The 69,466-nt window shown below is 52.1% G+C and overlaps 2 protein-coding genes and 1 long non-coding RNA gene across 7 annotated transcripts in view; 2 read left to right on the top strand and 1 right to left on the bottom strand.

Moving 5' to 3' along the window:
* The window catches only part of ELK4 (ETS transcription factor ELK4), a 15,009-nt gene extending 11,619 nt beyond the window's left edge, over positions 1-3,390 (top strand). For both annotated transcript variants that reach the window (XM_047704595.1, XM_047704594.1), the window contains exon 5: positions 1-3,390. This exon is cut by the window's left edge and continues 1,629 nt beyond it. The gene's annotated coding sequence lies outside the window, so the exon portion shown is untranslated.
* A 7,999-nt stretch (positions 3,391-11,389) lies between these two features.
* On the bottom strand, positions 11,390-41,058 carry MFSD4A (major facilitator superfamily domain containing 4A). 2 transcript variants are annotated; one of them, XM_047705516.1, is made up of 10 exons: positions 40,750-41,057; positions 30,074-30,272; positions 29,125-29,385; positions 25,868-26,036; positions 25,314-25,429; positions 23,857-24,030; positions 19,128-19,275; positions 16,080-16,150; positions 14,740-14,860; positions 11,390-13,611 (listed from the first exon to the last, which is right to left on the bottom strand). In XM_047705516.1, exons 1-10 carry the CDS (start codon positions 40,977-40,979, stop codon positions 13,556-13,558), a joined length of 1,545 nt encoding a protein of 514 aa, XP_047561472.1. In that variant the 5' UTR covers positions 40,980-41,057; the 3' UTR covers positions 11,390-13,555. The 2 variants fall into 2 exon arrangements, with proteins under 2 accessions (XP_047561472.1, XP_047561473.1); XM_047705517.1 differs by having other exon boundaries at positions 13,534-13,611; positions 14,740-14,762; positions 40,750-41,058.
* On the top strand, positions 40,814-44,675 carry LOC125086291 (uncharacterized). 3 transcript variants are annotated; one of them, XR_007123143.1, is made up of 7 exons: positions 40,814-40,920; positions 41,300-41,621; positions 42,029-42,139; positions 42,281-42,392; positions 42,770-42,848; positions 43,727-43,879; positions 44,380-44,675. It is a non-coding gene; the product is annotated as an uncharacterized LOC125086291 (long non-coding RNA). The 3 variants fall into 3 exon arrangements; XR_007123142.1 differs by lacking the exons at positions 42,029-42,139; positions 42,281-42,392 and having other exon boundaries at positions 44,467-44,675; XR_007123144.1 differs by lacking the exons at positions 41,300-41,621; positions 42,029-42,139; positions 42,281-42,392 and having other exon boundaries at positions 40,852-40,920; positions 44,467-44,675.
* The last annotated feature ends 24,791 nt before the right edge of the window (positions 44,676-69,466 follow it).

Raw genomic sequence — 69,466 nt, 5'->3', positions numbered from 1 at the left:
ATTAGATTATATGCCCCGGCTACCACCACAACACTGCCCGTTAACCTCATCTTTTAACTCTAGAAACAGTTCATTGAGTCCCATAAACTAAGTGGAAAGAGGGAGTAAGGATTGGAGAGCTCAGAATGACACTGAGACAAACCAGCATCTTCCCAATGTATAATACTCACTTTAAATACATTTCTGTACCTTGTAGAGACGCTGTAGTGTTAGACAGCCGAGCTAGGTTAGTGGTAGTGGAGGGACGTATTCAGGGAGCTGTCTTTCTGTTTGTAGCATCAGAGACCCGTTAGTGGTTCACGTGTGGTCGCCAGCTGCCATCTGTTCTTGCGGGGTTCCAGAGCTCTGGGGAGCAGACGGTGGGACTTGTCTCCCACACCGAGTCACTTACTTCTCACGCTTGTTTGAAAGCAGACCTCTCAGCAGCACTTTGGAATAGTTTTATTAGACTAATGACTATTTTGTACTTTAAGTGTAAGTATTGATGGCTTGATTTAACTTGATATTTTCAATTTTGAAAGCACAAAAATATTTTATCTTTTTGAAGTAAAGGAGAAAAGCCATTGGTTGTTTTCGTAGACAATAGCTTTGAAGCTTAACTATCTCAGCACAGGGGTGCCTGGGAACCAAGGGCACCATTAAAACTCAGTCACAGCACCTTCCTGGGAACCAGTTTTAGTGAGTCCGCTGTCTGTAAACCTACTCTGGAAGCCTCCAAGAGGTGTGGGCCTCAGGAGACGGATGATCTGCTTTCTGTTTGAGATCAACTGACGTGGAAAGTGTGGGGTGTTTGTGTGTGTGTGTGTGTTTCCTTTTCTAAATGAAAGTTTACAACTTGAGCTCAAGCGTATGAGGCAGACCGTTCTGTTTGTAAACTACCTCCTTCCTGGAAAAGTCTCAGCTTCATGTTTTTTTTTTTTAATGTCCAGGGTCGTTCTTAGCATCAAAAGGTGACCTACTACTTAAGATCAATATTCACTGGGCAGCCTTCTGTTTGGTGTCTGTGGCTGTATCCCAAAAGTAGCCCAAGTTAAGGTAAAGGAGCAGATCGAATGAGTTCCTGAGACATCTGGGATCATCTGAGCTTTTCATCTACTCTGGCCCATATCTACTCATTTGTAGGCTGGGAAATGTTTAACAACCAGGCTCTCTGAAGGGAAAGAAAAAAGTCCATAAATTGTAGCATTTGCTGATTTCCATGATGTAAATGACTCCCCCTTTGGCTGATTTTAAGCCACTGCCTTAGTGTTGAGAAGGGATGAACACAGAGCCGCACACGCAGCCGGCGGCTGCCTCATTTATTCCATCCCAGGGTGGATTTTCACATAAATTCTAAAATCTTTTTTTTTCTTATTCATATGCTGATTTTTTAAAATACAAAATTAAAATAATATGTCTAACTTCAGTAATCTTTTTTTTTTTTTAATGGCTTATCAGTGCTTTTGTGATGTAATATTCCTCATGGCATATTTTATGTGTTCTAACAAAGGTGAAAACTTCCATTGATTTTTAAAAATAAATACACGGGAATAATCCAGAATTCTCAAAAAGTCAACATAAGGGTCTTAGAATTAAAATATAGGTTTAATTTTTCCACATTTTGATGATTAAATTATGAGTATAAATTTCTTCTTCAGATGTTGTTGGGGAAAGTAAGCCCATGAGCCCGTATCTACACGGTGAAAGGGTACTGGATTTTTTTTTAACTGGAAGAACTCCTTGACAATGTACATACAGTTTTAGAGATCCAAAAAGGCCAGGTCTGTTGAATCTACTCACCTGGCCCAATTTCTAGTTTTTTCCATACTGTGTGTCACTTGGGCTTGGAGGGGAACGGAAGCCAGAGGCTGGGGATGCTGTGGCCGGCACAGCAGGCTCTTGGTCCTCTGACTGCAGGCCCGCCCCGTTGGGTGAGGTCTGGCCTGGTAACCTTGTTTCATCCCGATCTCAGAATATTTGTTAGGATTACAAAGTTCTAAAGGCAGTTGTGTAGGTTTTTCAGGAAGGTAAGCACCTGGAAGCACCCCCTGGCATTTCAGAAAAGCAGTCTCCTGCCTTTCCGAACACACACCTTACTCAGTAAAAGTTTTTGAACACGTTTCCTATTGCAAAATCCTGTGTGTATAAATTAAGTTGTAAACTACTGTGTGAAAGTCACATGTACATCGTAAGACATACACAAAAGTCAGAATTAAGGATGGTATAAAAAGGAAATCTTGACTGGAAGCTCTAGTATTTTCTTCTTGCCCCCAGGAGATCGTCTTGTGCGCCTTCTGGCAGCTCGCAGTCCCCACCTTACAGACCACTGCCTCGGGGTATCATTTACAGTCTGATCTTGAAAACAAAAGGTGGATGCTTTTGTTGTGTGATACACAGAGAAGTCCTTTACACGTTTGATTTGATTTTCATGTCAAATCTCTAGAAGTTCAATTTGGAAATCTTCAGGAAATCTTCAATTTGTCTTCAGCTTCCTGAAATTTTACATTAATTCTTTTTTCCTGCATAAGCCATTACCAAGCTTTATGCATAGTATTTTTGACAGCCTGTTTCTTTTCTCTCCCGATTAGGTAGGACTTTTGTTTTATTAGTCTGCTTACAAACTTTTGGCCTTATTAATGTTCTGTTTCACCAACAAATTCTCAATTACTTTAAGTTGCTTTATGCAGAACTATATAACCACCTCCATTTCCTTGCTGCATTCATAAGTTTTGATTTTTGATTTTTTGAAACATTTCAGCATCTGAAGAATTACTTTCCTTAATGGGCCAGCGCTACTGACCATTTCACTAACTCGTATATATTTTAGTTATCCAGACCCGAAATCTAGACTTGTGCGCAGGCGCCGCTCTTGGGCATGTAGACCAGCCTGTAGACTAGAGCAGGTGTCTTTGGCCGGAAACCTGGAGCTCCGAGTGAATTACCAAACCAACGGGAAAGTTAGAAAGATTATGGAGCTGAGAAGTTAATTGTTCACCCCACAGTAGGGAAGTGGAGGTCAACATTAATTATCTTTCTTCAGCCGGTACCCTGACCAGAGAATGGGGCCTGTGGAAAACATTTCATGAATTATCTTCTTGGTTTTGGGTCAACAGATGTTGGTTTCAGTGCGGCAGGCCTTACCTGTAACGAGGAGCCCCGCTACCCCTCTTAGGTCATCAGAATTTTGCTTACTGCAGTTTGAAGTTTTAATCTTAGAATCTAGAAGTCTTGTGGGTGATAGACTATTAAGCAAGAGAAGGAGGCAGTTGGATTGCATTTCTCGTACTTGGCGGAACCTGTTAGCACAAAAGTCCTGTTTTGACGTGTAAACAGAGTAGTCTGAAAGGTGAGTTGTTGATGTGGTTTACGTGTTCCATTTAAAGCTGCCAGTTTCTTCAGGCTTTCCTGGGGGAAAAAAAAAATTGCCATAGACTGACAGCCTGCCAGAGCGTGGCTGTCGCCGGGATGCTGCCATCCGTTGTGAACGCGGGAAGCCCAGAGTGGCTGGTGTGACAGGGGAGGTGTTGGCCCTCAGGCTTTCCGCAGAAACCACGACATTCGGGCTGTTGTTAACATCGTTTTAAATGAACCCCCTAATAAAACTCAGAAGGGATACAATCAAACATAGTAAGGCTCTTGAACTCTAGTTGTTTGTTTTTTTTTTAGTTATAATACACATCAGAAAGTTTTGTGAGGTTTAAAATTTTATTTTTAAAGAGGCAATAGGGAGACGAGAGCACTTCCTTCCAAGTCATTCTGGCTTATTGGCTGAGTACCTGTGTACGTGTGGATATGCTGATGTACTGAGCGTGTGTGTGTGCGTGTGTGTGCGTGCGTGTAAATATACCTTCCAGAGGGAACATAGTTTTCATCCTCTTGGATGGCTCCTAGGCTCTTTTATACTGAAACTTAAAATCGGCCGCACTTTGCAGTTGCCACTTTGAAAAAACAAATCCCTTGCACATTTATTTTTAAATCCCTAGAATCGTAGACCTTAAAGACTAACTGCTTGCCACCCTCTTAGAACTAGAAGGCTGCACGTGACGTGTGCTGAACAAAGCCACGTTGACCCGCTCTCCTGCACGTGCGTCACGGCCCTTTCCTGACATTTCTACACATCTGCTTTTGTGTAGAATCCTCATTAAGGTGGGTTCTAAGTTTCTCACAGAGCGGTTTTATACCAAGAGTAGTATTTCTAAAGGACAGATTTGACCGTGAATTGATGAAATGCTGGGGAGGTCCTGGCACCGTTTATCCAAACTGTACCGAAGCAGCATTAGCAGAAACCTCAGAGTATCTTGGGCTGAATGTTCTTTTCAGCTTTGCCTTGTTTCCCATCTCATAAGGGCCCATTCTGACTCTTGTCCCTCCAAGGATTATGAGCCACTCTAGGACAGGCCTGGGACCTTCTGGACAAGGGTGGGCACGCCCTGCGGCCGAGCCAGAGTTCTAGCCAGTAGAATCATTCAAGTTTGCCTAGAATAGAGTTCAGGGGTGGGAAGGCCACATACTGGTATTAAATCACTTGGCACTTTTCGGGGCACCATTATTAGCACTGTTTTGTTACTAATAACTGGAAGCACTTAATGATTATTTTGTTTAATTTCGACCTAAGGATACTGAGGGTCAGAGAAGTAATGTTTATTTCTCATTTATGTTTTCTGGAATTAAGACTCTTTGGAGAAAAGACAAATGGATTACCTAATGAGTCATTCTTTCAGGCCCTGTAAGGTATGCTCTTTTGGCTAGGATGTTTTAAAATCATTTGCAAGCTTTTAATATTGTGCTTTGTAGAAATGAATGACTTTTTAAATGATTTACAGTTGATGGAACACACTCAGCTTTGTAAACTGTCCACTTTCCTGTTCCTTCTCTGTTTACTCGTTGTTGCTTATTGTCTGTTAGGGGACGCAGTCCCTTCTAAGACATTTCCTATTTCCTGTTTTTGAGGCCAGTACTACCAAGGCCTTTATATGTACATTACATTCAGTGCTTATGTGGGAGGTAGCAATGTCTTATGTACTTCCGTGTTCATGATTAGTGAAATTAACTAATATGCATATATGTAAAGATAGAAATTAATACAATTAAGTGTTTTGATCACTCGCGGCCTGTTTTTTGGTCTGGCCATTTGAGTTTCCTAATCACAGTCATATCGGTTTCTGCACTTTTGCCTTCATGTAGTTTCACTGACCTCTGTGGGTAGGGAAGATTAAATATGAAACACTCAGTCCAGTCATTCTGCTACTGGTAGCTTGGTTTGAGGTGAATACAATTTTTGACTAAAATCAGGTTTTTAGAATTATACCCTTTATTGGCCAGATAATCAAGGTGGCTTTAAAAAAAAAAGTATATAACTTTGCATTTTGAAGAATAAACCAGTAATTTTCTCTGAGCCCTACTGGATCTTCAGGTGTGGCTCTCACGTGAAGGTTGAATGTTACTACATAGTAAACATTTGATTTTCATCCGTCCCGTGTCTGATGCCGAAGACAAGCATATGTCTGCTGGAGACATCGGAGAAGTGTTCTTGTACGTTCGCCTCTTAGTTCGGGATGTGCAGTAGTAAGAACCTGTCAGGGTCTTTCCTCCAGCCGGGATCAGCTTGACTGGGAAGACCGTTCCTTCCTGGTTCATTGTCCCCCTTGTTTGTTGAAATCGATCTCTCACCATGTCTAGTATCCAGCACTTCTGTGTACATGAGAGACCGCTAGGTGATGCAGGCACACACTTACCAGGGGCACGAATGACAGATAACGCGTCACTAAGAACTTGTCTTAATGTCAGCGTAATTTGCTCTAGGGACACCTGCAGAGTATTAAAACTGCTTTTTTTCTTCCTTTTCCTAACACTGCAATTAAAATGATGGTGACCGCTACCATTTATTAAAATCATACTGATGATTGGTGCAGCTGGAGAGCAGCTGCTGTGTCTTCTCGCTCAGCAGTCTGTGCTAGCCTGTTGGGAACCAGAGGGGGGTGTTTTAAGGTTGGCTAGGATTGACTAGCCAGAGTTCCGAATTCCCTTCGCATGTGGCCGAGCACCTTCACACAGAGCGCAGGTGGGTGAGGACAAGGGGTTAGCACTTTGAGGGCTTCCTGATATGCTGCTTTCAAAAGAGAAAAGTGTAGCTCCTTCTCAGCGTGGTCCAGACACAGCAGGGGTTGCGCTGATAGCCTGTCAGGTGACCCTTTTTTCTATCACTTCAAGTTTTATGCAAAAATTTTGTTAAATTCTGTAATGATGATGTGTGTCTTTGTAGAAGGATATGTTAAAAACAACTATTTTTATGCAGGAACTGACAGGAATTTGCTTTGTATAATGGCAAGCTAGCTTTAAGAAAGCACTAGCAAATTTACTGAAGTCCGAAACTATATAGATATGTTAATAGATATGTGTGCAACTAGATATGGACAACAATTGTATTTTTTTAAATAAATATTTTTAACAAAATGACTTTTTGAATTGATTATTCCTCTCACTTCCGTTGAGGTGGTCTGTGTGGACTCTGTGCTAAATGGGTAAGTGTCAGTTATGAGTTCAATTTCCTAGTGGTTATCATTAAAACCTGCCTGTCAGCTACTTGATGCGCATCTACATTAAAATATTAAAAGCCTGAGTTGGAATATAGGTGGTGGAAAGGGGAGACCGTAAAATGATCTTTGATATAAAAAGGAATTAAGAGAACTGCGTGGGCTAGAAAAATTATTCACCACGTGAAATCTTTTCATTTTACCTGTGAATTTCACTTTTTAATTTTAAAAATACAGCTTTTAAATTTTTAAAGTTTCTACAATTTTAAAAATGTAGACTCGTGCTAACCCTCGCAAGAAGCATGTCTTGCGTATTTCTGCCCTAGACCTTATCTCTTCGTGGGGTTTTCAGTATAAGAAACTGGGGACTTGAGTTCATGAAGTAAATGAAATGAGGCCCTTTCAGAATGGAGTTGATACAGTATCCACGTGGGAGAGCGGGGGTTACTAAGTGGCGTGGCACCCATTACATCACAGGGGTCTGTCTCCCGTCCCCGGGTGTGGACCCGACAGTCACAGAGGGTTCTTTGGGGGCAGCAGTGACCGCGTCCCTTCAGGTGGTGGGTAGCCGTGTGCAGGCGGCTGGGCGGGAACCACTTCTGACGAGTGCTGGGTCCTCCTAAGCCACTGTGGTCAAAATATTCCCTAATTGGAAGAGATGATGCTGAGTGAAATAAGTCAAGCAGAGAGAGTCAATTATCATATGGTTTCACTTATTTGTGGAGCATAACAAATAGCATGGAGGACAAGGGGAGATGGAGAGGAGAAGGGAGTTGAGGGAAATTGGAAGGGGAGGTGAACCATGAGAGACTATGGACTCTGAAAAATGATCTGAGAATTTTGAAGGGGTGGGGGGTGGGAGGTTGGGGGCACCAGGTGGTGGGTATTGTGGAGGGCACGGATTGCATGGAGTACTGGGTGTGGTGCAAAAATAATGAATACTGTTATGCTGAAAAAATAAAGAATTAATTAAAAAAAAAAAGATAAATCACGCACACACACACAAAAAAATATTCCCTAAAATGAGAGTCCCGTGAGGTCGAATAAGTTTGGGAAATGGGGACACCAGCTCTTGGAGAGTCAAAATGCATTGTTAGAATATGGAAAGCTCTAAGAAATCCTCCAGTAAAACTTGTTTGGTCCACCATTTTCTAACCTTCCTGTGGACTCATTCTCCTGAGAAGCGTAAGGGCCATTTTGTTGCACTTTCTGTGTTTTTTAGATGCCTCTAATGACAAAATTCTAGCCTAACAGCGGGTGATCTCCCAGAGCTCGAGTTTCCAGGTGGGAGAGAATCAGGAGCCGCTGGAAGCTTTCACACCGGTTGTCCCTGGAAAGCACAGCACTGAGATACGCCCTGTAACGGGAGTCCATGCAGGCGACGCCCTTTGGGATCGGTTACCTTCCGAGGATGGTGTGGCATGAAAACCGGAACGGAGACATCATTTCTACCGGATGGAAAGCCCTGGTGTCGAGGTAGTTGCTGGAGCATCACGCTGATGTCGGGATTCCCACTTACTGAATGTGGCGTCGTCATCGTCATTGCCAAGAAACCCTGCGTCAAGGCCACCGTCCGCGTTGCCCGGGCCAGTGGTTGATGCTGGGTCCTCACTGGAACTCCTGGCGGCTCCGGTTACTTCCTCCTCCTCGAGATAACCTTTCACGATGCCTTCTAGGAAACCACAGTGCCTCCTGAACTTCCTCCTCTGGCTTCTCTCACTTGCTCTGCTGGACCGGGTTCTTTCTTCAAATCTCTAGGTGCTGAGGAACCCTAGGGCTCAAGCTTCCAGTCTCTCTAGAGTCTCTCTCTCGATGGTCTCTTCTCCAGTCCCAGGACTTTACGTGTTATTAATGTATGTGGCCACGAAATTTATATCTTTGGGCTTGACTTTTAAGCTCTTTTTTTTTTTTTTAAGATTTTATTTATTTAACACAGAGATCACAAGTAGGCAGAGAGGCAGGCAGAGAGAAAGGGGGAAGCAGGCTCCCTGCTGAGCAGAGAGCCCGATGCAGGGCTTGATCCCAGAACCCTGAGATCATGACCTGAGCCGAAGGCAGAGGCTTAACCCACTGAGCCACCCAGGTGCCCCAGCTTTTAAGCTCTTAACTTTGAAATTCCCCAGCCTTCCTGATACCCAAGGTAGCATCAAAAAATGAACATGTCTGAAACCGAACTTTTTTTAAAAAATATTTTATTGGGGTGCCTGGGTGGCTCAGTGGGTTAAGCTGCTGCCTTCGGCTCAGGTCATGATCTCAGGGTCCTGGGATCGAGTCCCGCATCGGGCTCTTTGCTCAGCAGGGAGCCTGCTTCCCTCTCTCTTTCTCTCTCTCTGCCTGCCTCTCCATCTACTTGTGATCTCTCTCTGTCAAATAAATAAATAAAATCTTTAAAAAAAAATATTTTATTGATTTATTTGACAGAGATCACAAATAGGCAGAGAGGCAGAGAGAGAAGGGGAAGCAGGCTCCCTGCTGATCAGAGAGCCCGATGCGGGGCTCGATCCCAGGACCCTGGGATCATGACCCGAGCCGAAAGCAGAGGCTTTAACTCACTGAGCCACCCAGGCGCCCCTCTTTTTTTTTTTTTTTTTTTTTAAAGATTTTATTTATTAGGGACGCCTGGGTGGCTCAGTTGGTTAAGCAGCTGCCTTCGGCTCGGGTCATGATCCCGGCGTCCTGGGATCGAGTCCCGCATTGGGCTCCTTGCTTGGCAGGGAGCCTGCTTCTCCCTCTGCCTCTGCCTGCCACTCTGTCTGCCTGTGCTCACTCTCGCTTCTCTCTCTATGACAAATAAATAAATAAAATCTTAAAAAAAAAAAAGATTTTATTTATTAGAGATCACAAGTAGGCAGAGATGCAGGCAGAGAGAGAGAGGAGGAAGCAGGCTCCCCACTGAGCAGAGAGCCTGATGCAGGGCTCGATGCGGGGCTCAGTCCCAGACTCTGAGATCATGACCTGAGCCGAAGGCAGAGGCTTTAACCCACTGAGCCACCCAGGCGCCCCTGAAACCGAACTCTTGAGTGCTACCCCCTTTCTCTTCAGTGGTCAGTGGCCTCGTCATAGGGCCAGTAACTCAAGTCACATGCCTTGGCATCATCCTGGATTCCCGCCTTCCTCACACCCACACCCCACCCATCAGCAAATCCTGACTTTGAAAATACAGCTTGAACCCAGTCATATTCACTACCTCTGACGCTACCAACACTGTCCTAGCCATCATCCTGTCTTACATAGTCTAGGCAGCTGTGTCCTTGCTGGACACAGACTGGCTGTGTCCATGCCAGTCCCACGGTTTTCCCCACACAACAACCAGAGCATTACTTTTTAAAAGTGTAAATAGGGACGCCTGGGTGGCTCAGTGGGTTAAGCCTCTGCCTTCGGCTTGGGTCATGATCCCAGGGTCCTGGGATCGAGCCCCACGTTGGGCTCTCTGCTCGGCAGCGAGCCTGCTTCCTCCTCTCTCCCTGCCTGTCTCTCTGCCTACTTGTGATCTCTGTCTGTCAAATAAATAAATACAATCTTTAAAAAAAAAAAAAAGTGTAAATGAGGGGGGCGATCTGGAGGCTCAGTCGTTAGGCGTCTGCCTTCGGCTTAGGTCATGATCCCAGGGGGGTTCTGGGATCAAGACCGTGTCGGGCTCCCTGCTTCCCCCTTCGTCTCTTCACCTCTTCCTCTCCCACTGCCCCTGCTTGTGTTCCCCTCTCACTGTGTCTCTGTCAAATAATAAAATCTTTAAAAAAAAAAAAAAAAGGATAAGTGAGGGGCACCTGGGTGGCTCAGTTAGTTAAGCGTCTGCCTTGAGCTCAGGTCAAGATCCCAGGGGTCCTAGGATCAAGTCCTGCTCATCAGGGAGTCTGCTTCTTCCTCTGCCCGTCTACCTCCCCACCCCTCCCCGCCCCCAACAAATAAATAAAGTCTTTAAAAAAAAAATGTGTAAATGAGACTATGTGCCCTGCCTGCTTGCAACTCCCAGTGAGCTCATATAGAAACCACAGAATCCGGACTCCTGCTGCGGCTTGTAGGATCCGGCCGCTAGCTGCCACTCCCACCCATTTCCTGCCTCTGTCCCCACCTTCCCCACTGCACTTAAGCCCCGCTGACCTGCCGGCTGCTCCTCAGGGGACAACACACCCAAGCTGGCCAACACCCCTGCGCTCCTCCTGTCCCCGGCCCTGTGTCCGGGCGACAGGCTCTTTCCCCGGTACTGAGATCACTGCTCAAACAACACTTCCTTAGGAAGGCTTTTCAGAGCATCTGACAGTCCCTCTTCCCACTCCCTTCCCCCTGCTTTATCTTCCTCTGTGGCACTCCATTATCCCGATGCACGTTCTTGCTGTCCACCTTCCTCCCCCTGCAGTGTAGCCTCCCGGAGGCAGGGACCCCTCGATCAAGCTCTGCTTTATCTCTGCGCCTAATCAGGCCTTGAACACAGCAGGTTCTCCATCAATCATTTAAAAACGAATAAAGGAATCCTCTGAAAGACTTCTAGGCCACTCTGTCTTCCTTTAGTGATGCCAGCACTCGGGTGGATTAGAGTCCCGCCTCTGAGTGGCAGAGGGACAGCTGGGAACAGGATGAGAACGGGATGATCTCCCGCGCTCGGAAATGTCACTCTTAAAAGAAGGAGGACCACGTAAAAAGCCCTCCTTGCTCTGAAACTGATTTTGAAGTGTGGTATAAAAACATATCTGCCTTCCCTTATTCTGATTATATATAGAAGGGAACAGTGATTCTCACTCCTAAGAGTTTTGCTTCTTCTAAAATATCAGCCATGTGAACCTATGGTTTGAGGGAGGCCACTCTTCGGGAAATATTTGGTCATTTGTTTCTGGGCTCCATATAAAAGAATCCATTGTCCGTAATGGATACCACACTTATTAAATTTAAAATATTTTATTTCAGGAAAGGTACACTTAGATTTGTTTCAATCTTGTTTTCTATATCCTTAAATTAATCATGACACCTTAGATAAAGCCAGTGATTCTTCTAAACCTGTATCAAAAGGAAGGATTTTGTTGTTGTTTTTGAAAAACCACAAGAAAAATACAACTGCTTTCTTTTGTGTCCAGGTCAGTGATCCCTCCAGTTCGAGTGCAAATTTAAGTCTGGCAGCCATCAAAGTACTTAGAGATCTTCTTAACACAACACCCCTAGACCCTCAGCTTTCAAAATGAATTTGGATCTGACTTACAATAAATATGTGCCAACCCTAGGAACAATTCTGAAGCTGCTAATGAGGAGGTTTTAAGAATAAAAATTGCTAACGTTGACGAAGCAGTTTCTCTGTCAGCCATATCATCGTTGCTTCAAACAAAGCCACTTTCTTACAGAAGTCCTTTGAGGTAGGGTACGTGCTTTTAGAAATGTCACTTAGATTTAAAAAAAAGAAAGGAAAAAAAAAAAAAAAAGCCAGGCCGGAAGAGCGTCCGTGATCTGTGTGCCCAGGGTCATGTACGCAGCTGGAGGGGGAGGCGGACGCCCCCACCAGGCTGGCTCCCCCTGGAGTCCCACCAGCACACAGGGTGCCAGTGGGGCTGGCTCTCAGGACAGATGCTACAGATCTGGGAGACACCTGTCCGTGCGGGGCGCGCTGCTTACACCCGCTGCTGAGAACCTCGATGCACTGTCCCTGTTCATACCCGTACATCTGTACCGACACAGAGAACCTGCAGGTAAACGAATGTACACTTGCTCTGACAGCCATCTCCCTACCTATGGCCGCCTCGGTGCTCTCAGCCCTTTCCCAGTGTCAGGCTGGGGACACCCTCTGCATTACCATGGGACTCGCTCAGGGCAAGAGGCCTCCTCGGGTGTGCCGCACCGTTTGAATGGCTCCGCAGTCCCGGCTTTTTGTTAAAGGAAAACAAGCTGACACGGTACAAAGAGCTTTTTTTCCCCTCTATAAACGATGGAAAGTTAAAATTAGATATTTTGGAGAAATTCTGGTGCTGTTTTTCCACCTTCTAGAAGTGCAGTCCAGAAAAACAGAATCTTCATCCCATTCTCCCAGAAACTTCGGGGCGGTTAGCATTGGTGGTTAGCAGTGGTATGCTGGTGGATGTTTAACAGTGGGCTCATGGGGGGCCAGCGGGGGGGCGCAGAAGAAGAGCCAGGATCATAGCCTTTACCGGTTTCTGTGGGATGAATATTCCCGTGTGGCCGATCTCCAGCCACCAAACATGTGATCCCTGAAAGTGCTGTCGGAAACAGATGCTCAGAAGCACACCTTTCCGATATACAGATGCAAGACAGATAAAAAAAAAAAAAAAAAAAAACCCTCAAGGAAGTGATGAGTTTTGAGTGGTTATGACCTTTGTTTTTAATGTAATTAGTTGTAAGTTTCTGCAATTTCATTTTGAATAATGGCTGTGTGTAACAACCAGCTCTCGAAATGAAATTTTAACAAGGCAAGTCTGAGCTAGCCCAGCATACCCCTGAATTAGTGTCCCAAAGATAGCAAGATCTAACTTTTCCTTATGATGTTTGGATGTTAAATGAACTACTGATAGCAGCAACCACAATCCGAGGGACCTCAGACTCTCAAAAACAAAAAAAGCACATACACCCTTTGAGCATGCCAGGGAAGAGCTTGGGGTTTGTCTTCGACCAATTTAAAATATATTTACATCTAGCCATGATCTTTGAACTTTACAACTTCAACTTATCCTTCCAAACTTCAACTAAAAGTGATCTTCAAACCCAGGTGGGACATGGTCCATGCAAGAGGGGACCGACGGAGTGAAGCGTGTGGCTGTCTTCCTCCTTCCCATCTGGGTGTCCCGGACAGCTCTGACCAAAGGTCCAAACCAGGGAAGAGAAAGGGAACTTGAATATCCATCCCATAAACTTCTAATGATTTGCCGCAGGAGGATCCAGGTACCAGAAGTCAATTTAATCTCTTCTACCCAACCAAGGATTAGTGGAGAAGATCCGAGCCAAGCCATGGGGAGATGCCCCCACGGCCTCCCCCCGCTGTCTGGAACACTTCGGTCTGTGCTGGCGCCCAAGGGCCTGGCGGTCTCGCCCGGCCCCTTCACCCAGCTTTACCTCTGGTAGCACTCTGAGCTTTCCATCCCTAGGGCTTTGTCCTGGGTAGGAGCTACGAGAGAAAAAAACAGGTAGTCGGCAGCAACGATTACTTCTGAACGCTTTCCCGGGCTTTTGTTTCTCTATCCCTTCTACAGCTTGGCAGGGAGCCAAGTCCAAAGACAGACTCCCTAGTTCTGGCAAACCAGAACCAGTAACCATTGGTGGAGGCAGTTTGTTGAGACTAGCGTGGGCTTGGGGAAGAGAGGTTACTTTTTGTCTCCCACGAATAGGGAACTCTATGGGTGTCGCTCCTTGCAAATTTGGCAAACATTTCTCGAACCTGAATGAAGGCTCCTGCTTAGCGCTAGGCTAGGAACCTGCCACCTGGGGAGCAAGGCCACAGCCAAGTGCCAAGTGGGGGCCTCCCATCGGTCTTCTGGGCCTTTAAACTGAGTGGCCGCCTGCGAGAGAGAGGACTACAGATACCTTTTCCACTTTTTTTGTGATTTTTTTTTTCTTCTATGGAGAGGATGAGGGCTCTGCCTGGGCATGCTCTCTTAAGAACTGACTCCAGGCAGAGCTGATACGCTTGCTGGGGCCTTGAGATCTCTGGGCAGAAAGGCCGGGAGGCAGGGAGGCTCGGGGGTATGAAAATAGCTTTGGGACTCCTCTGCCTGGGGTCTCCAGGAACCGAAACTATTCTTAGGAGGCGTCTCTGCCCTGAAGGAGCTTTCCTTTGCCGCTTGGCCCGAAGGACCTCTTTTTGGAAAAGAAATCTGGACAAAAGTCAAAATCCTAAACTGCAAAGAGATGGCCAATTAGGCTTCTGGGCCGCGTTCCAGCCGAGGAGGCAGACTCTGCCTTTCAGGGCCCCGCACGGGCTGGAAAGAGATTCTTGGCCCGTGGTCCCTTGGCTTGGTGGGACGCAGGAAGCCAAGTTCACAATCCATGGCCCTCTCCTCCTGGAGAAGGCATGAGTCAGCCTATCCCGTTCCCTCCTGCCCTAAGCGTCCAGCGCACACAATCGCACGGCAAAGCAGGAAGAGGGGGAAAGGAAGCTGTAGAAAAATAAACATTTCCTTGCATTTGACTTGGAACAGAATAGCATTCGTGGCAAGCTAAGATCTGGGGCATCTCTCACGGCTCCCTCCTCCCCCCGGTTTTCCTCCTCTTGCGTAGACACAGATTCTTTCCTTACCCGATGAGAGCTCAGGATGCATCCTGTGGAGAAACAGGAGCAAGACATAGAAGGTGAAAGCCAGGCAACCAAAGATCACGCCGCAGACCAGGAAACTATGGCTGCCCTGAGCTTGGAATATCTGCCAGAGGGGAGAACAGACACAGACCGTCACACCATCGCATGAAAGGGGCACAGCAGGAAGCAGCTCTCCCTGAACCCCTGTCAGCTGCAGCCCTGTCACCACCCCGATGGGCAGGTCATGGGCGGGAGGGCCACCTCGGCCTCGCTTCAAGGTTCTATTTCTGGAGGAGGCAGAAATCCTGCTCTGAGGCAGGGGCTGGATCCCATGACCCCTGCCGTCCCTGCTGGCTCTTGTCTGGGATCTTCTGGAAATCTCCATCTCCTCCTTAAAAGTCTGAGCATAGGGTTTCTCTATGCACAAGTCCTAATCAGACTTTGCAGAGGATTTTATGGGTGTCCCTTTATCATGGAAAATGTAAAGCAGAGGCCGAAGGAGCTTATGGAGCTCCCAGGGACCCATCACCTGACTTGAACAATTAGCACCAACTTCCTCTGTACTCCCCCTCCCCGCCCCACTTCTTCCCTAGATTACACTGAAGCAAACCCCAGACATCACGTCATTTCGACGCAGCCCTCCCCGCTCCGGGCAGGGTACCAGAAGAGAGAAGGAGGGCTGTGATTAGGGCATGTGGGAGACCGAGAGACCTAGGCTTGAGCGTCCTGTTACTTATTAGAAGTCGGACTGACGGAGGGCAAGTTGCTAATTTACCTGACCTTCAGTAACCCCCTTTGGAAGAAGGACAATGACAATTATATCAATATATATGCCTTATACTCTTTAATAAATAACAGATTTTTGTCCCCCTGGTGAGCAGATGAGACATGGGTCTATCTGAAGAGAAGTGGGAGGGCTGGCCCTTGATCGGGGCGGGACTTGGGCAGGACAGCTGGGCCCGGTGGAGGGTGGCCAAAGGCTAGGAGAGGTGGGGTAGGGACAGTGGAATGAGAAGGGGAGGGGAAACGAACTCCTGACTCCATCAATCCCATCCCAGGCTCTGGGAGCTAACGAACGTTCCCACGGGGCCCCGCTGGCCGCGCTCCCAGACAGGCCTGGTGTTTGCGTTGGACCGGACCATCCATGCCTTCCCATCTCCAAGTCCCACATTCGGAAGCTCGAACTTTCAAAGCTGGCTCAGAGGCACAAACAGGTCACAGAGGGGGCCCTGCCTGCTGGGCGGGACCCTCAGGGAAGGGACAGCTGCTGGCTGCAGCCTCCCGCCCGCTCGGAGGAGGTCCCCCCAAATGCTGGCCCCTTCCCTTCGAGCTTCCCCACATACCGAGCCAACCAGCATCTGGAGAACCATCTCGCCAATTCCGGCCCCTGTCACCAGCACCGTGGTCGCACAGCCTAACCCGAAGAGAAGGGTTTGGGTCAGTAAACGCAAATTAAAGAGACAGAAGTCAGCTGGTATAACCCCAGTTATTGCTGGAAGACTCCGGGAAATGGTGCGACGGCCTGAGAAGACTACTTCGGATTTCTCAGATTTCTCACACTCTGGCCCTTAACTTGGCTGCAGGAGTGCTTGGGTCCTGCTGTCACGACGTTTTCACGGTTCTAGAACCTTGAAGTCCTCAGGTTTACCTTGGGGGCGAATTCCAAGTTGCTCAGCCTGGCATTAGGAAGGGTCCTTCCCAATTTGACTGCCACCTGCCTTTCCAGAAAGCTTTCTTGACCTGCCCTGGGCAGACGGATGGCCTCCCTGCCCCGGCACCGCACTGATGACCCCACCTCTGCTCCCTCCGGCAACATGGCACAGACCTTCCAAGTCTAAGCTTCCCAGTCCGGCTCAGGCCCCAGGCCCCACGGTGTCAGCTACTAGCCTTATGACCTTAGGCCCGTTCTCTCCCTTCTCTAGGCCTCAGTTTCCTTCTGTAAAATGGGCACAAACACCTCCACAGGGTTGCCCTCTGGAAGGTCCTATGCAGTATAGGGATGTGCTTAGCCTTGTGAGGGTGCACAGCGAACCCTCGAGACCCCACCAGCTGTCAGCCTCACCCATTCAACGCTGCCTTCAGGATCAAGTTCCCAGGGTTTGCAGGGCCCTTTATAACCTGTCCCTGCAGAGAGCTCAGCCACCTCTCACCCCTGCTCACGATCTCGCTTAGTGGGTTTTGAATAAAACAGAGATCGTCATTGTCGACTATGGGCATCAAGGTCTTCTTGCAGACTGGCTTGTATTTGTTTCTCTCTCTGGCTTTGCTGTCACCCTGTTCACCGCCCCCCACCCTTCCCTGGAATGCCTTTCCTTTCTCCTTCTGCCTTTCCGGATCCTGGGCCAGCTCCCATCCCATCAACTCCGTGAAGCTGTGTGTGGATTCTACACCGGTCACTCCCTTCTCTGAATTCCAGTAGCATCCACGTCTATTCTACTCATTCACTCGAAAACCTTCTAGTACTTTCTGTGCATCAGGTGCCGAGCTGAACACCAAGAGGACTCAGGGGACTAGAGTTAACATGTAGATTGAGCGGCCGTTAAGCTGCTAAGTCAAGTGTTCTACATTTCCTCAAATGCACAAACAATCCTCCAGGTAAGTATGTGCGCCCCATTTTGTAGATGAGAAAACTGAGGCTCAGAAAGGGGAAGAAAAGGGAATCGTACAAGATCACAAAGCCCGAAAGTGTGCAGGCAAGACTGACGTTCCAGGGCCCGCAGGGAGCATGTCATCGAAGAGAGGACACAGATACAGAAGCTGAGGCAGGTACAACGGGGAGGGGTACAGCTTTCCAGGGGGAGTTCAGAGAAGCTTCCAGAAGGGGTGGGCAGGGACAGGGCAGAGTGGGCACTCCAGGAAGAGAACAGCAGGTCATTCACCATGGCTAGCATGCAGGCCCTGAGAGGCAGCGGGACAGGAAGAGGCGTGAGAAAGGAAAAGAGCCCCCCAGGAAGTCAGGAAGGCCGCGGCCAGCTCTCTTTCGCAGGGAGCCCTCCGAAGCAGTGTGGGGGACGGCCTCCCAAGTGGTCCCAGCCCGGCTGCAATTCAGAGCCCCCAGCGGCTCTGGATCCGTTCCATCGAACGTTGTGGAAGTGCTCCAGGTGATTGTAATGTGGGGGCAGCACTGAGAGCCACTGAGGGAGGCAAATGCGAAGGGGACAGGCCAAGACCTGCCAAGGCAGGGAGGCAGGCCATCAGAAACTGGGAAAAGCTGGGCACCGTGGAGGATTCCAAGCAGGCACCTGCTGGGAAAGGCCTGAACTAAGGCAGGGATGGCGAGAGAGGAGAAAATGGATTTGAGAGATCATTTGCAGGCAGAATCAACCAATACCAACTGGTGTTATTATTACTGTTATTCCATTTGGCTTAGTTCATTCATTAATTTCTTTTTAAGTAGGCTCTGCGCCCAAGCAAGGTGGGGCTTGAACTCACAACTCCGGAGTCAGGAGTTGCATGTTGTACGGACAGAACCAGCCAGGAGCTCCTAGACTCTAACACTAGCTGACCACTTAGAACTCTGGGATCTTCCGTGTGACGTGGGATACCCACGTTCTTTTTCTGCGTCATTTACTCACTTGGGGTTTGGAGATCATCCTTAAATTTCAAGGACCCAGGCCTCCCATCTCTTGTTACTGTGGGTAGCTGAATTGGTCTTGGCTCTATGACTCTGCCCCCACCCCCCAACCCCACCACTCCTCCCCTAAAGAAATCACTCCTCTTTGACATTGGTTTTCCGACACCCTAGGGCACTCTAGTGGCTTCTATGGGTAACATTAAGTGTTCAAAACATAATTATTTTTAATTAACTCATTTTAAGAAAAGATATTTTGCTGTATGCAGCTGGGAGGCTACAGAAAGAGGAGGGAGATTAGTGGAGAGAATTTGAGGTTTCTGACATCAAAGAAGCCCATCGTCACAACCCCAAGTCAAGTGCAGAGCCGCTGTTCCACTCCTCTAGGCTTCCAAAAACACCCAAAAGCACAGTGGAGCCAGGAGGTGCTGTCACTGAGCAGTGATCAACCCCTTTCCAATGCCATCACTGCCCTGGTCTTGGGACTCGGAATTTCCAGCACAGCCATGATCGCCAGGGGCGGGTCAGCAGGCATTACCACGGGAAACAGAAAATAGGAAAGAGAAGCTTACTGCTTCTCAGGGCCCCGAAGTCAGGGGACCCAGGTGTAAGGCTGCATGGGGGAAGCCACGGAGGTCAGCGCAGGCCCAACTGTGAAGCGGCTCCCAGCCCAGTTCGGAGGTTAGTGGGGGACCTGCATTTCGGGGAGGGGGTAGAGCAGCGAAGGAGCCGGAATATACCACGGAAAGGGGGGGGGGCGGGGAGGACGTGGCACCCAGCCAGGGAGGACGCTCGGGGCTCTGCACCCCTGCCCACCCACCTTTGTACTGCAGAATGTCCTCCGTGTAGGCCAGCATGCTGGGGAACGTGCTGCTGAGGAACAGGCCCAGGCTGGCTGTCCCCACGAACAGGAAGGCGACGTTGTAGGAGAACACGAGAAACACCAGGAACGTCATCACCACGCCGACCTTCGACAGCAAGGACGGAGGCTGTTAGCCACTGGGAAGAGCGGGGCCTCGGGTTCCTGACTTGGAAAGGGCCACGCTGACCCCAGGGCGGCGCTGTGTGACCACGACGCCTCCCCGTGGACTCTGTGGGAACTGCACCTTCCCCAGGCTGGGCTCCGCGGAGGAAGCCCTGGGAACTGAACGGAGGGCGGCGGCTGGGGGAGGGGGCGGCGAAGGAGCCGTCCAGACCGGTGGGCAGACGGCTGCCGTCACACTCAAGAAGCGCTTGGCGAGGCAGTACCTCCTGTCCCCAAGGTCTTATCTGTGAGCACGGGGACTTCCAGCCAAGCCATCAGCTCTCTGCCCTCCACTCCTCACGAAGACGTGCTGCTTCTCTTGCCCCAAAAGCCGTGAGCTCGCAGAGGAAGCCCAGGAGTAACAGGAGAAGCTGGCAGGGCTGGGGGCGGTAGTAGGGGTGGATGGTGGGGTCCCCACCCTCTGGGGACCCAGGAGGACCTCCCAGGAAGAGGGTCGGTGGCCGTGGCAGTTTGGCTCCCCTCACCCAAGGCTCAGACTCCTGTGACCAGATTCCTGCTTGGGGTTAGAGGTCCCTGGGATGTGGACTCAGGGACCAGAGATCTTTCTAGTTCAGAAAGGGTCTCTGTCACATGGGCATTGTTTTGTTAAGTCACGCTTTTTCTAAATCCCTTAAAAATGCTTTTATGTCAACATTGAATACTTTCTTTCTTTCTTTTTTTATTTATTTGTCAGAGAGAGAGTACACACAAGCAGACAGAGAGGCAGCAGAGGCAGCGAGAGAGGCAGGCTCCCTGCCAAGCAAGGAGCCCAATGCGGGACTTGATCCCACGACCCTGGGATCATGACCTGAGCTGAAGGCAGCAGCTTAACCCACTGAGCCACCCAGGCGTCCCAATACTGAATACCTTCTATGCAAAATTCCCGTGGGGGGGAAAAAAATTCCGCTGGGAAGAAACAGGCAGCTTGGGTCTGGAGGCAGAAGATCCAGGTGTAAGTACCAAGTCTGGGGCTTTGAGGTCCTTGATCTCTCTGATTCTAGGCCCCTAGTCTGCAGAATTGGTTACCAAAGCTCCCCTGGAGAGTGCTAGAGAAATGACAGCAGCACAGGGGCTCTTAAACTGTGAGTCTTCAGACAACGCTCACTCCTAGTATTTGTGTTTTGAGCGTAGAAGATATGTAAGAAACCACCTCCAGCCCCACCCCGACCCTGGCTGATTGACAGATGAAATGAGCCTGGGCACAGGGAAGGGATGGTCACCCTCCCCAGGCAGATTCCAGGGACGTGCTCCAGCTGGAGGAACGAAGTCAGCAACTGCCACCCACGAGCGCCCTACCCTTCACCCTTCTTTACCAGCCCCCCAGTCTCTGTGCAAGATCTCAGTCTCAGACTGTGGCTCAGAGGCCTTGTCAGCTTGTCCCCGAGGGGGTTCACAGCAAATGGCGGCTGATGGAGACACACTCTCTTCACAACGGAGAAGCGAAGCGAAAGACTTCTCTCATGCAGTAAAAATGCGAAAGCAGTAGACATAGTTAAGGTTCCAAATATAATGTATTTCCTTGGCACATAAAATGGCCCCGCAGCCTCACTGCTCTTTCTTCCTCCTCTGCTCAATCTTTCAACGTTGGCGCGGCCCCAGACTCCCCTGGCTCTTCTTTGTCTGCATTTCCTGCTGGTCCAGCGCCATGGTTTCAAATATCTCTACGCCCAGTCTCTTAAACTCATCCCTCCAGCCACGACCTGTGTCCAGAGCTCCAGCCTGGCACGAAATACCACCCCTTTGATGGGTGACTGGCTGGCTGACATGATTGTCCGAACGGAACTTGGCCTTTCCTCCCCCAAACCGACTCTTCCCCCTGACCCCCAACATCAGTGATGTGGGTGCAGCAGACAGGCCCTGTATCTAAGGTAGTCCTCAATTCCTTATTCCCTCCCCTCCTACATTCAGGCCAGGGCAAATCCTACCAACTCCACCCAAATAAAAGGTAGACTCTTGGACCTCTCCAAACCCATCCTGACCACCCTCATCCGGCCGCAGCCTCTCATGTGTGGACTTCGAGACGGGCTCCTCACCGTCTCCTTCCTTGATCGACTCTCACCCAGGACAGGGGAGTATGTTTTTGAAATACAAAGCAGATCATGTCCACTCCCTGCCTAACACCTACTGAAGGCCTGCCTTACTCCCACTTTGAATAAAACCCCAAACCTGGCTTACAAGGCCTTTTGCAGGATCTAGCCCACGTCTGCTGCCCCAACCTGTCCTCCCTGCTCCCTGTCGCTGACCCTGCCCACCATGCTCCCTCCCAGTTACCCAGTTAACTTCACCCTTGGGCCTTTCAACCAGCAGTGGCCTCTGCCCGGACCATTCCCCCCTCCGTGCCACCGTGGCACTGGCCCCTTCTGGAAAGTCAGTTCCCAACTTGCATGCCTGGGGCAGAACCAGGGCTTTGAAGATGCTATTCCTGGCCCCCCTGCTGCCTGGCCACCCCATTTTCAAATCAGATTTGAAATTGCAGGAAATTTACAGGAAAGCCATGAAGAGTCACCCTGAAAATCCCTAGACTTGGGGGAGTTTGAAAAACACCTCTCTTCTTTTAGCCTGGGTGACAAAATCCTGAGCACGGCCAGGGCCAGCTAGCAGCTCCGCCAGGCAGCCCTCCTCCCACGCAGCCCGCTTGCCACCTGCCGGCCGCCCTCATCCCGACCCTCCCCTGCCCATCTTCTTCCCTAGCCGAACTTCCCCTATGGCTGTTCATTCACCGGGAAGTGGTCGTGGAGACCCAGGAGAACAGGCAGCAGGGTGACCATGAATTTAAACATGAGAGGACCGCTCGGAAGAAGTCGCAGTGACTATAGGACAGTCACTGGGCAGGTGCGGAGCCAGGAAACTCACTCAGGGCTGTGGAATGGTAACCCTAAGGCTGTGGAATGGTGACCCACCAAAGGCAGCGGAAAGGCCCTGAAAACGATCCAGGTGCCATGGCTCCTCTCTCTGCACCCCAGTCCGAATCTCTGGGGGAGGGGCCGAATCTGTCTTTTGCAAAAGCACCGGTAATGCATTTGGGAGTCATGTGCTTTAGGATGGTGTTTTCCCACACTTGCTTGATGACACAAACCCCTGGGGTGTTGGTTAAATGTATAGATCGCTAGGTTCCCTCCCCGGACACTGCGGTTCATGAAGCCTGGGCTGGGCCCAGGAATAGGAGTTTCCTTTTAAAAAACCAGTAGTGCAGGTGCGTTTTTTATCATCAATGGCTAAGTCATATGGGGGCTTCAGATGCTCTTCTCCCCCTAGACTCAGAGTCCCACCCCACTGTCCTCTGTCTAAGCAGCTGACCTTGGGTCTCGCAGAGGCTGGCCACCTGGAGCACATGTACCCCGACTCTTTTCCACCCCAGGAGCTGCTCCTTCCCTGGCGCACCACCTCGGCCTCCTCCTCACTAAGCTTCACGCTCCCTTCTCCACTGCAGTCTGTCCCCATGCCCACCCCGGGGCCTTCCTCTCTAACAATGGCATCTGCCCAGACCCCTCCTCCCAAGCTTCCTCCCCTTCTCCTCTGCCTACACACAGGCTCCTGTCAAGCAGAACTCTCTCCAGCTCAGAAATATTTGCCACAGTCACACCTCCACTTCCTGTCTCCCTCTCCCTCTTGAGTTTCGCTTCTGCCCACACTACCTCCCATCTACGGTGAATGTAAATTTCTTTCTTAGAGGTCATCGACCAGCACAAGGCCAATTATAAGGCCTTTCTTGCAGCTCATGGTCTCTGGTCTCTGTAGCCCCAGCATTATTTCCTGACCCCCTTTCCGCTGGAAACTCAACGCAGGGAAGTACTTTTTGACAGTGGATTTGGCTACCTGGAAAGGGATGAGTTCCTGGTCACTGCAGGTATGTAAGCAGATTGTGGACCCCTAGAGGGGATGTTACAGAAGTGACTAGAGCCCTGGAAGGGAGGCTGGGCTAGATGACCTTACAGGAATCTGTAATCTAGACCTTTCATCATAGATGCTGACATGGACACACTCAGGTCCAAGGTCTGAATGCTTGGGCCCGGACACCCAGCCATCGAGGCAGGCCAGTTCCCTGAATCCCATCCTACCTTCTAGTCTGGCTACAAAGAGTCATCTGGGAGAGTTTCAAAATGTAGATTGTGGGGCTCCAGCCCAGAGATGGTGATTCGGGTGGCCATGGGGCTCTGACCAGCTGGGCGCCAAGAGGACACAGGAGGACCAAGGCCTGCAACTGCTTCCCTTGTACCCTTGGCAGGTTGTGCCCTGGGATCTGCTTCATTCACAGCAGTAACCACCTCTTATAGCCCCTTTCTTTTATGGGTATAAAATCAGAGAATCAGAGAGGGAAAGAGGTTTTACCAAGGTCACACGGAGATGCTCCACCTTCTGGATTTCCATCCCTTCCTCACCAGCGCCTCTCACTTCTGCTTTCCTCCATCTACTACATTCCTGCTCTGCTGGCAGAGTCCAGTCCTGAGCAAATGTCCTGGGGCAGCAGGGGGCCAGGAATAAATAGCCCTCCTGTGCTTCCAGGAAGTGATAGGAGGCCACTTACCACATTGATGAAAACCATGGTGACTGGCTTCAGTTTGGAAGAGATGGGAATGGAGATGAGCCGACCCAGGGTGATGAAGCCCCAGAAGAGGCTGGGGAGGTAACCAGCCACCTTGTGCCCCACAGAGAGCGGCTTCTCCACTGCATAGCTGTACACAAAGGCTGAATACTCGCCCTGTGGAGAGACAGGCCCTACTGAGCACACCTGCGGGGCAGCTGGACCCTCAGAAAAGGAAACCCAGGGTGGAGGCAGGTGTGCTGAGGGCTGAAGAAGAACTGGTCCTGCTCCTAGAGCCTCAGTCAAAGGGGGGTTTGGAGCCAGGATAGCTAGACACATGCAGGCCTGAGCTGAGGACAGGACCCATGCCATGCCACAGCTTACAGACTGCACCTGTCCTGAGGGGCAGGCCAAGCGAGGCAGTGGCGGGGTTGGGGAGGGGGTGTCTCTGGGTCTCCACAGGGGGCCCCGGGAGGTCTGGGCACGTGGGCACTTCTCCCCGTCCCTCCAACAGAGCAGACTTCCACCACATGTCTTATTTATGAGGATGCCACAGTAAGGAAGGGTACCACAGCTGAACAAAAGGGGTGTCAGAGTGTCTCATTTGACGGATGAGGCGGCAGAGAGAAGTGAGCTGCCCAAGGTCACACAGAGAGTTGGAAGTCAACTGGGGCTAGCACGTGTATTTCCCCCTGGGCCATCTGTCTCCTGGGGCCTTCTCTTTGGAGAGACCCTGATATGGCAGTCCGTTAATTCGGTCAGCCGTTCAGAAGGACCCCGACCGAATCCTACGAGACTTCTGAGGACAGACACTAACTAGAGTAGCAGAGGCCCCTGTGGCTCACGGAGCTGGGCCCGGCCCTGCCTGTCACTTGTTTACCACACGGCTTGAGAAGCTGGGGTTTGGAATGGGTTCCAGGAAGCAGAGTGCCCTCGGGTTTACACGGCGTGACCTCTACCTGGAGAAATAGGGCTCTGCCCCTTTACTTATTTTTTTTTTTTAAGATTTTTTTGTTTATTTGAGAGAGTGTATGTGCACAAGCGGTGGGGGGAAAGGGAGAGGGCCAGAGGGAGAAGGAGACTCCCTGCTGAGCAGAGAGCCCGATGTAGGGCTCCATCCCAGGACCCTGGGATCATGACCTGAGCCGAAGGCAGACGTTTCACCGACTGAGACACCCAAGCGCCCCTGGGCTCTGCTCCTTTAAACAAATGTGGGTAGCCCACCCTTGGGAACAAACCAGAGAAGCCCCTAGCCACAGAGTTAAGGAAAATAAAGACAATGGGCTAGGACAGAAGAGATAGTACCAAGGGGCTGCGAACAATTCTGCAGACGGTCTCCCCCATTTAGCATAAATGTTTGAATCCACTGTACTAGAGGTGAGGCCTTTAGGAAACCACGATGCTTGGCTCTTTCTCTTGCTACCCCGAGCTGGAGTCTCCCGGGAGGAGGGCAGGCTCACCGTCAGCCCGTCGGTCATGAACAGGACCAGGGCCGCTGTGATGTGGATGGCGAAGAAGGAACAAGGGGCTCCTTTGAAATTCTTCCTCTGGTAGCAGCTGAACAGGTCCTTGTGGCCTGGAGGAGACACAAGGACGAGGGTGAATTTCAGCTCCTGCTCCTTCCCCCCCTGCAGGCCCCGGGGAAGCCGCTGGCAGGTAGAGAGCCTGGCAGAATGGGGACCACGTACGCCTCCCACCTTCTACTAACTTCCACCACCTGTTAGGGACGGCCCTCTCAGTCCTGGTGGAGGCAAGCCTCTGAGTGATCCAGTAACTCGGCCCAGGTCACGCAGGCCGGTCTAGGCAGAGGAGAGGCTGGGGCTGTTGAATGGCAACCCGAACCCGCACGCTTCGGCAGGGTCGCTCCAGCCCTTTCTCGCCAGCCAGCAGTGCCATGGCCTGTTTCCAGCCACCATTACCCAGGATGGGATCTATGCTCATCCTCCGGGGGAAGGGGACACCAGGGCAGCCTCGGTGTGGGGCTGTGGGCGGCAAAGGTCGTTAGAGCCCCCACCTGGGTGTGGCTGAAACTTTGAGGACAGGGAGGAGGCATCTTCCTTCTCGGGAGGCTGCGTCTCCAGTGCCAGCTCATCGGCAGACAGGAGCAGGGGTGTCCTCTGGGGGCAGCAGGCCAGCAGCCGCTCTTTGGACAGCAGAAACAGCACGGCCAGGGGCACCGGGAGCTGGGGGGTGGACAGAGGGTCAGGAGAGCCCTGTTCCTGGCAGGTGGGCCCCTTCCTGAGCCTGGCCCGCTGCAGACACCACCACACGGTCGAACAGCGAGCGTCTGCACAGTCCTGATGGAAGACCGCTCTTTCCCCGGGGTGTCCACCTGGGAAATACACTGTCCCAGGCCAAGGGGGCCAAGGTGTGTTGAACCAGCGCAGACTGGTTTAATTGCGGCCCAGCCTTAACCACATCCGTTTTCTGGCAGACAGCTCCTTGTCCCACGCCAGACTCGGACTCGTACCAGGGCTCTGGTCCTGGAGAGGGGCCAGAGATAAACTCGTTTCTAAGATCCTTACCCTGAATGGTGCCCCCACACTGCTTCGTGCCGGGACATCAACTGACACTTTACAAAGACAGCTTGCTTTTGTTTACCTTGCCCATTTTCCAGATGAGGCTCAAAGTTATGACTCAGTCATGACCTGTTGCAATGGGAGGAGATCAGAACCGGAAGCTACAGACCCCAAGAACCTTAGTGCCTGGTCACATGGCCGATGTGGGGCAGAGTGGGAGGGGAGCCTGGGCGCCCTGACTGTGTCCAGGGCCAAGGCCCCCTCGGGGCTTGTCTGGTTGAGGTTATTCCGAGGAGGTACAGAGCCTGTCCTCAGGGGCCTCGTGTCCAAACTGGAAAGCGGAGACAGGCGCTGCTTTTGATGCAGGCTCCGAGCAGCATGTACACACAAGCCCGGTGTTCCGCGTGCGGCTAGTCCCACTAAGCCACTGGGGTTTCGGGAACCCCCAGAGCAATGAGCGGTGTCTCCTGCCTCTGTGGTTGCCTGGAGAAGCCTCCGCCGCCTCCCTCGGGTGCCCTGCCTGCATCCAAGCTCCCCCGCCTCCAGGAAGCTCTTCATCAAGTCTGACCTCTGCTTCCTGCCGCAGCTTCTTCCCAGTTCCCTTCGCTCAGGAAAGAGAGGAAGCCCCGGGGGGCTGCGGAAGCTCCCCAGAGGCCCTCCCCAACTCCCCCCCGCCCCGCCCTGATGGGTGCAGCCACTGTGGACTCGGGAGGCAGCAGGGCCCACGTGGCGCGAGGGGGCCTCCCCGCCCCTGGAGCCAGGCTGGCGCATGGGGGCATTTTCCCAGGGGTGCCCCCTCCAAGAACACCAGCCTAGTGCTGGCCCCTCCCTGCAGTGCTGTCCTTGCAGGAGCCTCCCTCCATACTCAGAGCTGCGTCCAGGCCAGACACGCCACGGCAACACCATACATCAGGCCCAAGGGGGAGGAGATGACCCCCACCCTCAGGAGTCCAGGTCTGATGGGGGAGACAAGCCCTCCCTCCAGTCTGATGGGGGAAACAGGAAACCCTCACACAGAGGCCTGCAGCAGCAGAAGGCCTGAGTGAAGGCCAAGGGGAAACAGCTGTAAAGAGCCTGGTCACTGCAAGTGGGGCTTTCCAGGGAGGCACGTGGTGGGAAGGACGACACGGGGGATTGGCCCTGCGGAACACTGCCTTTATGAGAAGCCCATTCAGAGGAGGCGAGCTCCACCTTCAAAGTCAGAGAGTGCTGGGTGGGCTGTGCGGGTGGGCTGTGCGAGTGCGTGTGTGAGTGAGTGTGAACATGCATGCCCACAAGCGTGCATGGCCCCATTCTCTTCTGGGCTGGACTGTTTATCTTCAGAAACAAACCAGTATAAAAGTCCGGACATCCTGCAGCCAAGCGCCTCCAGTCTGCACTTCGTGGGGCAACAGAAAACAGACTGCCACTTAAGCTGGACCTTCCGGCTTCCTGGTCCCAGAGTCTTAGCTTTGACATTGTTTGGACAGTGCTCCTGCCCCTCGCAGGTACCCCCTTGGCAGCCACAGGCCCAACGCTGTATTGTTTCCAAAGCAATGATCGGCATGGACAGAACATGGAAAGAGCAAGAGATGGGGCCTGGGTTTTGGAGAGCCCCGAGGGAAGATTCTGATAAAAGGAAAATTACAAAGGAGAAGAAAGGAAAAATGAGCGCTGACTCTGAGGCAGGAGGAAGAGGGTCTGTGCGGGGATCCAGGGTTCCAGCCCGGACAGAGCGTTGCTAGCCACTGATCTGGTCCTTACTAGCCACCAATGGTCCCAGGGACGGTGTGCCACCCCCGCTCTGCGGCTCCGCAGGACTGGATGATCTCAGAGACCCCATTCAGTGCGACATGTACCCTGTCACTTTGAGGCCCCACAGCAGCTGGGTGCCTGAACCCAGCCTGCCTGTCCCTGGAGGGGGGACAAGTCTGCCCGAAGCCAACGGAGGCCCTCAGTCATGATAAGCCATCTGGTCCTCTGCCCACAGCCAGGCAAATGGTGCCCTGGAGTACTCCATCGGCACCCCCAGCCCAGGCCGGGCCCCAGCTAGGAGGCCTGGTCTGCTGCTGGTGCTCCTGACGGTGCTTCCCCAGCTGGAGAGAGGGTAGGGGTGCCTCTGGCCACAGCCTGGGCTCCTCTGAGAGAACCTGTTGCAGAGCACCAGGGGTTTCTAACCAGAGACAGTCAGGCTGATGGGGAGGACGGCAGCTGGGGAGTAGAGCGGCCTTAGTAACTGACCCAGTCACCGTGAGTGGCCTCTCCGCTCTGCTCTGTGGCAGCCTTGGTGTAGGCAGGACCCTTCAGAGGTCATCTCGTCCATCCCCCAGCCTCCGCAGGAGCCCACCTCACACCAGGGTGCAGGAGAATCCCACCAACGATTAAGGGCCCTGGGGAAGAGCCTGACATCATACAGGGCTCTGCCCCTGGATGTGCTTTGTCTGGCCTCGGAGGAAAAGAGCTGGTTTCCCATGGAGTCTCAGATGGCTTGAAAGTTGACCCTGATTCCATTGCGCTAAACCTGCTCACGGCTTTATCTCCCTTGAGATCACAGTCATGGATTGTCCCCAGCAAGGACCTTCGAGATGACCTCCTGTGACCCCCCCTTTGCCTTCAGATACCTCCCCGGAGGGGGTCAGTTTTCCCATCCCCTTGCCTTCCCATAGGTCAGCACATTGCTCATAATCAGAAGAGTCTACCCTGGGAGCTGGTATGGACTGGTAGGTGTGACTGTCCACTTGTCCCCACCCAGCCCTCCCCTCGTGGCACTCACATTGATCAGGGCCATGATCCAGAAGGCGTATGACACACGGGTCCCGGCTCTGTCCTGTGGAGGCAGCTTGGAGAGTGACTGGTTGGACAAACGCCACACCTCGGCATGGTGCTGGCCCAGGACCCTGGAGGCGTGGAACAGGTGACTGCCAGAGGTGCTGTTGGCTGTGCCGTTGGCAGGCAAGCAGTTGGCCTCAGACAGGAAGGGGTCGGCAATCAGGGGGCTCAGCAGAGCACCGAAGCCCACAAAGAAATGGAGAACCTGAGGAGCGAAGAGAAGTGGCAGGGGTAGGGGGGGATGGCTCAAGCTTCCTAGCCCATCCCCCCCTTTGTGCCCCATCTGGTGCCCATCCCCCACTTTGTGCCCCTGCCTGGTCCCAGAGTTGGGGAGCAATAGGAAAGCAGGAGAGGTGAGGAGAGATGTTCCTCTCCATGACCTTCTTGGTCTGGGAGAACTTGGGTGACAGTGGCCATTCTCCTCCCTCCCACTTCCTTCTTTCCCAAATCTTAACCACAACTGGGGGCTGGCCCCATGATAACATCTACCAGCTAACACCCCCATAAGGATGGGGGCTTGATAAAGGGCAGAGCTGGACAGGAAGAGAAATACAGAGAGGGGGAAGGAGTCGAGAAAACAACAAGCCCTCCCGTCTTGCCATCATAGCACTCTCGGGTTCACGAAGAACCTCTTCTGGGAGGGCGCCTAGACTCCCGTGACCACCCTGCACACAGGGAGCATGACCACCTTTGAGAGAGGAGGAGACCCAAGTCCAGAGATCATGACTGGAAGTGGCCACACTGCACTGAGTCCGCAGGTCTCCTACCGCATCACCAACTGGCCTAAAGTAAAAGACACCTAGCCCCGGAGAGGGGCCCGGGAGAGGTGGCCAGGGCCAGGGAGCACCCCGTGGCCTCCCACCACCCAGCCCCATGCCCACGAGTGGACTCACCTGGAGGAAGACGGCCGAGTCCTTCTGGTAGATCCTCACCAGCTGCATGTTGGCCACGGTGTCGATGCAGCCCATGGCCAGGCCCGCCAGCGCCATGACTGAGGCCAGCACCTGCACGTCTCGGCATAAGGGGATGATGGCAAACACCAGCGAGATGGCCAGCGTGGACGTGAAGAGGGCCCATAACGACTGGGCCAGGCTGTGGAGTAGAGGCGTGAGTCAGGGGAGGGGCTCTGGGTTCTTCAAATACAGAGCCCCCTCCTTGTCCTCCCCCCCTCTCTGGTAGAAGAGGGGAGGGGGTTGCGGAAGAAGCTCTGTCATTAGCTTGGAGCTTGCAGATGTGATATCCCTTGTATCCCCCATCTTCTCGGGTTGCAGTCCCTGCCGCACAGAGGCGGCCCAGGATACGCACTGAAGGAAGTGTAACTGCTCCTGTTTCACGTACAAGCAGTTTTAAATTGCTTAGGTAGAGGGGTGCCTGGCTGGCTCAGTCAGTAGAGTCGTGTGACCCTTGATCTTGGGGTTGTGAGTTCGAGCCCCACGATGGGCGGAAAGAGGACTTAAAAATAAAACCTTTAAAATAATAAATGAATAGTTTACTCATAAACTATTATACACAGAGGTCTTTCGGTCTCTCTCACGGATGTGTGAGGGGCATCTGATTTGAGTATCCCAAGGTACTGTGCCGTATTCAGGGAAACTGTGGGGGTGGGGCCTGGGGTGGAACCCGAACCTCTCCCCTCCCCAGCAGGGCTGCAGTGCACTCTCCCCACACAGGAATGGCCAAAGTGCCCTTCACAGGCGCCAACTAAAACCACCTGAACCAAAGCCCGCAGCCAAGGTATTTGGGTAACTTGGCACCTTCCTCCACCCCATCCCCCTGGCCCTTGGGCAGAGATCTTGGCTCTGCAAGTTTCTGGAATGGAGTCCCTGTGGCTGTCCCCAATGAGAGGTATCTGGGAGGTTGACCTTCCTGCAGAAGAGCCCACAACAGGCAGGCTGAGTCCTGTTCCCCTCAGGAATGAGGGGAAGTGAATGGAACACGAGTGAGCGAGTGAATGGTATGTCTTAGGGCTCCGTCAAGATCACGTTGGTATGCCCTACCCAATAACCAGACTCTGAGAAGGGAAGGATGTCTAGTGTTTTCTGGAAACACTCTTTAAAGGCTAATGTGGGTGAAGGACATTGGGTAGGAAGAAGGTTCTGGGGATGCCTGGCTGCCTCAGTCGGCAGAACGAACTACTCTTGATCTCAGAGTTGTGAGTTCAAGCACCACATTGGGCATAGAGCCTACTTTTAAAACAAAAGAAGAAGAAGAAGGTGGTTCTGGAACAAACCAAAGGTGGTTCTGGAGGTTATAACAGAAGATTTTCAGATTATGAAAAGTTCTGGCAGCTGGACCTGGAGAGGTGGTAGGGGCACGTGGCAAGGAGACCTGAGGTTCCAGCACATTGAGGAAAAGAGGGAGGCCCCGGGAGAGCTCTCAGCTATGTCTTTCCCTTGAAGGTCATGCCTCTGCCCACTCTGGCTCTCTGCTTCTCCTTTTGGTCCATCTTTGATTACTTCCTTTATCAGAAGGCCTCTGCCGATAGCATTAGTTCATTATTTCCTCTTTTCTTGTTTCCAGGCTGATCTGCTGGGGAGATCACTGATCATGACCCCTGTCTGTTCCCAACTCTGTGTGAGCAAGAAGATGCGGACTCCGGCCACACTTCACCCCAGCCACTAGAAGGAGGGCCAGGAGGGTGGTGTCGTGGGGAGGCTTGCTCAGGTCTCTCCCGGCCCCCCTTCCCCTGCTGACAGCTTGGGGGACCCACTGAGCTTCGTGCATTTCTGCCTCTGCAACCGGCCTCGAGTCTCCCTTCGCTCCCTGGCACCCGGCGCAGAGGGGATGCCCATGTCTCCACGGGTGACGAACGCGGCAGGCTTCTCATGATTGCTCACTCTCTCTTTCCCATTCCTTTGCCTGCACAAGATGAACCCGGCAGCCTCCTGGCTGGCCTGACTTCAGGGACAGCAAGAAGGTCCCCCTCTCCCCCTCCACTATTCTCCCCATCGAGCGCGCACACACGGGGTGGGGTGACCTCTCCACCACCTCGCTCACCACTCTGCAGTAAAGCGTGGACGCCGCAAGTCAAGGGCAAACTGTCGTGAAGAGGTCACACGTTATCACTGTGGCCCTGAAAGACCCAGACGAATGTGGCTAATGACCAGCCCTGTAGGGGGCCCGGGTGGCTCAATCCGTTAAGTGTCCACCTTCAGCTCAGGCCCCGATCCCGGGGTCCTGGGGTCGAGACCCCGCTTCAGGCTCCCTGCTCAGTGGAGAGTCTGCTTCCCCCTCCTCCTCTGCTCCCCACCAAGCCCTGCTGGCTCGTGCTCTCTCTCTCTCAAATAAACAAATAGAATCTTAAAAAACAAACAAACAAACAAAACAGCCCTGTGGGAGTGGGACGTCGGATCAGCAAGTGAGCGCGGCCAGGAGAGCTGCGGGAAAAGAAAATGACAGCCAACCTTTGCTCACAGGCCCAGGGTGGTCGGCTTTGCGATGGTGCCTGCTGGACCCACACGTAAACTAGGACTGAGAGAGTGTGAGAAAGCAGCCGAGGGTCTGGACTCCAACCCAGGTCTTCATCTTGGTAATTCCTAGGCCACGCTGCGCTTCCGTGGAGGACAGAGAGAGGGAGAGGGAGTGTGTGTGTGTGTGTGTGTGCGCGCGCACGCGTGTGTGTGTGTGTGTGTGTACAAGGGCTGGTGCTGGGCCACAGACCCGGCTGGGAACCAGCGGGAACAGCTGTGGTGGCTGGAACATGAGCCCCCAGGGGTCCCTCTGCGGGCGCTCTGGCAGCTTCAAACCCTTCCTGGGATAACTGCTACTCCTGGCTCCGTGACGAGCTTCCCAAGGCATGTGCGGCAGCCTGCTCGCTGCGGGCCCCGTGCCTGGCACCGCGCTTGGCCCCAAGCTGCTGTTCCATCCAGGGGTGCTGGCTGTTGCCGCCCAGATGGGAAACATGCTTGAGGAAGGCTTGCCTTGTCACCCCACACAGGATGGCCTGGAGACTTAGTGGGGCCTGATGCGGGAGTTGTGGTACGTGACAGAGAGAGAGTCAGAGACCGAGACAGAGGCCAGAGATAAAGCCTTAGGTAGGGCTGGGATGACAGTGCAGCAGCAGGAGGCTGGGGAAGGGCGGGAAGGGCCACGGTCACGGTGGACTGCCCCGTCTTGGCCTCTCCTCTCTTCCATTTGTACCTTCTCACCTTATCGTTCTGGAGGACACTCGATGCCCGCAGGGAAGATTTTTGTTCCCGGGCTCAGGGACAGCCAGGAAGGGATGAGAAAACAGAAAGGAGAGGCTGGAGGGAAACTGGCCTGGGAAGGCCCTTTCCTGCATCTCCTGCCAGCCCCTGGGGCATGATTTGAACCTGCCACTTACCAGCTGGGGCTGGGGAGGGCAAAGCCCATCTTGGAGATGTGCCCCATTTCCTGGGGACGGCTGTGGCACAGGAAAGCCTGTGTCTCCACCCCAGCAACGGCCTGCCCTCCTCAGCTGCTTCAGCAAGGCTGTGTCTGGGCATTCCAAAACTCAGCCTGAACACATTTCTTGAGAACGGCGTACTGCAGCCAAGGGAAAAGAAGTCCCAGATACATCCCGGAGCCAGACTGAAATAGACTAATTGGCTCGGTCACTTAATGGTTTGGTCAAAGGCCCCTTCCAGGAACGTGGGTAATTGAAAATTATGGAATAATAACGTCAAAACGGCTTTGGCAGCACAAATGTAGTAGGATGTATAATTGCATACAGAATACAGAAATGTCCAATCACTATGTTGTGCACTTGAAACAGATAAAATACGAATGTCGACTATACTTCAATTGAAAATTAAAAATTTAAAAGAAAAAAAAAAAAAGACTGGTCCTCCTAACCCTCCACTTTGCAGCGGCGGCTCAGGGCAAAGCATTTACACACAGTCCCTCTGAGCTTGCAGGGGTGAATACCTAGACATAGCCCCTCTGAGCTTGCAGGGGTGAATACTTAGCTCCTTTATGAATGAGGACGGTAAGCCCTGTCTCCTGCAGCTGCTGTGCATGTGCAGTCAGTGTGATCTTACAGTCTTGTTTTGCTTGCTCCCTGGGATCTTTCTCCCGCCACTGGCAGCTCCCTTCCCCAGTGCTCACCTCCTCCCTGCCAGGAGAGTGTGCTCAGCAGCTCCTGGATTCCCCAGCCAGGCGGGGCCGCAGAGCCTGCTGGTCTGGGGTGACCGTGGGAGGTCAGTTCAGGAACTGCTACAGTGGCAGCAAGGACCTACCCCTCATTTTATAGATCAGGATCCGGTTTTCTGACTCCCAGTCCAGGTGAAGGCCAGCATTGTGTCGTTCCTTGATCTTCCCTCCCCTGGTCCTGGGTTCAGAGGTTAATTCAGGCCAGTGAGAGAGGGGGTCCCACTTCCCTAAGGCCTGGGGAGATGCAGGAAGAGCTCAGAGAGTTTAAGGAACCCTCCCTCAGGAAGCTTGAGAAATGGCCAGGTTACTCATTGATGGCTCCATGTAGAAGGTGAAATGGGGGAGGGAGAGCCTCGTGGCACCTGCCCCACCAGTCTGCTGTGTGACCTTGGGCACGCTGCCAACCCTGCTGGCCCAGGTGCTCTGCTTTACCCCGAGGATACACGTGATCACCTTGACTTGGCCTTGCCAGGGTGTTGGCTCTGGCCCTTCCGGTTCCGTGATAAGAGGAGGGGCTGCTTGGCTCCCAACCAGGGGAAGGGCTTAAGCAGTAAGACATGAGCCAGCCCAGCCTGCCCTCCACGCCCACCGGTGGTGAGAAATGCTGCTGAGGACCAGCCCCTTGCCACCGCGACGTGAGGGACCCCAGGCTGGGCACTGCTGTGCCCACAGTCTTGCCTCAGGACATCCCCACCCTGATAATCTTCTTCCTGGAGGAGCCAGGGAAGAGGAGAAGCGCCCGGAAGCCAGAAAGAGTCAGAGGCATCCCCAGGTCCTCCCCACGCTGAAAGGAGCTGGCAGCTTCCAAGAGAAGAATGGGCTTGGGACAAAAAAACAGGAGTCAGGGCATCTCCTGGGATCTTGTGCAGGCTAGAGACCGGAGCTCAAGCTGCCCAACGGGGAAGGGATGACCCAGACAGAGGGGGCCAGGAGAAGGCCCCCCCTCTAACCAGTCATTCCCACAATGACAACCCAGCTTGCTCAGGGCCCTGTGTTAAGGCTCGGGAGACTCAGAGGGAGCAGCAAGAAAGCCTGTCTTTGGGGAGATCCCAACCTAAGGCAGGACTCAGGGCCTGTTGGGGTTGCTGCACCCGGTGTGTGACCACACCCCTGGTCTGCTGGGGAGCTAGCCTTGCAGGGAGCACTTCCCGGCTTTGAATGGACTTGTAGCTCCTTATGCCCAGAACCCTCTCCTCCAGTTACTCGAATGCATGGTTCCCTCCTGGCCTTCAGGCATCAGCTCAAATGTCACCGCCTCAGAGCAGCCTTCCTTGACCCACTGGTAAAAGTAACCTCTCAACTCTGTTACGCTCTAGCCCCACCCTGCTTCCCGTCCTCTGGTTCACTGATGGGGGCTCCGGAGCGTAAGCTCCATGGGAGCGGGGACCTTGTCCATTGTGTTCACCCCTGCAAACGGGGTCTGGCTCAAAAGATACTTGTTGGATGAGTGAATTAAGGGGTGGGATGAGTTTTGAAACCTTTGCACTTCAAGATTCTTTTTTTTATTTAAGAAACGGAGACAGTGGGTTAAAGCCTCAGCCTTCGGCTCAGGTCATGATCTCAGGCTCCTGGGATCAAGCCCTGAATCGGGCTCTCTGCTCAGCGGGGAGCCTGCTTCCTCCTCTCTCTCTCTGCCTGCCTCTCTGCCTACTTGTAATCTCTGTCAAATAAATAAATAAAAATCTTAAAAAAAAAGAAAAAAGAAACGGAGACAGGAGTGCCTAGCTGGCTCTGTCAGTGGAGTGTGCAACTCTTGATCTCAAGGCTGTGGGTTTGGGTCCCACATGGGGTGTAGAGCTTACTTAAAAAAAATAAATCTTAAAAATTTTCTGAGATAATTTACATACCACAAAATGCATCTTTTCAAAGTATATGATTCGGTGGTTTTTAGCCATTCAGAGCTGTGAAGCTGTCACTACCATCTGAGTTTAGAACATTGCTCTCACCTCAGAAAGAAACCCCATACCCACAGGGCGTCCCTTGCACCATTCCTTTCCCATATGCTGGGAACCTACCACTCTACTCTCCGTATCAGTAGATTTTCCCTTTCAGGACTTTCACAGAAATGGAACCATAGAGCACGAGGTCTTTTGTGCCTGGCTCCTTCCCCTTAGCATTTTGTTTTCAAGTTTCCCCCATGCTGTAGCGTGCGTAAGAGCCTTGTTGCTTTTTCTGGCTGAATACCACCCCGCTGTGTAGGTGTATTACATTTTGTTTGTCCGTCCATCCACTGATGAACATCTGGTTGGTTTCCACTTTTTGGCTATAATGAATAATGCCGCTATTCCTGTACAAGGTTTTGTGTTGACATGTTTTCAGTTCTTTGAGGCATATACCTAGGAGTGGCACTGTGGGGTTGTATGGTAACTCCCAGGCTGAGATGAGTTTCTTTCTTTCTTTCTTTCTTTCTTTCTTTCTTTCTTTCTTTCTTTCTTTCTTTCTTCTTCTTCTTCTTTTTTTTTTTTTTTTAAGATTTTACCCATTTTGACAGAGAGAGACACAGTGAGAGAGGGAACACAAGCAGAGAGAGTGGGAGAGGGAGAAGCAGGCATCCTCCTGAGCAGAGAGCTGGATTTGGGGCTCGATCCCAGGACCCTGGGATCATGACCTGGGCCGAAGGCAGATGCCCAATGACTGAGACACCCAGGTGCCCCACTGAGATGACTTTTTTAAAGCAAGAATCACGTCTGGGGCCAGACGCCCAGGAGGCTCTCAGCCCAGGTTTGCTGCATGCTGAAATGTGGACAAGCTGCTGGAGAGAGAGGCAGAGCCTTTCTATATGAGACCACCCAGGGGACAGTTCAGAGGATGAAACTGGCTTTTGTATTGTGTTGCAGGTGCTTCAGGGGGCCAGCGCCTTGGGGAAGCAGGTTTGACGGTGGCCTGGGAAACCCCTCCATGGAAGGAAAACTGGATTTCATGCAAGGGGCAGGAGGGAGTGAGAGCTGGGTCTGGGGCAGGGCAGGACTTGCAGGAGTGGGAAAATTAGAGGTGGAGAAGGAGACCGTGAGTATGGCAGAGGGGAAGAACTCTAGCCTTCAATTAAGAGTGTGCATGCAGGGGAGAGAGGCCAAGGTGAGGCTGGGAGAAGGACAGGGAAGGTCTGAAAGCCATTTATCTACCCTGATGCCTTTGAGATAAAGGGGTCTTCCAAACTGCCCAAGGTGGTTAGACAGGTCCCCAAGAAACCAGGAAGAAAAACCCCTAACCTTTTATCTAAATACGCCTTTCTCTTTCCTATCTGACAAAGCACATACCTATACACCCTGCCAACGGGGTGACTTTGTGTCTCTGAATGGCTCCTCGCTCCCGATTAGCAAGATATTTCTCTCTCTCTCTCTCTTTTTTTAGATTTTTATTTATTTATTTGACAGAGAGTACAAGCAGTGGGAGCAGCAGGCAGAGGGAGAAGAAGCAGGTTCCCACTGAGCAAGGAGCCTGATGTGGGGCTCGATCCCAGGACCCCAGGATCAGGACCTGAACCGAAGGCAGAGGCTTAACTGACTTAACGGGGGCAGGGGATGAGGGGTGGTAGGGGGTCCTGATCCTACCCTGAGCAGAGAGCTCCTGTCCTGTCCTGTCCGACTCTAAGATCCAAGGCTGTTCACATGCGGACCCTCCAATGCATGTCCCTGCGGAGGCATCCAGAATCCCTCTTCAGCCCTGGTCCTCAGTCTGGGCCAAGCAGTAGTCAGCTCTTGACTTGAGCTGCCCCGTGCCTCTCGGGGAGTCCGTCCACAACATCTGGCTCTCGCCATGTGTCAAACCAACCCCTCCCCCATGCTCTCACCAGTACCAGCCTGGAGCACTAGCACTAGCTGGTAATCACTTAAGCTGAAAAGCGTATGGGGGTTGGGGTGGGGGGTACTAGCATCTGAACTTGCAGTGAGGGCCCACAGAGTTAAGCTTTAGTGGTTGGTTTCAGGGCTTTGTTTTGAGAAATTGGGGATTGTGACAAGCTGTCAGGTCCAAGCTGGGTAGTGACTCCCGTGGACACACAAACCACCCCTGTTGCCACACCTTTCATTCCCACTGAAGTCCACTCTGCTCTTAGCCAAAGGGAAGGGTTCTTCCTGACATTTTTTTTGGGGGGCAGGAGGACTGAGGTCGCGAATTTAAATGTGAACTTGAACTGATAGGACGTAATGCCCTCCACCGCACCCTACCCCCACCCTCAGATCCTAGCAGGAAGCCCCAGAGGCCCTGGGTTTCCTTCCCAGGAGTGTCAGCTCAGGAATCCGCAACCCATATGTCTGTGTCTGGAGAGGACAGGGTGTAACTTGCGCCCTACACAGTTCACGCTGACTGCTCATGAAGCAAGAGCCACTTCCCACGCATCTGCTTCTAGAGACAAATGCCTGTGTTCAAATCCTGACTTAAACGGTGTAGTATGACCTGGGGCAAGTGTCTTGCCCTCTCTGTGCCTCAGCTTCCTTATGCACAAAATAGGGAGAAAATAGTACTAATCCGTAGGGCTGGGGGGAAGACAAATGTCAGTACAAGTGAGGTACAGAGAACAGTGCCCGGCCTTGAGCGACAGTTTGGTGAAGTTAGTTATGACTGTTACCAATATCATTTTTCTTTCCCCCCGAGCCCCAGGACCCTTTCCACTGCCTGCTCAGAGCTCCTGGTTGGGGAGGGAGCCGTGAGCGAGGTGTGGAGCAAGTGAGGGAGACAGGGCCCAGCTGGGTGTGGATCTCTGTTGTTTTCACAAAACCTGGCTCTTCAACCTGCCATTTAGAATAATCCTCATCCCCCCTTCCTGTTCTTTGCACTACCCTAGGTCCTAAAAAATTCCAGGTAAGGGAGCTCAAGCTCAAGTCAAAATACTTTTTAAAAAGAAAGAAGGAGAAACAGAAAAAACACCCTGATAGATTTCCAATTAAACCTCGAAGCAGAATCAGGAAGGATCTTGAGATTTTTTTGAAGATTTTCTATATCCCCCATGCATCCAATCTTATATAAAACCCACAGAAAAACCAGCGTACACAAGACTTGCTTCTTCAGAGGAGGATTCTTCCATTTATAAGAGAATTTGATAATGGGGCTAATCACACCCTAATTGGTAATGATTTGTTAGCTGGGTGCCTTAAAGTGGGGTCTATCTATGTGACACCTGCATTCTCTCCATCAGCTCCAGAAGCAAGGTGGATAGGAAAACCCTCTCTCATGTGGAGGAGTGAGCCAAGGGGGGAGAGCAACTGGCCCAGAAAGCATCCCCCCCCCCCAGATGTTTCTCTGGGATAGCCTAACTATGGTTTTGTTCCTGGCCCTCTGCTTGCTTGAGTCCGTGCAGTCCAGAAAACCAGCCAGCCAGAAGCTGGGGCTAGGGACATCTCCAGCAGTCTCCAGTTTGCAAGTCATCTATTCCCTGCTTTGGGTCTGTTTTCCCAGCTGCACTAGGAGAGCGAATCCTGCTGCCTTTCCAGAGGGCTCTGCGGGGGCGGCCCTGTCCAATTTAAGGCCGGAGACTAAGGCTCTGCAGAAGCATACAAGGGGGCATCTCTGGGGCCATGGCAGGCAGAAGCTAGAGTTCTGCCCTGGGACAGAGATGGAGGAGGAGTAAGGCCGGGTGGGAGAAGTGGAGAGGTCTCCTGGCACCAGAGATGGAGGGTCGCCTTACCAAGGTGTGCCTGAGACACCCCACGCCTCCCCCACATGGCCCTAATGGTCAGGTCCTGAGTGTCTCAGAGGCAGAAGGGCTTGGCCTCCAGGGGCCAGTGCAGGAACCCGCAGTCTCTCGGAAGCAGGACCACACAGGACCCAGCGGCCCCGAGGCCCCCCGGCGGAGAAGGAATAGCCGACTAGCGTGTGTCCACTGAACCAGAGCCCAGGGTGTGCGCGGAGCCCGCCCCAGGGCGCTCTGTCAAGCAGCAGCCCGCTCTGGCACCTAGCATGGCCCCTGAGGGGACACTCCCACTCCTTCCACCTCACTTCCAATTCCGCCCCCGGCAGCAGGGGCTACTGCCCAAGCTCGGAGCCGCGGAGCAGGAGGGAGACTCTCCCGCCGCCGCCAACTCCATCACCCCTGGCCCCGTGGCGCGCGGGCGGGGCGGCGGGTGAGAGCCGGGTTTAGCTCCTCACCCCCGGGAGCGAAGGCAAATAAATAATCCCGAAGTCACCTTCAGTCCCTGGAGAGACTTTTCCGGGGAGAGCTGGGGTGGGGGAGGGAGGCAGTCCTTCAGCTAAGGCGGGGCGCGGCTGGCGGCGCGGGGAGAGGTGGTCGTCGCCCGCCCGGAGGCTGGGGCGCCGGGCAGCCTCAGCTCCGCGGGGGCAGGGACGCGGCGGCGGCAAGGGGAGGGGAGGGAAGGGAAAGGAAAGGACGGGAAGGAAAGGAAAGGAAGGGAAGGGAAGGGTCGGCGCGGCCGTGCCGAGGAGCGGCGGGGGAGGGGGGCTAGAGGGCTGGGGGGCTGCGGGGCTGCGGGGCTGCGGGGCTCCGGGCGGGCCGGGCACTCACGTCCTCTTGAAGACGCCCCCGAGGGCGCTGCCCAGCAGGAGGCAGAGCTGCTGCGAGAAGAAGACCCAGGAGATCTGGGGCAGCGAGCTGTGCGTCTGGCAGCGCAGGTCCAGCAGCGTGGGCCCCAGGAAGGCGATGCACAGGCCGAAGCTGAAGAAGACGCTCCAGTAGGTGAGCGTGGGCTGCAGGTTGCGGCGGAGCAGCCCGGACACGCGGCCGTCGCAGCCCATGGCCCCGGCTGGCGGGCTGGCGGCTGTGGCTCCGCGCGCCGGTGCCCGAGTGCCGCGCCGCCCGCGGGAGGACCGGCTGGGCCCGGGAGGCCGGCGGCCGGGAGGGAGGGGCGGGGAGGGGCGGCCCGGCGAGGGGCCCCGCCCTCGGGCCGGGGGAGCGAGGGGGGCGCGTGTGCGGCCGGCGGGCACCGCGTCGGGGTCCGCGTCCTCCTCGCGCGGCCGGGGAGCCGGCGTCCCCCCTGCTTCCCGAACCCACGCTCACCCTCCCGGGCTGCGGGAGACCTACCGCCTGCCGCTCTTCGCTCCCACCCCCTCTCCAGCTGCCCGTCCCACCCGCGTCCTTGCACGGCCCGCCCGGGGGCGGCGGGGCCTGAGCCCCCATTGCAGAGCTGGGCGAACTGAGCCCGAGACGTCCTGGATGCTCGCACAGCCTGGAGAGCGACAGTTTCCCCCCGACTCCATCCTGGCTTGGGCTCTGCCGTGGAGGAACCCCGGAGCACAGCCCCCTACACATCGGGGGCTTCACAGATGGACTCCGAGGGTCTGACAGCGCCCCCATCTTTCCCTGGAATAGAAGACAATCACCTACATACATGCTTTTCTTGGGAGAGTATTCATGGCTTTCGTTAGCACCTCAAGAGGGTGAGCACTTGCGACAGAAAACCTTATGAAACATCCCATCTTCATGCCAAGCTCCGCCCGAGAGCTGGTCTTCGCCCGCCGCATCTCATGGGGCGCTGGACAGGTGCAGGAGGTGGCAGGATGCAGATGTTCTGTCCGGATTCCTCATCTCTCTCCTTCTTCCTGGTGGGGAGTGGGGAGGAGGAGGGGGGAAGGAAAGGGCAGAGATCTGGAGGAATCCCATGAGGAATTCCGAAAAAATTCTTTGGGTGTTTTGGGCCTAGAGTTCTGAGGAAAATTCCTGGGTTGTTTTGTTTTGTTTTTAATGCTGGAAAACCCCGATGGGGTTATGGGGGGAGAGATGTTAGTCTCCAGACCCGTAGTTCTTGGAGGAGCCTGTGGCTGACACAGCCTGTGCCTCCCCCCAGGTGGCCATGGAACTGACAAGTCCTGCTTGGACCAGCTTCTGGGGGAGCCAGGGTTCCTGCATTGGCCTCTGGATGCAGAGCAATAAGTTCCAGACTGTCACCTCGGCTCAGGTGTTCTAGGGGTGGCAGAAGCCGTGACATCATGGCCACTGGCCCTCCAGGGGGACCAGAGTTGAAGCGGCTGAGGAGGTCGGAGGGTGGGTGCTCTCCTGACAACTTGGTCTGAGGACAGGTAACCAACCTCTCCTGCAGGCACTGGTTGTCTCTCACAACCACACTTGCTCCCGCATCTGCTCCATCCGCCCTAGACTCTGAGTGCCTAGGAGCAGAGCCTCAGGGTCTCTGTGGCTTGGTGGTTTGGGAGGTAATAAGAATTATTTATTTAGTGGTGGTGAGTCTACACAGTATTTGTGATTCAATCAGAAGTTATCCTCTGCGGGGCGCCTGGGTGGCTCAGTGGGTTAAGCCTCTGCCTTTGGCTCAGGTCATGATCTCTGGGTCCTGGGATCGAGCCTAACCCTCCCCCCCACCACCCCCTCTCCCGGCATTGGCCTCTCTGCTCAGCAGGGGGGCTGCCCCCCCCCGCCTGCCTCTCTGCCTACTTGTGATTTCTGTCTGTCAAATAAATAAATAAAATCTTTATTAAAAGAAAGATTAAAAAAAGTTATCCTCTGGAAAACAACACCAAAAATAAATCATAACAACAAGCATTTGATTAGGTCCTCTCTGCCGTTCTCACAGACTTTTAGAACCGTAGATGGTCAAAGCTGGAAGGAACCATCTCCAACTTGAGTCTCGTATTCCCACCCCATCGCTGCTGGTAAGAGCTTGTCAGTCCTGTTCTTGACTGATCCCTCTTACTGTTCGGGGCCTTACCTATCATTTCCTGCGGGTCCGCTTCCGCTGTGAGTCAGCTCCAGTTGCAAGGAAGGGTTTGGAGCTCAACTGAAATGCCCCTCCCTGTGGCTCCCCCCCAGCTACCCACAGGACAAGGCTAATGGCTCTGGGCATGTTATCCTTCATGCATATGACCTTGCCCCAGCACTTGGCCTTTTCAGCTCAAACGCCTGAAATGTTTTCATAATTTCCTTAGATGTAAGCCCTAGATACATCACCCTACTGGTTCAGCTCCTCCAGCCACAGTAGCCGTGACCCTGGTACAGTGAGGCAGCCCAGTGTGTCTGGGGGTGCTCGAAGCATTCTATAGCTTGATGTGGATGGTGGTTACACAGATATAAACATACATAAAAATTCATTCACGTACACACATATGTACACTTAGGATTTGTGTCTTCTATTGTAAGCAAGCTATGGTTTGATAAAATAGTGAAAAGTAAAAATAAGTAAACAAAAACGAAGTGAGAACTCTCCGTGAACACAATATCCAGCCTCCTTAGAATTGAAGCCTGCCTTCCTGCCTTCTTCTTCCTTTCCTTTCCTTTCTTTCCCTTTCCTTTTGGCCTGCATGGCCCCTGAGCTGGGACAAGCAGGCAGGGAAACTGGCGCAGCTGTGAGGTTCTTTCTGTCATGGGGGTGCTTTGGGAGCCTGCAGGGGGAAACATCTCGTCTTGCCTGGGAAGGCTTTCTTACTGGACTATTGTGGAAGGAGGAATATGGGAAAAGGTTTTGCTTAATCTCTCTTCTTATTCTTCTTTGTCTCTATTTTTCGGTATCATCACCTTGTCTACCTTCTTCAAGAAACTTTTCCGGAAAAATCCTACCCAATCCCCGAATTCCAGCAAGCCCCTGATCCCCTCCTGGCCCCCTATAATCTTCAGGGTCAGCTGTTACACCCAGGGACTGCCGGCTTCCTCTTCCTGCCACCCTGCCTCCCCTGCGGCCAGTTAAACGGTGAGTTCGTAAGGGCTGGGACTATATTTACCATATTATATTTTATTTACCAACTCACCCCACCCACATCCAGGTGCCTCACAGAGTGCCTTGCAGATAGCAGGTCCCGGATAAGTAATGGATACTGAATTATTTGCACATTGCCCTTATAATTATTTTTGGTTTTTCATCTATGTATCTTATCTCCCAATGGTAACAAGTTCCCTAAGGACAGAAGCTGTCCTCTATTTCTTCTGTGTCGACTGTCCGAATGTCTAGCCCTCCCTGGGCACCTTGGGGTCGTTCTTCAATTTTAACGACAAAACCTTGGATGGTCCCTTAGCCACTCTCAGATTTCCTCCCACGTGCATTGGAAGGAAATTATCCCCGACCCTCACTAGCTCTGGAAAGCAGTCTGAGACCCCAGAATAAGGGAAGATGGACTAGAGTGGCAAAAAAGATCTATGGGAGTGAAGGGTCCTCAGGTGCTTGTAGACTGAAATCTGTTTATTTGCCTTAAGGGTCACCTCCTCTGGGAAGCTTTCCTTAACCTTCCTAGGGTCCTTCCTTGGGGGTCCATCCTAAATCATTGCTAAACATCTGTGCAGTGCCTCTCCTCCAAGGAAGGGCCATGAGCTTGGCTCTTCACTGAGTGCCAGGACTGGCTCTTTGGTGAGAGCTGTTCACCCTCTCCTGACTCCCTGACTCCCGCTTACACCTGAACGTTGATAAGCAATCCATCAACCACCTGGGATCAAGCTCTGCATCTGGGCTCCCAGCTCGGCGGGGAGCCTGCTTCTTCTCTTTCTCCCTCGCAACCCCCCCCCCACACCACTTGTGCTCTCCCTCTCTCTCAAGTAAATAAAATCTTTTTAAAAAGAATGTATAAAAAGAAAAGTTTTGATGATCACAGCCTAGAGCCTTTCACCTGGACTTGGACCTGATTTCACATTTGGCAGGATCCTCTCAATGACTGTGGGCCTGCTTTGGGTCCCAGGACCCTCTGGTCTCTGCTTCCCAGGCTCGGAGGAAGGCAGGCAGGAGCAGTAGAAGTCTCCAGTTTAAGGTCATTAAGCACATCTGCTGTTCCTCTGGCCATTGGGGAATGAGACCACCTCTCCCCTACTTCTGGATTTTATCTTCACAGCCCCAGCATCATCTCCTTGCTGGCCAGAGTGTGCAGAGTGGATTGGCAGGCTGGGTCTGGGCTCGGCACTGAGGGATGGGGGGAGTGGCAGACAGCTTGGTGCCAAGAACTGTATCCAGATGACCCGGCCACCTTACCCCACACGAATGCCAACAGCGGAGATGGGTATGCGTAGGAAGATCTCCTTTGCCAACTATCTGGATGAACCGAGTTATCAGCCTGTGTGGGTGGGGGGTGGTGACTGCGGATGCCAGGAGGGACCAGGAGAGACAGGAGTGGGTGAGATGGCCCAGGAGCCTCTTAAGAATGAGACCGGTGGGGACGCCTGGGTGGCTCAGTTGGTTAAGCAGCTGCCTTCGGCTCAGGTCATGATCCCAGCGTCCTGGGATCGAGTCCCGCATCGGGCTCCTTGCTCGTCGGGGAACCTGCTTCTCCCTCTGCCTCTGCCTGCCATTCTGTCTGCCTGTGCTCGCTCTCTCTCCCTCGCTCTCTCTGACAAATAAATAAATAAAATCTTTAAAAAAAAAAAAAAAAGAATGAGACCGGTGGCCATGCACATCCTGGAGAGAATACTGGTGGTGCTGAATATGTGTTAGTGGTTAACGGGACTAGTTGAAGCTAGCCTCACGTTGAGGGTTGGAAGGACCCTCTGAAATTATCCTTCCACCCAGACACCCAATCCCATTTACAGCACTGCCCAGGGAGCCACTCGGCCTCAACTTTAGTGTGCCCAGGCTCGGAGTCAAGCTGTGAGATGTGTGCAAAACTGAGCCTTGGTTTCCTCCTCTCTTAAAATGGGGGGAATGAGGGCACCTGGCTGGCTCAGTCCGTGGAGTGGGAGACTCTTGATCTCGGGGTTGTGAGTTCAAGCCCCATGCTGGGTACAGAGCTTACTAAAAGAAAAAGAAAATGGGGAGAATAATACCTCCCTTACTGTGAGAAAGTGTAGACAGGGTGTGATACAGGAGCTGGTGTACCAGGCTCAATGAATTCTCCTCCTCCTCCTCATCCTCCTCCCCAACAACAGCACAAATCGCTCTCCTGGTCTATACGCTAGCACAGGGGCTAGCGAAGTATGTCCCCGGACCAGCAGCATCAGGATGTCCTGGGAACTCCTTAGAAATGAAGATCCTTGGGGCGCCTGGTTGGCTCAGGTGGTTAAGCCTCCAACTCTTGATTTTGGCTCAGGTCATAATCTCAAGAGTCGTGAGACCGAGCCCTGCATCAGGGCTTTGCACTGGGCGTGGAGCCTGCTTTAAGATTTTCTCTGTCTCTCTTCCTCTGCTCTGCTCCCCCAACAGCCACTTACTCTCTCTCTTAAAAAAAAAAAAAAAAAAGTGAGAAGGAGGTGAAGATTCTCTAGGGGTGCCTGGTTGGCTCAGTCAGTAGAGCATGTGACCCTTGGTCTTGAGGTTGTCAGTTTGTGCCCACGTTGGGCAGAGATTATTTAAAAACAATATCTTAAGGGACACCTGGGCAGCTCAGTCATTAAGTGTCTGCCAGGTCCTGGGTCCTGGGATGGAGCTCCACATCGGGCTCCCTGCTCAGCAGGAAGCCTGCCTCTCCTTCTCCCACTTTCCCTGCTTGTGTTCCCTCTTTCACTGGGTCTCTCCCGTCAAATAAATAAATAAATAAATATAATCTTTAGAAAAATAAAAAGAGAGAGAGAAAGAAACAGATTCTCAGTCCTGGCCCAGACCAGCTAGTTAGAAATAATCTGTTTCGGTAAAACCCTCCAGGGGACTTGGTGGCAGCTCCAGTGTGTGAATGACTGCTTTAGAGCCACAAAGGAGAACTCAAATTCCCACTCTACAGAGAGCCATTCACTATTTGAAGACATTCTTCATGTTCTCCCTTGACAATTTCATTGTCCCCAGCAACATCCTCTCTACTTCCTTCAGCCAACCCTCACTGGCCCTGTATTCTAGACCCCTTGCGATGCTTTTCTGCGATCATGTCATGCTCTGATTTTTAGTGACCTTCATAAAAATGGGGTCTCCCAGCACCATACTCTGCTCCGAGTGGTCTAAGGGGTACTGAGGACAATGGGCTTGCTGCCTCCTCTTTTCTGGCAACTTTGATGGCTTTATCGAGTGGCCACTCTGTGCTAAGCATACGACATACAGTGACTTTTTGTTTACATTTTTCAAAGTAGGCTCTGTGCCCAGCATGGGGCTCGAACTCATAACCCTGAGATCAAGCATCACATGTTCTGCCGACTGAGTCAGCCAGGCACCCCCTGTTTACTTTACTTTTTTTTTTTTTTAATAGAGGTCAAACTTATGTAGATTAAAATGTGCAAGGCTTAAATAAATAAACTGAATTTTTATATGTGTACTTACCCAGATCAAGATACAGAATATTTCCAGCACCCACCCCAGAAACGGTAATGGCCTTGCTCAGTATTATGTCTGTGAGAGCGTAAGTTTGTTATTCTTCGTTGCTGTGCCATATTCCGCCGTATACATACACACAATTTATTTGCATACAGTTTGATGGCATACAAAGTTATGTACATGAATTTATTTATCCCATCTGCTATTGATGGACATTCATGTTTCTTCCAGTTTGGAGCTACTATAAATAGGGCTGCTGTGAACATTCATGACTTGTCTTTTGGGGAATGGAAACACTCGGTCTGTTGAGGATTTGCTCAGAAGTGGAGGTGCGAGGTCATGGGCTTGGTATAGCATAGGTGATGCGGCCAAGCCGTTATCCAAGAGGTTGTACCAGCAGACACTCCTTTGGGGTTCCTTTCTCTCCACGTCCTTGTCACCAGTCACCTTCACTTTAATCCTCATGTTGGGAGACATTAGTTTCTTAGGTTTGTTTTTTTTTTTTTTTAAGATTTTATTTATTTATTTGACACAGAGAGAGAGAGAGATCACAAGTAGGCAGAGAGGCAGGCAGAGAGAGAGGGGAAGCAGGCTCACCACTGAGCAGAGAGCCCGATGTGGGGCTTGATTCCAGGACCCTGGGATCATGACCTGAGCCGAAGGCAGAGGCTCAACTCACTGAGCCACCCAGGCGCCCCTCTTAGGGGTTTTCATCTGCATTTCTCTAATAAGAGTTACCGTTCAATATCTTATATACATTTTGGTCACTTACACATCTTCTCTTGTGAAATGCCCCTTCAAGTCTTCTGCCTACTTTTTTTTTTTTTTAAGATTTATGTTTTCATTTTAGAGAGAGAGAGAGAGAAAGGAGGGTGGGGAGTGGGGCAAAGAGAGAGGGCAAGAGAGAGAATCTTATGCAGGCTCCATGCCCAGCACAGAGCCCCACATGGGGCTTGATCCCACGGCCCTGAGATCATGACGTGAGCTGAAATCAAGAGTTGGTCACTTAACCGACTGAGCCATCCGTGGCCCCAAGTCTTCTGCCTACTTTCAACATTGAGTTGTCTGTCCTTGGAAATATTATTGAGGAGTTCTGTTTATATTCTAGATAGAAGTCCTCTCTCACTTACATATATTATAAATATCTTCTCCGCGTCTATAGCTACATTATCTTTAATCTTCACAATGATCCTATGAGGCAGGCATTATTATCTCTTTCTTATGGATGAGGAAACTGAGGCTGAAGAAGGCAGAGTAACTTGCCCAGAGCCACACAGCTAGAAAGTATCGCAGCTGAATTTTGAGCCCACTCCAAAGTCTGGACCCTCCCCATGACGCCATCTGCCTCTCACATTCGACTCCCACTTACACACCCAAGACTGGTTCGCAGGCTTAGAGCTGGTGACATTTTCCCCCAGGAACTGCTTTTTTTTTTTTTTTTTTAGATTTTATTTATTTATTTGTCAGAGAGAGAGAGTACAAGCAGGGGGAACGGCAGGCAGAGGGAGAAGCAGGCTCGCTACTGAGCAAGGTGTCTGGAAGCGGGGCTCGATCCCAGGACCCTGGGATCATGATCTGAGTGGAAGGCCGACTGAGCCACCCAGGAGCCCCACGCCCCCAGAACTGCAGTTGTCGAAATGCAGTTGACTTATGGAAGTCCTATGCAGTATAGCACTTGGTCTACGTGGAATAATGGGAAGAATCTGGGCGTGGGAGCAGGACAGACCAGCACTAGGTTCTGGTCCCGCACTCAACTGTCATCTCCACCCTCAACGTTGTCAGCCCAATTCTCTTAAACTGCAAAATAGCACATCCTTACAGTGTTGCGGTGGGAAGAAATGAGAGCACAGTTGAGCCTCTGGTAGAACACGGAGTTCGGGGCCGCCTACATTTTTAGTTGTCTTCCCCTACCCTGAGCCTCATGTAATTTCCATTTGGGTTTCTCTTCCCTGCCAGCACACTGTGGATCCCAGTTCAGCGGTGCCACAGAAGGGCCATTCCTCCAGCTGTCCCAGAGTAAGGATGGCCCCTCACAGTGATAATGGATGGTTACTAACCGTCATCCAACTCATTGAGAAAAATATTGAATACAATGCTCCGTTCTCCACCGTCTAATTAAACGTTCATTCGGAGCTCAGGTGAGCTAGTCATCTTGTGGGGAGCTCCCCACCCCCCTACTGTTATCCAAGGGGTCTGCCCATGTTCCCTCCATCTCCACTTACCACCCTTCCTTGTGATCACCAGCTGGGGTGTCCTTAACGCGGATCGGATGTCTGTGCCCCGAGGATGGAGATTGGGTCACACATTAATCCTTCTGTCTCAGGTGCATGGCCCAGCACCTGCCTGGTGCCCAGCAGACATCCAGGAAATAGGAGTCCTTGAATTTCAAGTTTCATTACTAGAAGCTTGAACTTACGAATAAACTCTGAGGCAAGAAATAATATTCGTGGAGGGTTTGGTGAGGGATGAACATTTCATCTATTAGTCATTCTCAGACCTGGCTATGGGTCAGAATCACCTGGAAGCTAAAGACAGTCAGCTTCTCTGGTTGATGGGGTCCTGTACTGGTATTTTACCGAAGCTCCTGGGGGTTTTCTTATGTGCAGCCAAGGTTGGAAACCACTGCTCCAGAGAATGGACATTTCGCCCTTGGAAAATTGCTCACATACCCTGGCAGACCATTTAGGGCCTGCGTTAAAGTGTCCTTGTTGAATTCTACCGGGGCTTTCTGCCTGGCTGGAGCGAGCCTACGATGCATTACTGCAGTTACGGTGGGAATGTTCCTGCCTACGGATCCCTGTAGGAAGATGCACAGGAGAGGTTCCTGCCAGGCATCCGTACCAAGAAAAACTGCGATTCTCCTGAATATCCAGTTCTTTTTTATCTTGTGGATGCTGGGAATCATTTAATTAACACCCTTTCCAAGCTGATAGAAGAAGCTGCTGGAAATCTCATGGCTGGAAGTCATGGCCCACCTTCATCGCCTGTACAGAATCGTATAGTATATGTATCGTGTGCTGACTCGGTTCCTTTTTTTATTTTCTGTCCTTTTATTCCCCTTTCCTCATTCCCCTCCTTTTTTTTTTTTAGTTGACATATAATCCGCATACCATAAAATTCACTCTTTTCAAGTGAATGACTCAGGGGTGCCTGGCTGGCTCAAATATAAGAGCAAGCGACTCTTGATCTCAGGGTTGTGAGTTTGAGCCCCATGTCGGGTATAGAAGATTACTCAAATAATTTAATTTAAAAAAGCAAAGTGTACAAGTCTGTGGTTTTTAGTAAACCCGCAAGATTGTGTGATCATCGCCACTACCTAATTCCAGAACATTTTCATCACCCCTAAAGGAAACTCTATCCCCATTAGCAGTCACATCCCCTTCCCCCGTCTTCTCAGCCTTTGGCAACCACTGTCTACCATCTTTCCTTATAGATTTACTTACTCTGGACAATTCATAGAAAGGGACTCATATCATATGTGGCATTTGGGTCTGGCTTCCCTCATTTAGCATGTTTCCGAGGTTCCTCCGTGTTGTGACACGCATCTAGTACCCTTTTCGTGGCTGAACAAGAAATTCCATCACAGGGCTGTGCCACAATTTGCTTTTCCATTCATCCATCGATGGACATGGGTTTCCACTTTTCTGCCATCACGAATAACGCTGCTGGGAGCACTCACATATGAGTTTTCACGAGAACGAGGTTCAGGTCTTTCGGGCGCTTACCCACAGCGGGTTTGCTGGGTCACATAGCAACGCCATGGTTAACTTTCTGAGACTCTTTCCTCACGGAAAATTATTTTTTTTTTTAATCTTGTTGTACTGTTCGCCTCTCTGTAAGCCTCTACAAATCCTTCTTTCTGGAACAAGGCAGAGTATAAATAAATAAATAAATCCCCAAACACTCCCAAGCCATCTGTTTAGTAATCTGTGCTAGAATTTTGCCAGGATTCTATATTGAGTGGTTTGGTCCGTTGTTTCCAGAAATACCGTCTGTCTCTTTGCGAAAATCAGAACATTCTCTCGTCGCCAACGTCCTCTTCGTTTATCCTGGTTGCTTTTCAATCTTACCTGCAAGGAATTTCATGACGCGGGTGTCTGATTCCTTGGAATCTGGCCTCCAGCCCTCATGTGCAGGTGCATGAGCCTGCCTTCTTGTCTTCCTTGGGATACAATTAAATGTTTATATCCAAGAACATCCTGCACTTAGTTAAAACGACGGCTGAACGGAGGCGCCTACGGTGAACAGCCCTACCTCATTCTCTCCCCAGTCTCACTCCTCAGAGGCAAACACTTCTACCTCCGTTGTTCTGGGAGTGACTTCCGCATCTCTAAATAATGTGCTTATGCTGCTGTTTCTGGATTTCTGCTTTCTAGACAGCCTCTATTGATTTGTTAACTGGGGAGCACAGGGATGGAGTTCACACACATCATCTGTACAGCCCTCTTCCCATCCTCTTCCCAACATGGTTAGAGAGCTGTTTTTATTCAGTTCCTCTCAATAAAATGAAAATAATTCTGTTGATGACCTTTGCTGTTTCAGGTAACATATTTATATCTTATTTCTCATCTCATCAGCTCTAGCTAGCCTGGACTTGCCATCTTGTAGGCTGAGCCTACCATCACTCCTACCTTTCCCTTGGGCTCTCCTTCCCAGCTTCTGTCTTCTGAACATTTCCTTGAAATTCTAACTTTCTAACTGTTGTTAGGTCTTCACGTTTTGCCTATAGGTTGGTTCTAAAAGTTTAAGTCCAATAAATAATGTTTACATTTGTGACAATGTAAACACCGATTGTGGCAGAGCCAGCAATGTCTCAGAATTACCTTTTCTTTTTAGTTCATCCTAGAGTTCGACTGCCTGTCTCCTTCTCCTGCCTTCTCCTTGTACTCCTCTTCTTCTCTTCACTTGATATTATCATTTCCTCAAGTTTTGTCTTCCAACGTTTCAGCCTATCGAGGATTCTGTTTATGAGGTTCCCCCTTTTCCTCAGGGACCCCGCACACAAGGTCCTCTCTCTTATGCTCTAATTTGGGCAAGCTGGGTTTTTTGTTGTTGTTGCTGTTTGTTTGCTTATTTATTTATCTAGTAATCTTTATGCCCATTGTGGGGTTCAAACTCACAGCCCTGAGATCAAGAGTCACGTGCTTTTCTGATGAGCCAGGCAGGCGCCCCTGGGTGTGTTGCTTTTCTGTTACACGGTTGTCCACCAGGGACTTCTTCCTTTCACTGATGCCCTGGCCTGGTCCCATTGTTCTCCCTTCCTTCCTCCTTCCCTCCCTCCCTCCTTTCCTCCTTCTCCTCTTCCCTTCCCTCCCTCTCTTTTTCTCCTTTGTTTATGCTATCATTTTCCCACACCCCGTTTTACATCAAAGTAATTTCTTAAGAGGGGGCTTATGGTACGTGGATTTTCTGAGTCCCTCCTTTCTGGAAGTGTCTTGGCTCCACCATCACATTGAATGGTAATTTGGATGGATATAGACTTCACATTAAAAATTATTTTGGGGGGGTACCTGAGGGACTCAGTGGGTTAAGCGTCTGCCTTCGGCTCAGGTCATGATCTCAGGGTCCTGGGATCGAGCCTCATGTCCAGCTCCCTGCTCAGCGAGAAGCTCTGCTTCTCCCTCTGCCTGCCCCTCCCCCTGCTCATGCGCGCTCTCTCTCTCTCTAATAAATAAATAAATAAATAATGTTTATAAAAATATTTAAAATCGCTTTTTTCACACAATGTTAAAGATATTATTCTAGCCTTAGCTAATGGGAATCCTGAGGCCAGTCTAATTTTGTTTTTTTGTTTTTTAAGATTTTATTATTTTTTTTAAAGATTTCATTTATTTGACAGACAGAGATCACAAGCAGGCAGAGAGGCAGGCAGAGAGAGGAGGAAGCAGGCTCCCTGCTGAGCAGAGAGCCCGATGCAGGGCTCAATCCAGGAATCATGACCGGAGCTGAAGGCAGAGGCTTTAACCCACTGAGCCACCCAGGCACCCCTTAAGATTTTATTTTTAAGTAATCTCTACACCCAACATGGGGCTCAAACTCACAACCCCAAGATCAAGAGTCACATGCTTTACCAACTTAGCCAGCCACGTGCCCCTGGTTCTTATATTTTTAGAGGTAAACTTTTTCTCCTCTAGGGAATCTTTGAGGATCTTGTGTTTCTCATTGCTATTTTAAAAGTTCACGACGACAGAGCTTATGGTGTCTCATTTACTCGTGATTCTTGGTGTCCACTTTATACTCGAAAATTCTGCTCTTTGGCTCTGAGGAATTATTTTATTTCTTAATTTGAGAATTTCTTTGTACTTTTGTTCTGGATAGACTTTTATCATAATGATTTTCTAATTCTCTACCTTCCAACACTGTTTACTGAAATATTTATTTCTATAATCCTAACTTTAATTTCTGGTAGCCCACACTATTTTCTTTTATTCTTTTTTTTTTAGAGAGAGAGAAAGCATGAGGGGGAGGGGAAGAAGAGGAATGGCGAAAGGAGAGGGAGAGAGGGAATCTCAAGCAGACTCCATACCCAGCAAGGAGTTGGATCCGGGGCTCGATCTTTATGACCCTGAGATCATGACCTGAGCCGAAATCAAGAGTCGGACACTCAACCAACTCCACCACCCAGGCGCCCCACTCACACTATTTTCCGGTTGTTTCTTTCATAGCCTCCTGTCCTTGTCTGGGGATGTGAGAGCCCTCAAATCTCCCTGAAAATACCTATCAGGTTTGGAAGGTTTTCTTGTGTCTTCTGTGTCGGAAGGTGTTTCTCTTTCTCGTGGAGCATCCTTGCCACCCCTGTGTACTTACCTTTGCTTCCTTTTCACACCAGAGGCTTTGCCAGATGTCTGAGGGTCTTTGTCTTTCCCGTGTTGAAGAGCGAGGCTGGACTGGTCAGTTGGCTTCATAGCCTCTGGGGAGGAAGCCTGGGTCACAAGGTGGGGGGACTCCAAGTAACAGAAGTGGAAGCCCCTTCTTTGGGGTTGTTGAACCTTCCGATGGGGATGGATCCCTGGCTGCCCTTCATGTCGCTTAGGGATCTGCCGTTGCTGCGCTGTTGGCCAGTCCGCCTCTTTTTAGCCACCGCTGCCAGTCTCCTGCCTCCTCTACGCCGTCCAACCCCCGGCCTCTCTGAGCCCCACTGTGGTTCTGCTGGGATGACGTGGCGCCTTCTCAGCCACCTCCCACTCTGTCCTCCCCCTTCATCGGGGACCGCTCTTCTCCATGCCCGTCCCTATATACTCGCCCAAACTGTCCCTCTGTGCCAGCCTCCCTTCTGTTCTCGTCCTCATTAAGAGAATGTACTTTCCTTCATTGCTTTATCGTCGGTTTCGTGGGGGGGGGGTGTCCCAGGAGGGATGACAAACATGTGGCTAGTAGTAGGTCTGGAAACGGAAATCTGCACTTCCCTCTTTTTCTGGTTTTGTTTTTATTTATTTTTTGAAGTAACCTCTACACCCAGTGTGGGGCTTGAACCCACGACCCTGAGATCCAGTCACATGCTGCACTGACTGAGCCAGCTGGGAGCTCCTTCAGTTCCTTCTTCACGGTCTGTGTTCATGTTTTCCAGAGCATAGGAGAATGCTCCAAATTCAGTTTCGTGCTCATCATTAGTATCTTGACACTTTGGGAACCGGAGTTTCCTGAAACCCAAGGCGCTCCTTCCTTCTGTTTGGCTGCTTTTATCCCAGCTGTCCCTTCACGTCAGATGGGGCTTCCCCACCCGTCCCACCGTCCCGTCACCCCATCACAGACCTCCACACACTCCCCTCCGAATGCTCGCTGGTGTCCCTGCCCATGAATTCCAGGTCCGGCACGTGTGTTGCAGCCGCAGGTCCAGCTCCGAGCACCGCCTTTGATGGGCGGTTCTGACCCACAGTCCAGTCCCGGGCAGTGTCTCCTTCTCCACGCAGCGCCTCCCCGTCTGTGCTGCCTGCCTGCAGCGGGTCCCGCCTTCCTTAGCCTCCAAGTTCCCGCCTGCTTTCATACCTCATTTACATCAAAAGAGGGACACTTTATTTTTTTTATTTTTATTTTAAAAAAATGCTTTATTTATTTGACAGAGAAAGAGAGAGAGAGATCGTGAGCCAGAGGCAGAGGCAGAAGCAGACCCCTCGCTGAGCAGGGAGCCTGACACAGGCGCCATCTCAGGACCCGAGAACAGGACCTGAGCCAAAGGCAGATGCTTAACCAACTGAGCCACACAGATGCCCCAGAAGAGGAACACTTTTCTTTTTTTAAAAGATTTTATTTATTTGACAGAGACAGACACAGCAAGAGAGGGAACACAAGAGAGGGAGAAGCAGGCTTCCCGTTGAGCAGGGAGCCCAACTCAGGGCTCAATCCCAGGACCTGGGATCATGACCCGAGCCGAAGGCAGATGCTTAATGACTGACCCACCCAGGTGCCCCAAAAGGGACACTTTAAAGCAATTGCTGTCACGTCTGCAGAGGGCTATTTGGCATCAGCCATCAACACTTATGACTGCACCTGACCCCTGACCTGTGATCCCATCATCCATCCTCGTCATCTTCGTACTTCTAGAAGGCTCTCCAGCAGATAGAGGTGTTCTTCTGCAAAATGACACCTGTCCAAAGTTATTGATTGCAGCACTGTTTATGCAGGCAGACGATCGCTAGAATGACTAAGTAGGGACAGAAATGAGATATCTTCGTATCATGGAATATGATGTCGTCATAAAAAATGAGAAAACTATATATTGATAGGAAAAGTATCAAAGATATACGTGGTAAAAACCTGGCAATGCAGTCAGTGGCTAACAATTGTGTAACACTTGTGAAATGGAGAGAAGATAAGATGTGTTTATCTTGTCTACGCATAAAGTCCCTGGAAGTTTCCAGCAATATTCACTGACTCCATGGAGGGAAGCTAGCTGGGGGGGATGGGGGGAAAGGGACATTTTCACTATATACTCTCTTGGACTTTTTGAATTATGGAGCACATGAATGTGTTGTCTATTGAAAATAAATAAATAAAATTTAAAACTCCGCCTTTGTATAATCTCAATCTAGTTTTTCAAAAGCACGCACAGAGGCACCTGGCTGTCTCAGTAACGAGGAGCACATGACCCTTGATCTCACGGTCATGAGTTTGGGCCTCATGTTGGGTGTAGAGATGACTTAAAAATAAAATCTTTAAAGAAACCAAAAAAGTAAAAAGTAAAAAGCATGCATATTATACTAAATTATTATAAAATGGGGCACCTGTGTGGCTCAGTCAGTAAAATGGCTGCCTTTGGCTCAGGTACATCTCAGGGTCCTGGGATCGAGCCCCACATTGGGCTCTTTGCTTAGTGGGGAGTCTGCTTCTCCCTCTACCTCTGCCTGCTGCTCCCCCTGCTTGTTCTCTCTGTCAAATAAATAATCTTTTTAAAAAAATTACTATAAAATAACTTGTATGTTAATATGTATTCTCTGAATTCAGAAGATGTTCTAGTAAACATAATCTTTTAGTATGAAATACACAATTTCACTCTATTAAAATGCTTGTATGGGGGCACCTGGGTGGCTCAGTGGGTTGGGCCCTCTGCCTTCAGCTCAGGTCATGATCCCAGGGTCCTGGGATGGAGCCCCGCATTGGGCTCTCTGCTCGGCGGGGAGCCTGCTTCCCCCACCTCTCTGCCTGCCTCTCTGCCTGCCTCTCTGCCCACCTGTGATCTCTGTCTATCAAATAAATAAATAAATAAAATCTTAAAAAAAAAAAGGTCTGTATGTTACATGTCGTATTGATCATATATATCCTCTTCTTAAATTTCTCTTTATAAAAAAGAATCTGAAGGGAAAACATCAAAATGTTAACGGTGGTTATTTCTGGGTAGTTGGCATCGGAGTGATTTTAATTTTCTTCTTTTCCCTTTTGCTATTTCTCCCCCAATTTTTTATGATAAAGATATATGGCTTCCAATAATCAGGAAAAAGTCCTGTCCGTTCCTCCTCTGCACTGTTGGCAGGATAAAGCTCGGTCCCTTCCACAGGCCTCTCGAGGCCCCTGCCTGCATTTCCACTCTCCTCTGTTGTTCTCCATCCCTCCCGGACATTCCCCCCCGCCCCAGGAGGATTTGTGACCCCTGAGCAAGGTCCCTTGGCTGTTGTCCCCTGTCCTTCAGTAACACGACCCAGCCTGTCCAGCTCAAATGTCCCTGCTCCCAGATAGAATCAGGGGCGCCCTCCTCTGTGCCCCGGTAACCCACTGTCTCCCTCTGCCCTGAATTCCGCAAGTGTGTGGCCTTTGTCTTGAGTCACCGTTCTTCCGGGTGTAGGCCAGCCCCTGACTCACCTCGAAAGCCAGGAAGGTGTGGGCCTCACAGGGAGTCCCTCGTGCTCCCTCCACCTTCTGCACGGCAGAGGCCCTAAGAGAGTTACTGCTGGCTACGGTCCCCACTTTGCTTTGGTGTTTCCTTTCTGTGTATCAGAGTTTCTGGGGTGTGAACTCAGTGTTCTGCCTGATCTGGCTGCTGTCCTAGCTCCCGAAGCAGTGTCCTCGGATAGGGCAGCGTCTTCCATGCCTGCGATGGGTGCTGGACCTACCTGTGGTGGTCCGATGTGAGGAGAGGGCCCTCCCAGGATGACGGGTCTGCAGGAGGCAGGGGAGGCCCTTTTCTCAGGTCCTTGGAGCAAGTCGGGCTGGGAGATGAGGTGACATTTAGAGCAGAGATTTGCACACCACGCCTCCCCCCACCCCACTCCAGGAGCCTTCCAGTCTTCCTGCCCTCCCCATCCTGGAGGGACACTGGCCAGAGGGGAGGAGATGGGAGCAGGAGGAGTGAGTGGAGCAGGGCCCCACTGTCCATCTCCTTGCCCGGAGGACTGGAGTCTTCTGGCCATTTTGCAGATTCCTGCAGAAAAATCTGCTGCTAGACAATTTGGCTTGTTCCCGGTTTCCCAGCGTGGACAGACCCAGTGGTTCACCAATGGCCCCTGGTGCCCCCATCTCTCACCAAGCCCCGCCCCCAGTTCACAGGGGAGCTGAACTTGAGAGAAATGGCAGAGGTCAAGTTCCTTTCCCAACCATTTCTGCCAGGGCTTAAGGGATATTCTCACAGACTCTCCCCTAATCCAGCCAGTGGCGAGGGTCTCAGGCTGGGACTCATCCTCTCGGGAAATCTCCTTGGGGAAAACCCTGTGACGAGAGAACTGGGGCTAAGTAAGCCTAGATGCAGCAAGCACACACCCTGGGCAGACAAGGGCACTTACCTATGAAGCCCACTGTTCGAAGTCCTCCCGTTAATAAGCACTACTGGCTATTATTTACCTGGATCTTAATATGTGCCAGATATGTTCTGAGTGCTTTCCCCGTGTTAAGGAAGTGGGCACGTTGATGACAACTCTGGTTTTGCACACAAGGAAACTGAGACACAGAGAGGCAAAGCAGGTGGCCCTGGCTGCTTGGCTAGAGGATGGGCTAGCCAGGATTTGAACCCTTCTGCTCCAGAGGCTGTGCCCCGAACCACAAGGCTAAACTGCCCGGGGAGAGGCCATCATCCAGGCTGACTGTGTCTCTCATTTGCAGCTTCTCGTGAAGGGCTCATGTTCCCGGGGAGGGCGAGGGTCTGCCTAGTTCACACCTGGCCGTGAATTGGCTTAGCAGGTCCGTCTCCAGGAAGGACCTGGCTACCGGCCAAAGGATGGCCCCTGGGTTTCTTGCGGGGTGGGTGGAGAATGGAGCCTCTAAAGACAGCATGAGGGTCAAGGAAGAGACAAGAGGGTCCTCGGAGTTGCCTGAGGGTGGCGGGGAGGAGAGGGGAACAGTGAATCCCCCAGCTCAGCAGGGACAGCAGCAGGGAAACAAGACGAGGAAGGTCTCAAGCTGACTCCTCAGGGCCTGTGCTTTCGGTGTGATCCCCTGAAGTGGAGTGAAGGGGCTTGAGAATGGACGGACAGGGGAGCGGACGGAGAGCTGGCAACGGCCCTCCAGGTCTGACCGGGGCTGCGGAGTCCGGCCGGCCATAGCCCGAGCCCTGACCTTCCCACGATGCCCCAGGCCACTCCACTGGAGTCCAGAGGCACAATTCTGAATTCCAACCCCCCACATGCAACCCAGCTTTTGGCTCCCCAGTGGAATGAAGAGGGTCTGAGCCAGCTGGATTCTGGATGCCGGATGCTGCTGGGAGCCTTCTGTTGGCATCGCCTAAAAACCTAGAATAAGCTTCTGCCACTGCACATCCGCGGCTGCCCATTCCGTGCCTACAGCGCCCTCCCTGGGCCACCAAGTGATGTGGGGAGGTGACCCAGATGAACCTCGTCTGGCCTGTGAGGACTTGAGGTCGGGGAGGTTGTTGCTTGCCCAGGCTACAAACCCAGATGTGCACACACCAAGGGTGACACTCCTTCTGCTAAGCCACAGCGGCACCCCAGGGCTCCCAGCCCGTGCTGTAGCTCTGCGGCCTTCCCGGGGTCCCCGAGCCTCAGGAGTTCCTTGCCCTCCAGACAGCCTGGGCACTGCTTTCCAAATCTCTGTGTGCTTTAGAATTGCCTGAGGAATGTGGTTAGATGCAGGGCCCCAGAGTTGCCCCCCAGAGCTTCTGACTCTGGAGGTCTGGGTTGGGGCTCAGGACTCCAAATTCTTAGCAAAGCCCAAATAATTCTGAAGCAGGAGGTTCCTGCCTGCGCCCAGCTCTGAGAAACCTGTACCCCTTGCCATCTCAGGTTCTCCGAGGGGTCTGTGCCAATCTTCTTCCCATGGCAGGGGTCCACAAACATCCCAGGGATGAACGGGGACCCCTTTATCCCTGATTCTGTTACATGGATTCCTCTTGTGGGTTTAAAATGTTACAAAGGGCAACAGGAGACTTTTCTAGACTGCAGACTAGCTGTCTTAGGTTCCAGGCTGCCTTTCCTGGGTTTCACTGCTCAGGTAAGGAACAAGTGAGGTGAGAGGGCCACCCCTTGAGGTCCTGGCAGGGGCTTGGAGCTGCACCCATGTTTTCAGACCAGGTTGGGGGTCCGTTTGGCTAAAGTCATAGACCCAAAGGCAGTGTTTCTCAGCCTGCGGCCCAACCGCTTCAGAACCACCTGTGTTATTTGGCAAAAATGCAAATTCCTGCCACCCACTCTAGCTTTACTGAATGAGAATGGGGAACGGTGGAGGGGGGCAGTATGGGGACAGGGCCCAGAAAGCTGCATTCTTAGCTAGTGCGCAATCTATTCTTATGCTTGTGAATGTTTGGGAAACCCTGCTCTAGAACAGGGACTTCGCAGTGTCAGAGACATGGGTTCGAATCTCAGCTGGGACAAGAAATAGGGGTGTGTGTGTGTGGTCTGGAACTAACCTTTGTGAGACTCCATTTCCTCATCTATAAGAAGTGGGTTATGGGGGGGCACCTGGGTGGCTCAGTGGTTAAGCCTCTGCCTTTGGCTCTGGTCATGATCACAGGGTCCTGGGATTGAGTCCCAAGTTGGGCTCTCTGCTCAGCAGGGAGCCTGCTTCTCCTTCTCTCTCTACCTGCCTCTCTGCCTACTTGTGATCTCTCTCTGTCAAATAAATAAATAAAATCTTAAAAAAAAAGAAGAAGAAGATGTGGGTTACTATGTCTGCCATTGCTTTTTTTTTTTTTTTTAAGATTTTATTTATTTGTTAGAGAGAAAGAGCGCTAGCAGGGGGAGTGGCCAGCAGAGGGAAGGGGAGAAGCAGGCTCCCCATGGAGCAGGGAGCCCAATGCAGGACTCGATTGCTCCCGGGACCCTGGGATCATGACCTGAGCCGAAGACCGACGCTTCACTGACTGAGACCCCCCAGGCACCCCTGCCCATTGGTCTTGCTGTGAGGATTCGATCAGACCATGAGAGAACACGGCTACCCGGCCACTGGCACGGAGGGACGTGTCTGGAGGCACACCCGGCCTGGGAGTAGAGAGAGGGGTGCGTGAATATGCCTTCCCTGGGAGTGGACAGCCGGTATTACTCATCCTCTGCAAACCGTCAGCTGCTTTGACACCTTCCTGACCTTGCACTTCCTGTGGGGTGAGCTCAATGGGGCTTTTCAAAGGTGTCTAGATGGGTTCCCATCCACAGGTGTGGGAACTCCAAGTTGGAATCAGGTGACATAAACTAAATGATCGTTCAATTTGGCTCCCCCTGGCAGAGCCCTCTGTCCACCTCCACCCTCCCACCCCGCTTCCCCTCCACCTGACATTTCCAACCCCTTGCTCTGTGGGACAAAGCCCTCTTGGCAAATGGCAGGTGGGCCAGGAGACGGGTGTCATCCCGTCTTCCTTGCCTCGCCTCCCCAGTCTGGCCAATCCAAAGAAATGCCAATGCTTTCGAGAAGCTTCAGTCATTCATAACGGGTCAGTTCCCTCCGGAAATGTTCCCCAGCTCTGCTGAAATCCTGCCAGGCGACTTGGTGACGTCCAGCTCTCAGCCCACACAATGGGCACGGGCAGAACAATGCGGACTGGGAAAAACATCCCGCCTGTCCTTAGTCTCACATCCTCCTGGGGACCCCACCCCACGCCCACCCCAGGGCTCCCAGAGCTAGTTTGGGGGGGCGGGGGGAGGAGAAAGAGGGGTGCAGAGAGGGGCCCAGAGCAGCTGTGGACGAGGGAAGGTGAGGAGCGGCTGCATTCTGAACCAGCTGGGCAAGTCAGATTAGAAGTCAAATCTGCCTATTCTGGCTCCCTTGCCGGGGCTAGAGGCCAAGGGCTCCACAGCTCGGGGCCGGAATGAATTAAAGTCCTAGCAGGCAAACAAAGCAGTTCAGGTGTACCTGGTGGGAGGCCTTGCTTGTCGTTTAACTAACCGTGTGCACAAGGTGTTAAACCTCCTCAGGCCTCAGTTTCCACATCCGTGGAATGGGGTCATTGTGCCTGCCCTGTCTACCTCATAGGATGTTTTCAGAGCAAAATGGTCTTCGGTGCATGAAAGTACCACCATTATTGCCAAGGGACTACCTGGTCACCCACGGGCACCATGACCCCAACAAAGCAGTTGTGGTGGGGGTGGCACGCCTGGGGTAGATTATGCTGAAGACCACCCAGATAACTGAGGATCTGAACCCCGGGAAGAGACCTGACAGACACTGGGAGCCTGAGTACGGAATACAGGTTGGGAGGGGCGCCTGGTGGCTCAGTCAGTTAAGAGGTTAAGTGTCTGCCTTTGGCTTTGATCATGATCCCCACATCCGTCTGGGTTCTCTGCTCAGTGGGGAGTCTGCTTTTCTCTCTCCCTCTGCCCCTCCCTGCTCTTGCTCTCTCTCTCTCTCTCTCTCAAATCAATAAAAAAGAATCTTAAAAAGAGAAGAATGCAGACTGTTAGACTTTCTAGACAGCCGGGCTTGGGGGAGAACTGATGACAGGTGGAGAGTGTTGGAGGACTTACCTAAAGGTCACATTTCCATACTAAGCTCTGTTTTTACTCAGGTTGTGCATATCTGGGTGGCTTTTTGGGCGATGGAGCTTATGAGGGACTGAAACCCCCTGATGCCCTTGCATCAGCATGGGTGCAGCCTTACTTGGTGCCAACAGAACCGAGAACATAAAGAGTGTTCACGGAGTTGATCAAGGAGGGCTTCCTAGGGGCGCCTGGGTGGCTCAGTGGGTTAAAGCCTCTGCCTTCGGCTCAGGTCATGATCCCAGGGTCCTGGGATCGAGCCCCGCATCGGACTCTCTGCTTGGCAGGGAGCCTGCTTCCCTTCCTCTCTCTCTGCCTGCCTCTCTGCCTACTTGTGATCTCTGTCTGTCAAATAAATAAATAAAATATTAAAAAAAAAAAAAGGAGGGCTTCCTGGAGGAAGAGAGTTTGAGGCAAGCTTGAAAGGAGGAGAGGGAAATGACTCCTACAAAACACCAAAGTGGAAACAGACAGGTCGGTGTAAAATCTGGAGCATAGAGGGCCCTGCAAGGCATCCGGGACCCCCCTTCATGATAGGAACAGGGGCACTGAGTGCCAGCGAGGGGAAGGCACCTGTTCAAGGCCCAGTGAGTTTGACTGAGCTGGAGCTACTGAGGGAGGTGGAAGAAGAAGTCCAGGCAGAGGAAACATGGACAGATACACTCTGGGGGTGCAAAGACTTGGCGGAGGAAGTGTCTCAGGGCATGATGGGTCCTTGGTCTAGCAGCAGAGTACAGAGCATGCTGTGGGCGATGGGATACAAGCCGGAGATGGAAGGTCAGAACTGGGGCACAAAGGGCTCGGGTTGCAGGAACCTTGCAGGAGAAACAACAGTAGGACACTCAATGGCATGTTGGAGTTCCTCTAAGCATCCTGAGGGTGGGGGTGGAGGGAGTAGGGTCTGGAAACACCTAGAAACAAGACTGGCTTTACCTTGTGACTGTGAATGGGCACTTATGCCTAAAGAGGTCCGATCTCAAGGCAGGGGTAGCGTGGGCACGCTCGCTGCTGCAGGGAAGGGCAGGTGGTTGGACTGGGGAAGAGGGGGTTACAGCATTTCCTGATCAGGTGCTTCATTTTTATGTTAATTCATTTTTATTCACCTCCAGAGCTGAACTGAGGGTACAGGTACAACTCACTTTCGGAGGCTTGCAAAAGTCACCGATATTGCAGAGGCTGAGGAAGGAGAGGGGAGGGAGGCTTACCCACCTCCCACTCCATGCCCCCCCCCGGTGCTCACACCCTCTGGGCTTATCATGGGGCATCTGTGAGGTCCAGATAACTAAGCTCACTTCGAAGCCATTACTGTAATTTATGCAATCGGCTTATCTTTCCTGGACCAGACGAGAGTTCCTTGGGAGAGCGCACTGTTTACTTATTTCCAAATCTTCAGTGTTTCACAGACTTGCTAGGGCCAAGGAGATTTTTAATAACTGTCTGTTAAAGTAAAGAACATTTAGGTAGTTTGTTAAGCTTATAGCACTTTGCGTAACACGGAAACTGTCAGGATACCAGACGTGGGAATTCGCAAACTCTGACGGAAGTTTGGGAGGACGGGTACTCCCTACGGACAGAAGGGGGTTTGTTCATTCCTGAGCCCCCACACAGCCCTTCTTCCCTAGTGAGAACCCTTTGGCCTCTGGTCACAGCACCAGCGGTGAAAACAGGGGGACGGTTGATCCCTGCGGCCATCCGCCATCTAAATGGGACACAGATAAGGACACTAACACTTATGCTGAGCTTTCTATGTGGCCCATACATTCTGAGTGCTTTCCATGTGCTAACTCATTTCATCTCCACAGTACTCCTACGATCAGCCTATTTTACAGGTAGGGAAACTGAGGTCCAGAGCAGCCATGTGATGTGGTCCCACAACCAGGAAGTGGGGGAGCGGGATCCAAGTGGAGGCCGCCAGGCTCTTGACCTCCACGCCGCACCGCCCCCTTGCTCATCTGTCCCAGCCTTCCCCACCGTCTTGAACAGTGAGCTGGGCAGTCAACTCCATCACCCAGTGGGGCTCTCGGCCAGAAGTGCACGTCACGGTGGCTGAGGATAACCTCTCAAGGCAGGTGCCCACAGCAGGAAATGGTTCTGGACCCTAACCCCTGGGCCTACCTCCTCTTCCCCAAGGCCACACTCCACTCATCAGCTCCAGCTTCTGGAATCCCAGGTCTGGTTATTATCCATACTCCACTGTCACTGCCTGCTCTGGAAAGGCTAACTGTCTTATTGTGAAGTGAGTGACTTCAAGGGGAGAGTGGCCCAGCCTCCTGGAATCCAGGCGGGAAGGGGGTTCACACACCAGCACCACCGTGTGCCACGTTTTCCTCAGCTGCTCTGAGCCCTGCTTCTCACCTGTGGGCCATCCCGTGCTGCCCTGCCGGGCAAAGTAGAGACCCAAGGAATACGGTCAGAGCAGGTACAGATCTGGCCGACCAAAGACAGCACCATCCTCTGCAAGCAGGTGAGACTTGGCAGAGCTGGAGTGTGCCCTGGGATTCCCAAGAGGTGCTCCCAGGCCTCTGCTTCAGCGCTTCTAGGGACAGAGCACTCACAAGCTCAGAAGGCAGCAGACCCACTCTAGTGACACCTTGACCCAGTGCTTTGATTGCGAACTCTCTTCCATAATGACTTCTGCAGCTACAGTTAAATCCCAAAACGCTGGGCTGAGGTCGTCTTCTTTAAAAGTCTTGCAAAATCTTTTAGGTAGAATGTGCTTAATATATTCTTACAAATGATCGAGATCTTATCAAGGGTCAAGAAAGCAAGCAAAGAAAAAGTGCCCAGTTTTAATGCCAGGACTGGGATCCCTGGGGGAGGGAGGGAGCTGGAATTCCTGCTCTTAGAGGAGGGTGTGGGCATGGGTAGGGTCTTGAAGCTTCCACATTTGAGCATGAGGTGCCTGACCCCTTGCAGGCACTTGCTCGTGAATCCTCGAAATCCTGCAAAAAAGGGTGTTGCTGCTATCTCTGTTTTACAGAGAAGGAAACTGAGACACAGAGAGGTTGAGTAACATGCCCAAGGTGACCCAGCTTGCAGGGAGCAGAGCTGGGATTTGAATCCCTGTCCACGTATTTTGGAGCTCTGGGTGTGTAAGAGTCCTCCTCAAGAACCCAGGACCCAGCTAACCCCTCCTCCAGGGAAAACGTGGATGGCATAAAAAGGTTTTGTTGTCTCTGAAATGTTAACGGAAAAAAAGAAAAAAGAAAAAAAGAACTCGGTAAATTTTAAAAGAATGACTAAAAGACAACTCCCTTTCCCCCAAGTAACTGAGATCTCATGAGAGGAAGCCAAGACCACATCCTAACTGACTCTGAGACTCTGAGCTCCCCCAAGTCGGGTCTAAGTCAGGGTCAAGTTTGTATCCCCAGTACTGGAAACCGTCTGGCACGGAGTCAGGAGCCCTCAGATGAATAATGAATGAGGGAAGGAGGGAGGGAGGAGTCAGGAAGATGAGGACGGGGCTGGAAGCTCCAAGCAGGGAGGAGTGCTGACTGCAGCCAGCCAGGAGGGCAGAGCCACACCCCTGCCTGCCCCTACAGCCACGGCCAGGCCAGGCCGTGGCCCCCCATGTCTGTGTTGGCGTCACCAGAAAACCCATGAGGGCAAGAGACAGGATGACACTTGGCACCCGGAGAATTCACAAGGGTCGGAGGCTTGGGGAGTCTGCAAAATCTTCTCCCTTAGGGAGGAGGCTGGGTCTGATGGTTGCTCCCCAGGTTTAAGGGCCCCCCATGAAGAGGAAGGAGGGGAGGGGCAGGAAGAGGGGATTGTAGAGGAGAAAGGGGAGAGAGAGGTACAAAGGAGGGAGGGAGGGGGAGGAGAAATGGTTGATGGGCAGGGAAGCTGCCCTCTGCCCGGTCCTTCTGCCCCTGGGAGGGCAGCATCAGAAAGGACAGCAGCCAGAGTGCTGGAGCAGGACACGGGCCCCGGGGTCCTACGCTGCCCCTTCAGTTGGTGGATGGTGGGAGGTCCAGAGGGTCCAGAGGAGGGCCTGGGGGAGGGCAGGGGGTGTGTGGTGGGGTCAGGGGACAGTGGCTATCAGTTAATTCTCTGGTGCCCGTGGTCACCTATGCCTGTAGGTGATGGGGGGGACAAGGGTGCTGCCCGCAGTCCCCAGGATCCCAGAAGTGGATCTCTGTGCAGACAAGTGAGCTGAAGCGCCCACGCTAGCTGCCCACATCTGCCTGAGAGGCAGGTGGTGTAGCATAGAGCATGTGGCCGCACAGGTGCGCAGACCTGGGTTCAAATTCTGACCAGCCCACTTAGCTCAGTGTGGCCAGGTTCACCCCCAAACCCCAGCTGCCTCACCCTGGGAATGTGATGGCCGCCCCCACCTCACAGCAGCCCGCATGAGAGAGGCTCCTCCTCTTTCCTCCCTTGGGTCTGGGCTCTGTCCTGCAGGGTGTGGACGTCCTTCCCCTCCCCCTCTCACAGCCCTCCTCCTGGGGCCTCTCTGAGCGTTGGAAAACAGAGATCTATGACTTCCCATCCACATCTCTGAGCATTGGAAAACAGAGATCTATGACTTCCCATCCACAGCAAAACCCAGAGCTTCCCCCCTTCATGGCTCAAGACCCCACATGAGTGGCTCACAAGCCTGGCTCCACGTTAGGGTCATCTGGGGAGATTTTTCTGGCTGCAGATGCTTGGCCCCACACCAGTGGATCTGGGCGAATGGATCCGAGCCAGACCCGGGCATCGGTCCTTCCTAACCTCACCAGCCTGCCCAGCCTCGGTGCCCCAGCCTGCCTCCTCCTTGTGCACGCGCGTGCACGTACACACACACATGCACGCACGCATGCACGCCCTTCAGGGCCTTTGCTGGAAGGTTCTGTCCTTGGGGGTCCACATGGCTCCCTGCCACTACTCACTGCTCCCCCTGATCTTATCAGAGAGCCCCCAACCTGGGCCACCACCTCTCTCCCGACCCTGCTTCATTTGGCTTTGTCACACCACTGACCCCCTGATGGGCCATATGTTTATTCGGGTGACATCTCTCTAAACTCTAGGACACCAGGGACGTGTTTATTCAGTGTCCCCTTCTCAGGGCCCAACACAGTGCCTGGCACCCAATGGCTGCTTGACCAAAATCTGTGTAAAGAAAGTCCCCCTGTGCCCCAGGCCTGAGCTCCTGGAAGGGGAAGGCGGACTCATGCATCTGGGCGTCCTGGTGTCTGGCATAGGACCAGTCAGTCTGGGGCCAATTCATGGTGCTGGTGGTTTGCTCTGGAAACAGAAGGGCTGGTGGAATGCCGTGGAGCGTCAAGACCAGAAGGAGGGGTCCAAGCAGATGGAGGTGGGAAGGTGGGCCGCAAGGCACTGAGCTGCTTCCGGGAAGAAAAGGAGGAGGAGATCTGGCCGAAGTGTAGACCACTTAGCTGGCCTGGGCAGCCGGTAGGTGAGGGCAGTGGTGGCCTGTGGGACAACAGCCCCGACCACTGGACCATGCAGTAGGGGCAGGACAACAGGGAGCTCACAGAAAGGGAAGGGTGGGGCAGGGGAGAGTCAGCCCCAGACCCCACCCTGACCTCTGCAGCCGATATCCATGAACATTTTTTGTCAGGCAGCTGTGGGGCTATTGCAAACCAATGTCCCCGGCCAAGACCAAGTGGGTGTGGTGAAGGGAAAGGCCAGTCAGGACCACAGGCATCCCTGACCAACCCCAGGAACAGATGGCACCAGGGGGCCCAGCAGGAGATAGGAAAGACTCCCCAAGGCGTGCTTTTGCCCAGGGCTCCAGCAAAACGGGCAGGTTCCTGCCTGTGAGAGCCATAAGGCTTAAGGACATGATGGTGGCGGTGCCCAGGGAACATCGGGCTCCAGGACCTGGGCTGCGTTGTTTAGTCTGGACACCGGAACCTTGGGGCCATCCCTTGAAGCCCGTCTGCCCCTACACCTCATAACCAGAGTCACTGGGCCCTCCAGCCTCCTCCTGAACTACTTCTCAGCTGAAAGGTTTTGAGCACTAACCATATACAAGGCCTGGGTGCCCCAGGCTTTTCTTGGGCTGCTCTGGCTGCCTTGCTGCCTCCACAGAGACCTCCAACATCCCCCCAGCCAGGTGAGCCTCTACACCTGTTCTTAAAGGGGCAGGCACCTGGGTGAACTGGCGGCTGCCACTGCCTGCAACACAGTGGGGACCCAGTGGCGATCTCTCTCCTGGAGCCCCTGCAAAGCAGCCTGTGCCCCCAGCTCCTTCCTGTGTGGTTTCCCTGGCTCTCAGGGCCTGGTTCTTCACTCCCCCTTGTTTTGGCTCCTTCCCCTCCTGCAAGACCAGCACTGGCAGGGCAAATAGACTTGGGAATCTTGTTTGCTACAGGACTCTGGGGGAGGTCATTCACACTCAAACTGTCCTCACCTGCAGTGGGGAGAGAAGTGGGCTATCGTGCGGGGTCAATGCGATGATCCCGCACCATGCCCGGCACGTAGTAGGGAGTCTCGCAGACCTCAGGTCTGTCCTGTCTCCTTCCAAACTCTGCTTAAAAGGCCTGACTCCAGTTCCCACCACTGCATTTCCCATCAAGCACTAACTGTCCTACCGTTTGGTGACCAGCTGCCTAAAACAGGTGAGGAGGTCTGGGCTGGCAGCAGTCGTGCTGGGCCGAAAACCTAGCCCCGGTCTGTCCTTTACTTTCATGACCTCGGAAGACATCACCCAACCTCTGCATTAGCTTCCTTCCCTGAAAGCAGCCAACCCATGCAAGTCTTCACATTGGAAAGTCCTTATGGCCGGCCAGGAGGATGCTGGACAGGTAGGGTCAGGAAGAATCGTTTGGGG

Source organism: Lutra lutra, chromosome 15, assembly GCF_902655055.1.
Source record: "Lutra lutra chromosome 15, mLutLut1.2, whole genome shotgun sequence".
In the NCBI taxonomy this organism is placed as follows: Eukaryota; Metazoa; Chordata; class Mammalia; order Carnivora; family Mustelidae; genus Lutra; species Lutra lutra.
This window is presented reverse-complemented; position numbering and strand designations above follow the sequence as displayed.

Bases quoted from the DNA above. Each gene is read 5' to 3' on its own strand.
- MFSD4A (XM_047705516.1), bottom strand. From the start codon at position 40,979: ATGGGCTGCGACGGCCGCGTGTCCGGGCTGCTCCGCCGCAACCTGCAG. The intron at 24,031-25,313 runs GTGAGCCTGCCC...GTCTCTCCACAG, and splicing joins TCATGACCGACGGGCTGACG to GGCGAGTATTCAGCCTTTGT. The intron at 19,276-23,856 runs GTAAGTGGCCTC...TTGCTGTCGAAG, and splicing joins CCATGGTTTTCATCAATGTG to GTCGGCGTGGTGATGACGTT.